The sequence below is a fragment of the Hevea brasiliensis genome, chromosome 17, assembly GCF_030052815.1.
Source record: "Hevea brasiliensis isolate MT/VB/25A 57/8 chromosome 17, ASM3005281v1, whole genome shotgun sequence".
NCBI lineage: Eukaryota > Viridiplantae > Streptophyta > Magnoliopsida > Malpighiales > Euphorbiaceae > Hevea > Hevea brasiliensis.
In genome coordinates this window covers 38,033,247-38,100,112 of record NC_079509.1, presented here as the reverse complement: position 1 = coordinate 38,100,112, position 66,866 = coordinate 38,033,247, and the positions used below count along the sequence as shown (strand labels likewise).

The 66,866-nt window shown below is 25.8% G+C and overlaps 2 protein-coding genes and 1 long non-coding RNA gene across 3 annotated transcripts; all 3 read left to right on the top strand.

Annotated features, from left to right (window-relative positions):
• Nucleotides 1-23,292: 23,292 nt before the first annotated feature.
• LOC110652764 (putative vesicle-associated membrane protein 726) lies at nt 23,293-28,449 on the top strand. Its single transcript, XM_058139726.1, has 3 exons — nt 23,293-23,657; nt 23,976-24,272; nt 28,182-28,449. Exons 1-2 carry the CDS (start codon nt 23,468-23,470, stop codon nt 24,152-24,154), a joined length of 369 nt encoding a protein of 122 aa, XP_057995709.1. The 5' UTR covers nt 23,293-23,467; the 3' UTR covers nt 24,155-24,272; nt 28,182-28,449.
• An 18,984-nt stretch (nt 28,450-47,433) lies between these two features.
• LOC131175429 (uncharacterized) lies at nt 47,434-48,712 on the top strand. The gene is made up of 2 exons (XR_009145622.1): nt 47,434-47,815; nt 48,131-48,712. It is a non-coding gene; the product is annotated as an uncharacterized LOC131175429 (long non-coding RNA).
• A 12,475-nt stretch (nt 48,713-61,187) lies between these two features.
• LOC131175587 (putative vesicle-associated membrane protein 726) lies at nt 61,188-62,223 on the top strand. Its single transcript, XM_058140235.1, has 2 exons — nt 61,188-61,463; nt 61,782-62,223. The coding sequence occupies exons 1-2, from the start codon at nt 61,274-61,276 to the stop codon at nt 61,958-61,960; spliced, it is 369 nt and encodes a 122-aa protein (XP_057996218.1). The 5' UTR covers nt 61,188-61,273; the 3' UTR covers nt 61,961-62,223.
• Nucleotides 62,224-66,866: the final 4,643 nt, after the last annotated feature.

Sequence of the window (66,866 nt, the reverse complement as noted above, 5' to 3'; positions counted from 1 at the left end):
AAGAGAAATAAAAAGAACTAAATAATAATAATTATTATTATTATTATAAAAGAGTATAAAAAGAGTTATTAATGGAAGATGACACATGGTAAGTTTTCAAAAAAGTATTTAGTAGTATTTCTAAAAATACCAAGAAAAAATTTAGCTTGTTTTACATAAATAATAATAAATAGATTAATTTAGATAACAAATATTTAGAATGCTAAATATAAATGCTTATCAGAATTTAATATAAATATTATCTATTTTACATTTCAAACTCATCACGAGAAGTCGGTTCAAAAAATATTTAAGCTCTATTTTAATAGAAGTTAAAAGAAATTAAAAGTGAATGATAGATTACTTTAATCCCTATTATATTGAAAAACGGTAACAAAAGAATTTAAATTTAATTTTACTATGATAATAAAATGCTTCTCATTTATTTAGTTATTTTAATTCAATAGCCATAATAATAATAATAATAATAATAATAATAATAATAATAATAATTAATAAGCATTAATTAATTTTATGAAAGTAAAATAAAAAAATATTAAATTATTAACATAAAAAATAATAGATACTAATTATAAATAAGTCAAATATCTATATTTTATTTTTATAACTTTTTATATAGACTATACTTTTTATCTCTTAAAATTTTTAATAAAGATTTCACAATAAAAAAAATTAAAAATATAACAATATAATAAAAATACGTATTAAAGATATTAAATAATTTAAGGTTGATTAAATAATATGCTACAGTTGATTATGAGATCACAGAATGGTAATTGTCAATTTTTTTAAATTAATGGTGTCCATGTTGACCTTCTATTATTATTATTGTTGTTGTTGTTATTGTGTTATTAAATTATTTTTTATTTTAAACTATTATTATTATTATTATTATTATTATTATTATTATTATTATTATTATTATGGTGGTGACATGTAGTAAATAATATTTTTACATAAATGAAATTATTAAAAAAATAATATAAATAACTTTTAAATGTTGTATTTAATTAAAAAAAGTTTTAATTTTTAAAAATTAAATTTTAAAGAAAATAAATTTAAATTATAAATGTTAAAGAGTCGAATTATAAATAATATTGATAACTAAAGAGAAATAAAAAATAAATAATTATCAACTGTAAAAGAGTATAAAGATAGTTATTAATGAAGATGTAATACATTAGCAAATTTTCAACAAAGTGTCACATGATATTACCTTGAGAATCATATATATATATATATATATATATATATATATATATATATATATATATATATATATATATATATAATTGCATGTATTATTATTTTTCTCTATACATAACATTTAAACCTCTCATAACTATCCTAAATCCTTTAAAACTCTCTCTCTCTCTCTCTCAAAATGTATAATTACTTTTTATGTGTATCTACTCCACTTATTGTTAGATATCAATTTAGATTCCATATGTTATTATTCTCTCCATATGCTACATTTAAAATTCTCTCATAATTATCTCATTCCTTTTCGATAACATGTTAAATTATAATATAATTTTTTCTTATTAATTTTATTTAATTAAAAGTAATTTAAAATTCAAATTTTAAATAATTAAGATAAATTAAACCATATTAGTGTAAAAATAATTTAGAAACTTTTTATATTATAACCTAAGTTTTATAGTTTTGATATTGTGACTTAATTTTTTTACTAAAATTAATATGAATATCTTTACTATGATGTGATTTAGAAAGTTTTTCTATATTATAATATAAATGTATGAAAGAGAGAAATATTAGCTTTGACCAAATTGCTATCATTTTTGAAATTAATTATAATTTTATTATTTAAATTAATTTTAAGGTTTGCAAAAATATAAATACTTAATTTATATTAAATATAAATTCAAATTTTAGTCCTATTTATACTTAACTTCAATTAAATATAAAATTTTCAAGAAGTAATCAACTAAAATAAGAAAATAATAAATAAAAAATAATTTGATCATATTACAATATTAAATAAAATACTTTATTAGTATCTGATTTTTCAAATTTATAGTTACAATTATTTATTTATGATACATATTTTATAAGTTGCCTTTTTTTTTTTAAGTTATTTTTCATCTAAGATTTTTTTTAATTGCTATGAAATAATATATTAATATTTATAAAATTATGAATATTAACTAAAATAAAATATTTAATGACTATAATTTATAAAAAGAAAATAAAAATAATATAAATCAATCAAAGATTATTATTAATTCTAAAATTTATTTGCATGAACAACTTAAAAGAATTTTATTTAATTTTAATTAAAGATAAAATACTAACAAAAGATTTAAAATAATTAAATTTAAACCTAATTAATTTATTTCTATTTATATTTATATTATTACAAGTATAATTTCTTAAAATTGTTATTATAGAGCTAGCATTATATAACTTATAAAATATTATTTTTTACATTAATAATAAATAAAGGAGTAATAGTAATAATATATTATTTAATTAGATTTATATTTATATTATTACATTATTAATATTTTCTATTTTTATTCTTTTCGGCATTGAAAATGGTGGTGTTTTATAGTTCTTACTCTTTTGAATGAAAAAAGGAATTGGAAATAAAGAGAGATATTGTAAGAACTAAACTGTATTGAACTAAATTTATCTTATTGTATTGATATAGTTTTAATTTTCTTTAATAACTGAATCAAGAATTATATTTTATCAATCATAGTGAATACCAAAAGAAATATAATTAAAGATGAAATAAATTTTATAAAAATATTTTTTTATTACTATTTCAGAAATATAATATAATTTTAATAAAATTAAAATTTAAACACGTAATACATATGATATATTTATAATAACAAATTCATTTCAAAAATTATTCTATTTTCTAATTCTACAAATAATTTTTTTACATTAATCTAGATATACAATTTCATTTTATAAGTATGTATTATTTTAAATTATGAAAATTAAAATAAAATATACACAAATCAAACTTTTTTAAAAAATTGAATAAATTAAATTAAATGAGCTTTACATTTATTATTAATTTATTTTAAATATTTCACCTATTTATATTTTTAAAAATTATTTTTTTATTATATTACATTTAAGTTTAAAATTAAGTTAATATTACATATTAATAATATAACACAACTTTCATAAAAATATGATCGAATAAAATAATTTTAAAATTGATAAATATTTATATTTATATAATTAATTGAAATGACATTAAATTAATATTTATAATTTAAATAATTAAATATAATATATATAATACTATGGTAATATTAAATAAAATATAAAAATTAATAAAATTATATAAAAAATTAATTCATGTGTTTTTATAACAAGTATAATAACAATATATATATTTCAATAAAGTAACAATAACATGTAGCTAAATTATTTATACTAAATATATTATATGCATGAAATTTAATTAATACTCATATAATATATAATTGTTAAAGAATCGAATGAAGTGTAATTTTTAAATTAATTTTAAGAAACATAATTAAAATTTATTTAAAATAAATTCTATGTTTGTGATATTTGAATGAAGATTATGTCAAAATGCCACAAGAAATCCCCACCCACTGTTTTCGTTGTCTTAAATCCAAAACCTGTTTTCTTTCTTTCCTCACGTTTCCTATAAACCCTCTCCTCTTTCTTCTTCCATAATTTTATTTCTTTCTATGATAAATACTTTCTCTGCGCTCTCTGCACTAGTTTATCTCTCGTTCTCTGGTCATCTCTCGTTCTCGGTCCATTAGCCATGGGACGTGGTAGAAAGCAGCAGCTACTAGAGTTAACCCTCGATATATCGACGGAACTGCCAGAAACCGACGGCAATTCCCAGGTGTTGTGGATCAGGAGGACATGGAGGCGGCGATGTTTTGCCACAGGAAAGGAGCAGTCTGCGGAAAATAAGAGCACTACAGTGTAGTGAAGAACACTACAGTGGACCTATTGAACAGAGAGGTGAAAAAGTGGAAAAAGTTGAAGACGAAAGCCCAGCGAATGGTCAGACATGAAGAGAAAGGTCAAGCTCGCCGCTCTTGGTTAGTGACCTTGGTGCTTTTATTATTTGGAAATTCTGAGAATAAGGTGTTTGGTGATTTTATTATTTGTAATTCTGAGATTGAGGTGTCTGGTGCTTTTACTATAAATTTTAAATAAGACTATGAAGTTGTGATTTGGAGATTTTAGATCTCTTTAAAATGAGTTTACTGTAAATTTTTTTTAATGGTTTTAAGGTGTTTGGAGATTTTTTTTAATGAAGTTGTGATTTGGTGCTTTTCTAATGGGTCTAATTTGTGCACCATGATGCATTTTTATAGGGTAAATTTCAATAATTATCCTTGAACTTATATGGTTGTAACACGTCTTTAAATTTTAAAACGAAACATAAAACTTCATAAATTTTTAAATTTTGCACAGTAAAATCCCTCTAACTTTTAATTACTAATTTTTTAGTTGAAAACTGATGTGAACAACTCCCACATGATTCTTAGTTAAGATTTCTCTCTCCTTTTTATTCAAATTGTAAAATTATTCTCTACTTTTGAAAAATTGTACATTTATAATAAGAAAAAGATTCAATTTACACATAACTTGAGAGAAAAGAGAAATATTGATTAAGCTCCACGCTAAACAGTTCAGTGTCTAAGCGAAAAATCGATAATTAGAGGTTAAAGGGATTTCTTGTGTAAAATTTGAAAATTGAAGGATTTTATGTTACATTTTTAAGTTGAAGGTCTATAATGTTATACTAGATAAGTTCGGGACGATTGTCAAAATTTATCTCACTTTATATCCCAAAAGTCCCAATAGCCATTCTTAAAACCAATTACAAGGGCTTGGCTCTCTTTCCATGCTTATATGTCTACTGCTTTATTTTCATTTCAGTTTGTACAATACTTGAACTAAGACACTTTTAATGTGAAATTAAATATAACAAAGCAATATCATAGAATTGCTTGTAAATAAGCGTCTTACTATAGTATAGTCATGGTCAATATAGTATTGTGGTATAGTCATGGTACCTACATTTTATCATGTTATAAGCTGGAGAATATACTTGACAGCTTGGTGTAAACAATTCTATGGCTTTGCCTTTTGGATAAGAAATGATACTTTTGTTTAATCCATTAAAGGCATTGTTATATTAGCTATGTGATGCGAACCTCAAGAGCGATGTCTTAAAACCCACGAATAGGTTTGTTTTATAATCCCAAGAAAGCCAAAATCAAGTTCAAGCGCTAAGAGACATTTTAACCTATCAATTATAGAAAATTGAAAACCAAGATAATTCAAGCGTAAGATTAAGAATTCTTGATCCAAAGTTTATTATCAAATAAGAACCAAGAATATCGAGTTGTTAAATCCTACAATATTAATCACTCGGATAATTTAGTTTAGTTCAAAAGAACTTAGAAAAATCCTATCTTTTATTAATTTTATCAAAGTAATGTTCAGTGAAAAAGTATTAAGTTAGTCTTGTTGATATGAATGCACTAACTCTACCTCAAAAGCTAACTCACAAGGAGGTTTGAAAACTGGATATATATCACTCAAAATCTCCTTACAGAATTGATGTGGGACATCACCTATATATGTTGAAACCTAAATCTCCAAACTAAAAAAAAAAGAAAAACCTTAGAAACTAATAAAAAGTGAGTAGGTTGCACTCATACCTAAGGCCAAAAACACTTAAATAACGCCAAAAGCACATAAATTTAATAAAAAAAAATTAAATAAAAAATTCAGACCTATCCTAGATAAAAAAAAAAAACTGAAAATTAATCCAGCTAAAATGCCAAGAGAACCTCCAAAAAAAGAATTAAGACAAGAAATTAATTCGGTAAAAGTAGAATTACATCACTTAAAAGAAAGGGTAGTCTTACTTGAAGTAAAATGATTCTCACTAATAGTGGCGAGAAGAAGAGGAAGAAGACAAGGTTGAAGATAATACTAAGAGTATTAATAACTTTCAGTATGTTAATCGGATAGATCGAGTTATCCCTCACAAATGGCATAATAGAATTACCATACTAGTTCAAAAGAAGTACTTATTTAGTACCATAGCCTTAATAGATTAGCGCGATTTGTCTTTGTATAAATGAAGGATTAGTACCCTCAAAGTATTTCTCTAAAACTATAAAGGAGTTACATACGTGACGGTAACAAGATGAGTGTTAGGTAATACGTGACAAGTTTTTAAGAAAAATGCCACATGTCATTTACTGGAGAATATCTCTTTGCTTTATATATATATATATATATATATATATATATATATATATATATATATATATATATATATATATATATATATATATATATATATATTAACAAAATTCCTATGCTATGCATGGATTAATATGCGATTTAATTTTTAATTATTATTTAAATAATAACAAATTATTATTATTATTATTATTAAATTAATTTTTACTCAAATTACTTACTTATTTAATTTAATTTAATAAATTTTCATTAGTATTTTTTTAATTAATTAATGATATACTTAATTAAAATACCTCATTTAATTCTTTTTTATATAAATTAATCATAATTTTTACAATTACTTTATTTAAAATATAATAATTACTTTATTCAAAAAATAATTTAAATATTATGAAATTTTTATTTACATCTTTCTCTCTTTCTGTTTCTATTATACATCTCTCTCCCTTTATTCTACATCTCTCTCTCTCCCTCTCTCTCTCTCTCTCTCTCTCTCTCTCTCTCTCTCTCTCTCTCTCTCTCTCTCTCTCTCTCTCTCTCTCTCTCTCTCTCTCTCTCTCTCTCTCTCTCTCTCTCTCTCTCTCTCTCTCTCTCTCTCTCTCTCTCTCTCTCTCTCTCTCTCTCTCTCTCTCTCTCTCTGTGTAATAACCTATATTTTTAAAATATAAATTTTATATTTTTATATAGTATCTAAATATTATTTTAATATTATCTAACTAACTTATAATTTTTGTAAAAATTTCATTTATATATTTTTTTAATGTTATTTCTAAACATATTTTATAAAATTATTTAATAATCCAATTTCAATTGAAATGATTAGTTTTAAGTATTAATATCAAATCAATTAACAAACTATATTATTGCATTATTGTTAACCTTGGTCTTAAGATTTGATTCATTTTTATTATTTTGATTATTATTATTATTATTATTATTATTATTATTATTATTATTATTATTATTATTTATTTTCTTTATTATTTAATTATACACATATTTGTATTTTGGAACACAATTGAAAAGAATTTTGGACTTATTTGAATACAACCAAAAAGTTCAAGGACTGAAAGTGTAATTAAAAGTAAAAACAAAAAACAAATTTTAAAATTGTGCAACAGACCCCCCGAGTCTCCCTCTTCCTCACTTTCCTCCCTCCCCTCACCCATCTCATCTTCTCCGGCAACGAGGAGCGCTGGCCAGCAGCACCTGCACCATCAGATGATGGTGGCATGATGCAAGACGGCGATGGCGACAACTTGCCGGTGAGCAAATGAAGAGAGAGGAGAGAGAACTGAATCTTTAAGGCTATTTTCTGGCCATTCCGGCCATCCTTCGGCCACACCATCGGTCCAGATTGATACCCCTCGCCCCATGGAAACATTCCCGACCAGTGGCAGCTCCCATGGTCTCTGGATTCACACAAAATGAGGAGAGAGAAAATGGGTCTTTTTCGAGCTTTCCTATCAGATTTTTAACAATCCAATCATTAACTGTCGGATTGATAATCTGAGACCACGGATGGACTTAGTGCATCGAGACCTTCGAGATGGACTAACCCAGCTCTGATTGGACACCATTTGAAAAAGGCGATCATCGGACAATCTAGATCGCTTAATGAGATTTTTGACTCTTTTCAATGTCCGTAAATTAAATATAATTATATGATAATTATTAATAATTTTTTAGCTTTGTTTAGGTGTGATCGAATCAGCGATAGCTCACTAGCACTCGGGATCGAGTTTTTGATCCGGTCTAGGTGTTTGGTTAGCTGTCTCAGAAAGAGGTCGTGTTTACAATCATTCCTAGTGTTTTGGGCGTCTGAATGTGCACGAGTAGCGAGAATTTGCGAAGGTAGTCTCAAACTTAAGTTGTATAGTTTTACCTTGGCAAGCTAGTGATAAATCTGTAAAATACTCTAGCTTAGAAAATTTTAGTAAAATGACTTTAATTAATGTAAGGATGATGTGGAGGACCTTGGAATATTTTTATAATTTTTAAAGTGCTAAAAATAAATATTTAGGCTGATTGAAGAGTTGGGGACTGAGCTAGAGTTTGGAGGATTGGACTGGATTAGGATCCTTGTAGGCCACTGGATGGACATTATAATTGTTGTTGTCGACTGAGGCCTGTTTGTTCTTTGTCATTACATTTTCTTGTGAGAGAGTTAGGTCAATCATAAAGAAGACTCAAAATTTCAGCAAGACCTTAGAAAATTAATCTTATTTCTTTGATTAAATTAATTAATTAATTCTATCGATAAATTTGATAGAGGTTAATGTATTTGTCTAGGTAATCGGTGTGGACCAACCTTTTTCTCCTTTCATTTAGATTTGTAATTAAATCGACAGTCTATGAGTTGAATATTGATTATTTTGTAATTTCAATAATAATTATATATATTATATATATATATATATATATCTATATATATATATATATATATATATATATATACAGCATGCTCATGCATTCTATATATAATTAATAATGCACATAAATAGTTAATATATTATCGGAATTTTGATTGCTACATATTTAATTATTGTTATGTAATTATAATTGCCACCCTGAAAATAATTTAAAGCTCTGTGTGTCTTTGGCATGAATATGGTGTGGTTATGGGTACGGGTTGGATTGGTAGTCGGAGCTAGAGATTGACTCACTTGGACTCGATCCTTATATATGGATTAGTTGGGAAGTGCGGCTTTGAGTTAATCTTGTGACTCACGCACTTGGATTAATAAGTGAAAGTCAGGTTTGAGTTGATTTCTTTGGTAGGTATTAAATTAAGAGAGCTATATAGGAGATCAGCTTCTATATCTATATATTAATGTGATACACCGGATGTGTGAGTAGCTCCAAATTAACTTCTCGTATGAATATTGAGTGAATTATATTTTTTATGTGTTGGGTGTGCATTTCATGGCAGGATTATACTAGTTTTATATAGTTATAAAAATTGCATCTATAATCAATATCTAAACTCTATAAGTCGAACACTCATTCTTATTCAAATATTTTCTCAGTTATAGGAGGAGTGAATATTGCTTGCATTCGGAGACTAAATGGGTAGGAGAGAAAAGTAAGGAAGTGGGTAATTCGAGTACAAATTGTGGTTTCTTGGAAAGGAGAGAAGCAAGAGCAGTGGGTATAATCATAGACGGGACATTGAAAGGCGCAGATAGTAAGTGTGAAAAGAGTAGGAGATAGAATTATACTAGTAAAGCTAGTACTAGACGGAGAAACAATAAATATAGTTAGTGCTTATGCCCCACAAATAGGACTAGGCAGTGAGAGTAAACAAAGGTTTTAGGAAGATATGGATGATTTAATGCAAAGCATACCGAATGAAGAGAATGTTTTCATTGGTGGAGATTTGAATGGACATGTAGGAAGTGATAGGCAAGGTTATCGGAATGTTCATGGAGGTTTTGGTTTTGTGATCGAAATGAGGAGGAAAAAGCATCCTGGATTTTGCTATGGCATACGACCTAATACTAGCAAATACCTACTTTATAAAAAGAGAGTCACATTTAGTGACTTTCAAAGTGGGCAACATAGAAGCCAAATCGACTTCCTCTTAACCAGAAGACAAATGAGCTCTATGCAAGGATTGCAAGGTCATTCCAGAGAGGCTTTAACAAGTCAACATAGGTTGGTGGTCTTGGATGTCAAGTTTAGGAACATTTCAAGTAAGGTCGGAAGAAATAGTGTAGCTCAAACAAAGTGGTGGGAGTTCAAAGGAGTAAAGCAAGTGAAGTTCAAAATGAGCTTCTTGAGTCCAAGTATGGAAGCTAGATATGGAGGCCAATGATATGTGGATACAGATGGCATCAAAGATTAGAGAAGTAGCTAGAAAAGTACTTGGGAGTCTAAAGGACATGGACCACCCTCAAAAGAGAGATGGTGGTGGAATGAGGAAGTACAAAAGGCGTGAAGAGAAAAAGGGAATGGTATAAGAAATTACCTAAATGTGATAATAATGAGGCATATGAGCAGTACAAGATAGCAAAGAAAGAGGCAAAAGGCGATTAGCCAAGTAAGAACACAGCCTTTGAAAAGTTATATGAGAAACTTGGAACTAAAGAAGGGGAGAAAGATATTTATAGATTAGCAAGGAGTAGAGAAAGGAAATGTCAAGATCTCAATCAAGTTAGGTGCATTAAGGATAAAGAAGGAAAAGTGTTGGTGAAAGATGAGGACATTAAAGAAAGATGGAGAAATTATTTTAATGATCTCTTTAATAATAGTCAAAATGGAAATAGCGTGAATATAGATTATAGAATAATAGAAAAGAATGTGAATTATACTAGAAAGATTAGATATTTAGAAGTAAATGAGGCACTTAAGATAATGAAAATCGATAAACTCTGTGGACTTGATGGAATACCAATTGAAGTGTGGAAGTGTTTGGGAGATATAGAAGTGGCATGGTTAACTAAATTGTTTAATAAGATTCTAAACTCAAAGAAAATGCATGAGGAATGGAGAATGAGTATTTTAGTACCTGTTTTTAAAAATAAAGGAGACATACGGAGTTGCTCAAACTATAGGGGAATTAAACTCATGAGCCATACTATGAAGTTGTGGGAGAGAGTTATGGAACATCGACTACGTCATAACACTTCTATCTCTCCCAATCAATTTGGCTTCATGCCTGGTCGTTCAACTATGAAAACGATCTTTCTCATTAAAAGCCTGATGGAGAAATATAGAGATGTGAAAAAAGATCTACAAATGGTTTTTATCAATTTGGAAAAGGTTTATGATAGTATTCCAAGAGTTGTTTTATAGAGAGTGTTAGAACAAAAGAGGATATCTATTAGGTACATACAAGTATTGAAAGATATGTATGAAGGAGCAACTACTATTATGCCCACAGTTGAAGGAGACACAAGAGATTTTCCTATCTCAATTGGATTACACTAAGGATCACCATAAGCCCTTACCTTTTACATTAGTTTTAGATGAACTGTGAAACATATACAAGAGAGTATTCCTTGGTGCATGATGTTTGCGGATGATATTGTTCGATAGATGAGACACGAGAAGGAGTCAATAGGAAGCTAGAACTTTGGAGAAGTACTCTAGAGTCAAAGGGTTTTAAGTTAAGTAAAGCGAAGACGAATACATGCATTGCAAGTTCGGTGAAGGCCAACCGGTGATAGGGAAGGAGTTAGTTTGAATGGAGTGGCAGTCCCAAAGTAATCACTTTAAATATCTAGGCTCGATCCTTCAAGTAGATGGGGATGTGAGGAGGATGTTAGTCATAGGATTAAAGCGGGATGGTTGAAGTGGAGGCGTGCCACGGGAGTTTTATGTGATCGTAAGATTCCCAATAAATTAAAAGGAAAATTTTACCGCATGACCATACGACCAGCTATGATATATGGTAGTGAGTGTTGGGCACTGAAATAATCGTATGCACCTAAAATAAGAGTTGCAGAGATGAGAATGTTAAGGTGGATGAGTGGCCATACTAGATTAGATAAAGTCCGTAATGAGAGTATTAGAGAAAATGTAGGAGTGTTGCCAATTGAAGATAAGTTGAGAGAAGGAGATTGATGTGGTTTGGTCATGTGAAGCATAGACATACAAAGGCTCCAGTTAGACAAGTAGAACACATTAGGTTAGATGATACAACGAAAAAAAGAGATAGACCTAAATTGACTTAGAGGAGAGTAGGACAACATGACCTATAAGCATTATACATTTATGATGATTTAACCTAAAATCGTTTAGAGTGGAGAAAGCGAATCCATATGGCCGACCATAAATTTTTGGGATAAAGGCTTAGTTGAGTTGAGTTGAGTTTATAGGAGGAGTGACTTTATATCTTTAAGTTTAACATGCATTTTTCTTCGCAGGTTGTGCTTATTAGGTACGAGGTTATTATGTCTATTTATTTATTGGGTTGTTAGTTTGTTTAATAACTAGAGCTTCGCTGTAACATTGGTTTATGTATATGTTGTGTTACTTAATGAAAAATTTATGATATTAAATAGTTTGTACATGTTGAGTATCAGGGTTGAGCTGGGCTCCCCTTGTTTTGGCTTCCTGATAGAAATTGGGTTAAGTTGTCCCAAACAAATTTATAATACTTTATTTTATTTTATTTGCATGTTAAGCCTTAATTTTGGTTTTGATTATTGGTTTGAGAACAGCGAGACTTACTATTGGCCTCGGGGGCTTTATGCTGATCCAAGTCCTAGTGCCGATCTGACTCAGAAATAAGGTCATGACACACACTCTCTCTCCCCCTCTCTTATACCTCTCCTCATCTTTCTCTCTCTGTCTCTCTCTCTCTCTCTATTATCCCCCTCTCTCTCTCTATTACACATCGCTATTTCTCTATCTCTCTTTCTATTGTATCTCTCTCTCTATTATAGATCACTCTATTTCTCTTTGTTGTACATCTCTCTCTCTTTGTCTCTAGTGTAAATCTCTCTCTCTCTCTCTCTCTCTCTCTGTCTCTCTCTCTCTCTCTCTCTCTCTCTCTCTCTTTTCTCCCCTTTCTCTCTCTATTGTACATCTCTCTTTCTCCCCTCTCTCCCTCCCCCTTCTCTGTCTTTCTCTCTCTATATCTATATATATTATACATCTCTCTCTCTCTCTCTCTCTCTATTATACATCTTTCTTAATTGGCCTAATATTCAAAACAATCTAAAACTTTACATGTTTTTGCAATTATAGCTAAAACCTTTTTTTTTTTTGTCAATTTTGTCCTAATCTAAAAGTTTTCTATTTATTATGGCCAAGTCAAATATTATTTTTTTCAATATGTTATTGCTGACATGGCGGGTGATGTGGTGGGAATTTTATTTTCTTGCTGACATGGCAAAAATATTTTTATTATATAAATTGTTGCTGATGTGGCATAACTTTAATAATTAAAAAAATCCAACACTTTTTGACTTTTGTCAATTATAGCCAATTCTATAAGTTTATTTCATTTACAACCAATTAACTAATTTTGATGCAACTTGGTCAAAATTTAATATTTTATTACCTAATAAAATTATAAAAATGAATATTTATATTACTTAATACAATAAAAAAATAATTTTCCCCTCTCTCTCCCCACATGTTTTTTTATTTATTTAAAAATTAAAAATCCATGCAAAAATGTCAATAATAACAATATTCTTCATTTTGGCAAATAATAATAATAATAATAATAATAATAATAATAATAATACTAATAATAATAAACATGTGGTTGAATGTCTATATATTATTGAATGATAGTGGATGGGAGGAGAGAGAGATAGATATAGAGATACTATTTAAAGGGAGAAAGGTGGGTAGTGGGTGCACACGTACATATTATTGGATAACAATTGGTAGGAGGAGAGACAGATGGGTAGAAGGATATTTTCAATTTTAAATAAATAAGAATTTATCTATTTTCATAAATAAGTTCTCTATATATCACAAAGAGAGAGAGAGAGAGAGAGAGAGAGAGAGAGAGAGAGAGAGAGAGAAATAAGGGAATATTATTTTTTTGTTATACTAAATGATATAAATATTTATTTTTGACAATTGAATTAAGAAAAAAAATATTAATTTTCATCAAATTAAATAAAAATTAGTCAATTGGCTATAAATGATACAAACTTATAAGATTGGCTATAATTAACAAAAGTCGAAAAGTTTTAGATTTTTTAATTATTAAAGTTATGCTACGTCAGCAGTAATATATAAAATAATAATATTTTGCCACGCCAGCCACCATGTCAGTAAGAACATAAATGTTTCTGTCACGTCACCTGCCATGTCAGCAACAACAAATTAAAAAAAATGATATTTTTTGGCCGCGTCAGCACCCCCAATTTTTCAATTTTGATCGGGTCATAATAAATACTAAACTTTCAAATTAGGTCAAAATTAACCAAAAAAAAAGATTTTGCTATAATTGCAAAAACACGTGAAGTTTTGGATTTTTTTTATAACATTTGGCCTATAATTTAGTCAACCTTAAATTATTTCATATTTTTAATAAATATTTTTACTATGTTGTTATATTTTTAATTATTTTTATTCTAAAATCTTTGTTAAAAAATTTGAAAGACAAAAAGTATAATCTACATAAAAAGTTATAAAAACAAAATATAGAAATTTGACTTATTTATAATTAGTATGTAATGATTTTTATTTTAATAATTTGATATTCTTTTTGTTTTAGTTTCATTTATATATATATATATATAGTATTCCCAAAAGAAAATGGATATATTAATTTAATAATTTTAAAACTGATATTCTAAAATATTTTTATAATGGCCCATATTGGTCAAGTTGAATAGCCCATATTTTGTTAGGTCAATAAACTTCAAATTATTAGAATATAGGCTCACAAAATTATCTCTTTTAAGAATATAACAACTTAGTTGGGCGATTAAGATATTCTTTTTTAGTCTAGTAAAAGGTCTTATTCTAATTATATGCACCTAGGTCCACTAATATTCCATTATGTTGATTTTAAAATAATTGATAATATTTAATAATTTAAAAGTTTTTTTTTATTTGTCCAATTAAACAATAAAATTAATGAGCTCATATTCCACTAATTTTGTTCAATATTCTAAATTAATATAAAATAGACATTAATTAATGGCCCACATTAATGTTGGCCAACAATGTAATAAGGTCTATTTTAATGGTGATATCATTATAATTAATTTTTTTAATTTAGAGTATTGATATTATCTAAATGTCTGTTATTGGCCCAATAAAAAATATATTCATATTTAAATTACTAATTAACAAGTTGTAAAGTTCAAAATTTAATGATTATACTTACATTTAAAGTATTTTTTAGCAATAGAAAAAATTAAATTGTGAATAATTCACCTTAGATGATGGGCCAAATTACTAGGCCAGAAATGACGATTAAAATATCCTAATTTTTCAAAACTTTTAATTATTATATGAGTATTAAATATTTTTCCCTATATTTTTAAAATTAGTAACAAACCAAGCTATTTATTTCTCATCTTTAATTATTAACATTTATCTAATTAATTTTGTTCAAAATTTTTGCTTAATTAATTTTATTTAAATAAATTTTCTTTTGTTTTAATTGTAACTTTCAAATTAATTTATGGAAAATTATTTAAAAATATTTTTTAATTCTTTTTACAGATAAATGATGGAGATTATGGAGCCAATGCCACTGGACTATTCAAAGGACCAACCACAAGGGCAAGGGCCAAGGCACTACAAAGGCTAGTTCAAACTTATTGTAGCAAAGAACTTGAAAATAGAGAGCTCAACATGATAAGGGAACTCAAATGGTGATTCTTGCTCAAGTATTTAAGGATGAAGGTCACCAAGTGTCATGCTAAACAAACCCACCTTTTCATTGAAAGTGCCAAAATTCACAATTTCTTCAAGAGGCCTAAGCTTTCACGGCTTTGGCTTGCAAGGGAAGCTTCAGCACGGCATGGGTGTATTTTCATAGAAGAAAGCATCTGAAAATTTGGGCTGTAGGAGGCAACATGCCCCGGGCGTGTGATGAGGGAAGAAAACATGGCCTAGGATGTATTTTGCTAAAAACCACAATTTTGCTTATTTTGCCAAGGGTTACACACCCTGTGCATGTAAATAAGTGAGGCACATGCTCTGGGCATGCAGACTTTGGAGCCTACATTTTAGACGATTTTATTTTGGTTTTTTTGTAATTATTTTGATGTTTTTATAGGGTTTTATGATGTATTAGCAGCCACCTATAAATACCTTATGTTGCTAATTTTTTTGACTTATTTTTGATTATCAATTAAACATTGAGAGAGTTTTCTCCTCTATCGTACTTTATTGAATTTTTCTTCTTGACAAGTGTGATTGGCTTTCAAGGATTAATTACTTTGATATTCTTGGTTCTCTACCATAGGTTGGTGTTGGGTCTTGAATTCTTTATTTTCCTAATTGAATTATTTGCTTAGTTCTCTACCATAAGTTTGGTTTTGGGTTAAGTAATATCAAGAAAAATCTGATTGTGAGAGTTCTGCAGAATTGGATCAAATATCTTGAGGGTTCCTTGGCAAGTCAATTGGGGTCTCATCAATAAATTTTCACCAATTGTGATGGTAAGTTTTTAATTAATTGATGATATATTTAATTAAAATATAAATTTATGTAAAGTGATATTTTTTTTTTAGTACTTTACAAAAAATATATTAAATTAATGAAAAATAATATTACTCAAATAATATATAAATATAATATTTTTTGTAATTAATATAATAAAAAATTATTTTAAATTAATAATAATGAATTGAATTATTTAAATTTAACAATAATAAAAATATATAACAATATTATTAATTAAAAATAATATTTTATTATATTATTTTCAAAAATGCTACATCCTTATATTTTTATATTTTTGCAAAATGTTAAAACTATTTTTTCTATTAGTATTATATATTTTTTGTAAAAATTTTTTTTTCATAAAAATTATTATCGCTTCATATAAATTTATGATATAAAATATAAAAATTTCATAAAAATTAAATTTTTAAATAAATATAAAATATATGTATATAATCATTCCTGACCCCTTAAGACTGAAAGACCCCATAAAGTAACCGTGATCATGACTTGTTCACCCCGACCTCTCTCAAAGAACGTCAGGAACCTTTGTACATGGCCTATCGACCCGTGCAAGTGACGCCTCGATGCTAAATGATATGAATCTGCCTAACTCCACCTCAAAAGCTAGCTCGTAGGGGGAGGTTTGCAAACCCATAGATATAACCTCCAAGACCTCCTTATAGAACCGATGTGGGACGCATCAAGAAAATAATTTTTTTGAAAAAAAATAATAAAAAGATGGATAATTAAAATATTAGTTTGGGGTGTAGTTACACTGTCCTTAAAATAATTTTAATACAAGTCGCTATCTTTTAAAATGTAATGGACTCCTTCTAATACTATAGAAAATCAGGAATTAGTAGAAATATAAATAATTTTTTATAATTGAGACTAATAAATTTTGAATAAAAAATAATAATAAAATAAGTCAGATAAAGAATTGAACAACAAAATATGAGAAGAAAAAAAAAATTCTAACTAGAAAATTAATAATTTTATTATAATTGAATAATTATAATAAAAAAAAGAGAAAATTTAATGAAATTAAATTAATTAATTTTATAATTAGAGAATTAATAATTTTATCACAATTGAAAGCAATGGACTAATTATAATAAAAAATAGATTTGTAAAATATTTTTTCATAAAAATTGTTATCAATTTACATAAATTTATTATATAAAATATAAAAATTTCATAAAAATTAAATTTTTAAATAAATACACAATATATGTATATCATCATTTCTATTAATCTAATAAATTTTATAAAGATATACACTTAATTTTAATACCGTAACTTATTTTTTTCAATCAACTTTACTTGTAGTTATAATCATATTTATCATTTATTTTTGAAATTATACAACTATATAAAAATATAGTTGAAAAACGATTTTTGCATAAAAATATTATTATTAATAAAAATATGAAAATAATTTTGCTAAAAAAATAATAAAATGATGGATAATTAAAATATTAGTCCGGGGTGTAATTATACTATCCTTAAAATAATTATAGCACAAGCCAATATCATTCAGATTCAATGGATTCTTTTTTATATTATAAGGTATCAGGAATCAAAAGAAATATAAATAATTTTTTATAATTGAGACTAATAAATCTTGAATAAAAACAATAAAAATAAAGCAAATCAGTGAAAGAGTTTAAGAACAAAATATGAAAAAAAATTTCTAATTATAGAATCAATAATTTTATCATAATTGAAAGCAATTGAGTACTTAAATAAAAATAGAGAAAAATTAATGAAATTAAATTACTTATATTTTATAATTAAAGAATTAATAATTTTATTATAATTGAAAGCAACTGAATAATTATAATAAAGAATAAAAAATATTTAATGAAATTAAATTAATTATATTTTATAAATAAATTACCACTTGTAATCTTATAATGTCACATGGCAAGTTTTTGGAAGATTTTAGCCTGTACATTAATTATATGCAAACAGATTTAATTGAACCTTAGATTTCTAAAAGTGTAAGAAATATTGTCTACCACTAGGCTACATCTCACATTTGTTATTTGTATGTGTGTATGTATATATATAAGTATATAATCTGCATATTTTTTATATGAAAAATCATACTGTATATATATTTTTAAACTTGCAAATTTTATATTTTTAGTGTTAAATAAAAAAATTATATATTTTTACATATTAATGATATTTTTTAATATAATTTCAACATTGATAAATTGAAGTAAATGAATAAAATTTTATTATTACTCTCCTCCATATATTTTATTTTTTTATCAAGTGATAAAAATTTAAAATCTTACATTTTTATGACTTAATACTTATAAAATTAACACAAATTTATATTTTGTGTTATAGAAAGATATTGTCTATTATAAATTATAATAGATGAATGATATGTTAAATTATAATATAACCTTTGTTATTAATTTTTATTTAATTGAAAATAATTTAAAATTCAATTTTTTAAATAATTAAGATAAATTAAACCATATTAATGTAAAAAATAATTTAGAAACTTTTTATACTATAAACCTAAGTTTTTATAAGTTTTAAAAATTATTATCGCTTCATATAAATTTATGATATAAAATATAAAAATTTCATAAAAATTAAATTTTTAAATAAATATAAAATATATGTATATAATCATTCCTGACCCCTTTAGACTGAACGTCCTCATAAAGTAACCAGGATCATGACTTGTTCACCCCGACCTCTCTCAAAGAACGTCAGGGAACCTTTGTACATGGCCTATCGACCCGTGCAAGTGACGCTCTGATGCTAAATGATATGAATCTGCCTAACTCCACCTCAAAAGCTAGCTCGTAGGGGGAGGTTCACAAACCCATAGATATAACCTCCAAGACCTCCTTATAGAACCGATGTGGGACGCATCAAGAAAATAATTTTTTTGAAAAAAAATAATAAAAAGATGGATAATTAAAATATTAGTTTGGGGTGTAGTTACACTGTCCTTAAAATAATTTTAATACAAGTCGCTATCTTTTAAAATGTAATGGACTCCTTCTAATACTATAGAAAATCAGGAATTAGTAGAAATATAAATAATTTTTTATAATTGAGACTAATAAATTTTGAATAAAAAATAATAATAAAATAAGTCAGATAAAGAATTGAACAACAAAATATGAGAAGAAAAAAAAATTCTAACTAGAAAATTAATAATTTTATTATAATTGAATAATTATAATAAAAAAAGAGAAAATTTAATGAAATTAAATTAATTAATTTTATAATTAGAGAATTAATAATTTTATCACAATTGAAAGCAATGGACTAATTATAATAAAAAATAGATTTGTAAAATATTTTTTCATAAAAATTGTTATCAATTTACATAAATTTATTATATAAAATATAAAAATTTCATAAAAATTAAATTTTTAAATAAATACACAATATATGTATATCATCATTTCTATTAATCTAATAAATTTTATAAAGATATACACTTAATTTTAATACCGTAACTTATTTTTTTCAATCAACTTTACTTGTAGTTATAATCATATTTATCATTTATTTTTGAAATTATACAACTATATAAAAATATAGTTGAAAAACGATTTTTGCATAAAAATATTATTATTAATAAAAATATGAAAATAATTTTGCTAAAAAAATAATAAAATGATGAATAATTAAAATATTAGTCCGGGGTGTAATTATACTATCCTTAAAATAATTATAGCACAAGCCAATATCATTCAGATTCAATGGATTCTTTTTTATATTATAAGGTATCAGGAATCAAAAGAAATATAAATAATTTTTTATAATTGAGACTAATAAATCTTGAATAAAAACAATAAAAATAAAGCAAATCAGTGAAAGAGTTTAAGAACAAAATATGAAAAAAAATTTCTAATTATAGAATCAATAATTTTATCATAATTGAAAGCAATTGAGTACTTAAATAAAAATAGAGAAAAATTAATGAAATTAAATTACTTATATTTTATAATTAAAGAATTAATAATTTTATTATAATTGAAAGCAACTGAATAATTATAATAAAGAATAAAAATATTTAATGAAATTAAATTAATTATATTTTATAAATAAATTACCACTTGTAATCTTATAATGTCACATGGCAAGTTTTGGAAGATTTTAGCCTGTACATTAATTATATGCAAACAGATTTAATTGAACCTTAGATTTCTAAAAGTGTAAGAAATATTGTCTACCACTAGGCTACATCTCACATTTGTTATTTGTATGTGTGTATGTATATATATAAGTATATAATCTGCATATTTTTTATATGAAAAATCATACTGTATATATATTTTTTAAACTTGCAAATTTTATATTTTTAGTGTTAAATAAAAAAATTATATATTTTTACATATTAATGATATTTTTTAATATAATTTCAACATTGATAAATTGAAGTAAATGAATAAAATTTTATTATTACTCTCCTCCATATATTTTATTTTTTTATCAAGTGATAAAAATTTAAAATCTTACATTTTTATGACTTAATACTTATAAAATTAACACAAATTTATATTTTGTGTTATAGAAAGATATTGTCTATTATAAATTATAATAGATGAATGATATGTTAAATTATAATATAACCTTTGTTATTAATTTTTATTTAATTGAAAATAATTTAAAATTCAATTTTTTAAATAATTAAGATAAATTAAACCATATTAATGTAAAAATAATTTAGAAACTTTTATACTATAAACCTAAGTTTTTATAAGTTTTAATATTGTTATTTAAATTTTTTTTAACTAAGTTTATTATGATTATCTTTACTATATTGTGATTTAGAAAGTTTTTCTATATTACATATAAACGTATGAAGGAGAGGGAATATTGGCTTTGTCCAAATTGCTATCATTCTTAAAATGAATTTTAATTATATTTTTATTATTGAAATTAATTATAAAGTTTGTATAAATTTAAATTCTTAATTTATAGTTAATATAAATTTAAAATTCTTAATCCTATTTATTCTTAACTTCAATTAAATATAAAATATTCTAAGAAGTAATCAACTAAAATAAGACAATAATAAATAAAAAAATAAAAAATATAATTTGATTGTATTACAATATTAAATAAAATACTTTATTAGTATTTGATTTTTCAAATTTATATTTACAATTAGTTATTTATCATACACATTTTATTAGTTGCATATCATTTTTTAAGTTAATTTTCATCTAAGATTTTTTTATTATTAATATTTATAAAATTATGAATATTAACTAAAATAAAATATTTAATGACTATAATTTATAAAAAATGAAAATAAAAATAATATAAATCAACCAAAGATTATTATTAATTTTAAAATTTGTTACATGAACAACTTAAAAGGAATTTTATTTAATTTTAATTAAAGATAAATACTAACAAAAAATTTTAAAATTATTAAATTTAAACGTAATTAATTTATTTCTATGTATATTTATATTATTACAAATATAATTTCTTAAAAATTGTTATTATAGAGCTAGCATTATATCACTTATAAAATATTATTTTTTGCATTAATAATAAATAAAGGAGTAATATTAATAATAAATTATTTATTTAGATTTATATTTATATTATTATGTTATTAATGTTTTTCCATTTTTATTCTTTTCAGCATTAAAAATGGTGGTGTTTATGGTTCTTGCTCTTTTGAATGGAAAAAAAAAAAAGAGATATTATACGAACCAAATTGTATTGGACTAAATTTATCTTATTGTATTGATATGGTTTTAATTTTCTATTAAAAAATAATCGAGAATCATATTTTATCCAATCATACTGAATACCAAAAAAGAGAAATAATTAAAGTTGAAATAAATTTTATAAAATATTTTTTATTATTTTTTTAAAAATGTAATATAATTTTAATAAAATTAAAATTTAAACACGTAATGCATGTGGTACATTTATAATAACAAAAATTCATTTTAAAAATTATTCTATTTTCTAATTTTATAAATAATTTTCTTTTACATTAATCTAGATATAAAACTTCATTATACAAGTATGTATTATTTTAAATTATGAAAAATTAAAATAAAATATATACAAATCAAACGGTAAAATGATAGAATTTAAATAAATTAAATTCAATGAGATTTACATTTATTATTAATTTATTTTAAACATTTTCACCTATTTATATTTTTAAAACTTAATATTATATTTTTTTATTATATTACATTTAAGTTTATAATTAAGTTAATATTATAAATTAATAATATAAAACATAAATTTCATAAAAATATGATCGAATAAAAAATAATTTTAAAATTGATAAATATTTATATTTATATAATTAATTGAAATGACATTAAAATTAATATTTATAATTAAAATAATATTTATAATACTATAATAATATTATATAATATATAAAAAATAATAAAAATATATATAAAAAAATTAATTCATGAGTTTTTATAACAATTATAATAACAATACATATTTCAATAAAGTAACAATAGCATGCAGTTAAATTATTATACTAAATATATTTTATGCATGAAATTTAATTAATACTCATATAATATATAATTGTTAAGGAAATATAAAATTACCATATTTTAAAAAATTTTATTTTAAAATTTTATTGCAGACATGAAAAATATTTTTAACGATAATTAAATAATATATAGAAAACATTTCAAATATCTACATATTATTGCATTAATTAAATTTAAATATTAATTATTAAAATTTTAATATTTTTAATTTAAATATTTAAATTAATATATATAAATAAAAATATAATGCTCATACTTTAAATATTAGTACAAATATTTACTGAAAATAAAATAGATTTTTTTTTTCTAAAAATAAAATAGATTGATAGGTAGATTTTAACATAGCTTAAGGACTTTAGCTGTAAGTTAGTCAAAAATTAAACCTATCATTAAACCCCAAACCCCACTCTTCCTTTTAACTATCCCTGCTTTAAAACCTCATCAACAACCCCTCGCTCCCTCTCTCTGGTGGGAAAAGAAAGCAAAAGAAGGGGAGGAGAGAGATTTTCGATCAAATTCTCAGATCTCTCTCTGCACGAGTTCAAGACCTTTAATCGCTTTATCAAATAACCAAAATGGGCCAGCAATCGTTGATCTACTCATTCGTTTCATGTGGAAATGTGATTCTTGCTGAGTACACAGAATTCAGTGGCAATTTCAATTCCATAGCGTTTCAGTGCCTCCGGAAGCTCCCTACCACCAACAATAAGTTTACTGACAACTGCGATGCCCACTCCTTCAATTACCTCGTCGACAATGGCTACAGTGAGTCTTTTAAAATTACTATTTTATGTTTGTTTCCCGAGAAATTAAAGGATCGAATGAAGTGTAATTTTTGTAAATTAATTTTAAGAAACATAATTAAAATTCTATGTTTGTAATGGATTTGAATGAAAGATTATGTCAAATTGCCACAAGAAATCCCTACCCACTGTTTTCGTTGTCTTAAATCCAAAACCTGTTTTCATTCTTTCCTCGCGTTTCCCTATGAAACCCTCTCTTCTTTCTTCTTCCGTAATTTTATTTCTTTCTGTGATGAATACTTTCTCGTTCTCTGGTCATCTCTCGTTCTCGGTCCTTTAGCCATGGGACGTGGTAGAAAGCGGCAGCTACCGGAGTTAACCCTCGATGTATCGACGGAACTGCCAGAAATCGACGGCAATTCCCCGGAGTGTTGTGGATCCAAGGCGGGACAAGGAGGCGGCGATGTTTTGCCACATGGAAAGGAGCAATCTACGGAAAATAAGAGCACTACAGTGTAATCAAGAACACTACAGTTGGACCTGTTGAACAGAGAGGTGAAAAAGTGGAAAAAGTTGAAGACGAAAGCCCAGCGAATGATCAGACGATGATAGAGAGAGGTCAAGCTCGCCGCTCTTGGTTCGTTACCTCAGTGCTTTTATCATTAGGAATTCTGTGATTAAGGTATCGGTGATTTTATCATTTGTAATTCTGAGATTGAGGTGTCTGGAGCTTTTACCATAAATTTTAAATAAGACTATGAAATTGTGATTTGGAGACGTTAGAGCGCCTTGCAATGAGTTTACTTGAAATTTTGGGCCCATTTTGGGCCTAACTCAAAAGTATTTTACCTCCTAGCTAGATGAATTTTTCTCTCTAATGGGTCTAATTCGTGCACCCTGATGCATTATATCCCCAAAAGTCTCACTTAAAACCAATTACAAGGGCTTGGCTCTCTTTCCATGCTTGTATGTCTCTGCTTTATTTCTCATTTTAGTTTCCGCAATACTTGAACTAAGACACTTTTAATGTGAAATTAAATATAACAAAGCAATATCATAGAATTGCTTGTAAATAGCCGTCTTACTATAGTATAGTCATGGTCAATATGGTATGGTGGTATAGTCATGGTACCTTCTGTTTTATTATGTTGTAAGGGAGCATATACTTGACAGCTTGGTGTGAACAATTCTATGGCTTTGCCTTTTGGATATGAAATGATACTTTTGTTTAATCCATTAAAGGCATTGCTACATTGGTTATGTGATGCGAACCTTAAGAACGATGTCTAGAACTCATGAACAAGTTTATTTTATAATCCCAAAAATGTCAAAATCAAGTTTAAACACCAAGGAATATCTTGACATATCAATTATAGAGAATTGAAAACTAAGATAATTCAAAGATAGAATTAAAGATTCTTGACCCAAAGTTTATAATCAAATAAGAACAAAAAATATCAAGATTGTTAAATCCTACAAGATTAATCACTCTTGGAGAATTTAGTTTAGTTCAAAAAAAAACTTAGGAAAAATCTCTCAATTGTATTAATTTTATCAAATGTAATGTTCAATTGAAAAAGTATTAAGTTAGCCTTATATATGCAGCTAAAACTCTAAATTCCTAAACTAAAAAAAATAATAATAAAATAAAACCCTAAAAACTAATAAAAGTTGGTGTGGCTACACTCCCACCTAAAGCCCAAAACACATAAATAAGATTCAAAACACATAAATTTGATAAAAAAATAATTAATAAAAATATTTAGACATGTCCTAGATAAAAAGGATACATTGAATTTGCGTAGAAACCCGTCAATTCTATCAAAATGTTTTTTTTATCACCTTCCACGCAGACTTGGATCAAATTAAGCCACTTCCCATCTTCTTGTAAGCCCAATTTATTGATTGTATCTCCATATTTAGCTTCTTGTGCAACTACTTCCTCAATCAACTCTTGCATCTTCTAAATTCTAGTCCTTGTGATTGGAGTTTCTTGTGCAATTGCATCTTGAATCATCTCATGAACATTTCTAGGATCTTATTATTCTTGTTGATTTCTATCGTCTCCTCCCTCTTCAAAAGGATTCATCCTCGAATCTTTACCTATATCAAAAGGGGAAAGATTAGTAACATTAGAAGTAGCACTTACATTGTACTTACTAGGAAGATCCAACTTATAAGCATTATCATTAATCTTGGCCACCACTTGAAATGGACCATCTGCTCTAGAATGAAGCTTAGAGTTTCTTTGAATTGGAAATCTTTCCTTCCTCATATTCATCCAAACCCAATCTCCTGGTTGGAAAGTAACTCGCTTTCTTCCTTTATTAGCTTGGGCTGTGTATCTCTTATTCTTCTTCTCAATGTGCTATTAGCTTGTTCATGGATCCTTTTAACCAACTCAGCCTTCTTTTTTCCATCTAAACTTGAAATCTCTTGCACAATTCTAATGAAGTTAAAGGATTAAACCCATAAATAATCTCAAAAGGTGAAAAACCAGTAAAAGAATGCATACTTCGGTTATATGCAAATTCAATAAATGGTATATATCCTTCCCATGATTTCAAATTCTTTCTAACGACAGCACGCAAAGGAGTTGTTAAAGTTTTATTAACTACTTCAGTTTGTCCATCAGTTTGTAGGTGACATGTAATAGAAAATAGCAGTTTAGTACCCAACTTACCCCCATAATACTTTTCAAAAGTAGCTTAGGAACTTAACATCTCTATCACTAACAATGCTCCTAGTGAAGCCATGTAATCTCACAACTTCCCTAAAGAATAAATCAACAATATTTGTGGCACCATCAGTTTAAAGGCAAGGAATGAAATGTTCTATCTTAGAAAATCTATCCACTACCACAAATATAGAATCTTTACCTTCCCTAACTATTAATGTTTGAACCTTATATCTATTTTTAGGAGAGATTGGTGTATTAACCAAGACTTGCACATGTCCCATGGTTATTGAAATATCTTGGTAGAATACCCCAACCCATATTTCTGCTTTCTTTTATTTTATTTTTGGACACAGAATTCAGATGGTATTTTTTTTTTGAATGAAATTGCTAGAGCTTTACTTCAAAGTTCTTCTTAGAACTCTCTCCATTACTCTTAGCAAATTTTTGCCTTGATTTGTTAAGTTTTATTATATGTTCAAGGTTGTTCATTAGTATAGATGAATTGGTCTTATTCTTGGCTACCTTTCTTGTGATTTTTCGATTCTCGATTTTCAAAGGTGAAGGGTTGAAGGTTCAAGGGAGTTTCTTAGCTTGTTTTAAAAACGGCTCTTTGGTCTTTCTTCTTAGTGGAATCAGCTACTAAGAGGAGAAATCGTATCACATTTTACATAGAATGAACTTGTCACCAGTGACTCCCTAATCTAATGTGCTCGGCTTATATAGAGGCTTTTTAGAAATTTCGCTTAATATATCTAATGTGTTTGGCTCATACAGAGGCTATTCAGGATTTTTGCTTAAAACATTACGTGTCATGCACCAAGGGCATTGTAAAGATCTCTACTTGAATTTTAAGTATCCATAACATACATAACATAATATAGTTATAACTATGGGAAGAGTCAGTGAGTCATCCATAATTCATCATGTGCTAACAATAATAATGCAAATATGCATATATTCATGTTCTAGATATATACACCCTAAACAAATATGACATAATGTATAAGGATGATCATAAATTAAATTTAAGAAGTTCACTTTTATTAAGGTTAGAATTACTCACTTCTTGTAACCTATAAACCACCTAACTCGAACGGTAGCTGTCCTCAGATTCTTAACTTTTCAAGTCCCTCAAGTCCGATCTTATAACATTGGGCCCTAAGAAGTTTTACAAGGTTCTAAACTCTATACACATAATAAATATCTTATTCTAGACCTTTAGGAACTATGAAACCATGTTTTAGAACCTTAGACAAAAAAGGTAAAAAAGCAACACGTACTTTGGCTGTTGAAGTCTTGGACTTCAGTTGTCGAATTCTCAGTCTTCGGACGGCCCTTTTTGTATGGTATTGACTATGACTATCGAAGTCTTGGCCCTTTTGCTTCAAGTGAATTTTTCCTGGACATTTTGCTAACCCATTTCAGTTGAACAGATAAAGATTTGAAACCAACTTCAAAAGGAGCCTTGATACTGACTTTAATTTGTTCCATGACTTGTTAAGCAATTTGAGCGAAAATGCTAGCTATATTGAATGCAATTGGAGCCACCTTTTGTGCTGGGGGTGACTCGTTGTCAGTTCGTTCTTATTGAGATTGAGATTGACATTAAGTTTAGCTTCATCGACTACTCTTTTAAGATTTGGCCCTGTAGCTTCTTTTTCATAAAAACTTCTTGTTTTGGGCATGATGACCAAAATACTTGTGTGCAAATTGTGAGATTTGAATGAATGAAGTGAGCGAAAAGATGATGAGAGATAGTCCCATTGATAGTTGCGTAAAATGGCATATCTTTATCATTACATACTTAGCCTTTTGAGTTTGTTTCTTCTTTAATTAGCTTGTTAATGCTTATTGTTATGTTATTAGGTGTTTACAAGAGTTGTAAGAGCTTATGAAGTATAAAGAGATGAATTGAGCATAAAAAGAAGCAAAAGGAGCTTAGGAGTGTCTTATTCATGGTATTTGGAGGCTAATGGTGAAAAACGAACAGATTCGAACATCAGGTCATATTAAGCTTTTTTAGACAGCCTTAATAGAACTTGTATGTAATTCACTATTTAGAGTGTAAATCTGGCCTTATGGGCTTAGAGGGACCTTAATTGATATATAAAAATTAATGCTTGTTTGGTTTCTACAGTTAATTTATTTAAGTGAATTAATTATTGCAATAGTGTCAATGATTGATACTTAATTTTCATAGTGGATATATATCTTTCTACTAAGCCATTATTATATTGTATTAGTTGCATTCTTGATACTTTTAGCTTTCAGTTTAATTTGATTAGTAACCCCTTGTTTTCTTTATTGTTAGTATGTGAAAATACTTAAGTTCACTTTGCTAATTAGTCAACCATTCTCTGTGGGATCGATCTCTACTTGCTCTTGCTACAACTAAGTTAGTCTAGTAAAGTACTTTATTTGATTGGTGCATTTGGCACGCATCATCCACCAAGCGTGCCAAATTGTCATTTCTTCATGAAATTGATTACACTCAATTTACGCGTGTCAAAAACATGTATGGCCATTCCTCACGTGTGAATTGAATTGTAAGTGTATCAGAGATGTGTATGATCCCAATCTGAATTCTAAATAGAATGATTGGTGGGAAAAAAATAACCTAACTTTCCCTTTGGTTTCCTAACTCCACTAGGATGCGCTTCGTTAGGATCTTTACTTGTTCGGCTTTTGTGAAATTGGAAAATGACTTGATCACTTGAGAAAACTTAAAAGGAGGCTTGTGCATTGAAAAGTAAAATTGTACTTGAAAAGTAAATTGATCATTGCAAAAAATATAAATATTACATTGCAAAAATAAATTGAGCACTTGATTGAAAAGTATATTGAGAGCGTTGCTGAAAATTAAATATGTGCATTGAAAAAGTAAATTGATCGCTTTTCGGAAAAAGTAAATTGATTGCTTTACAAAAAAATAAATTGATTGCTTAGGGGAAGGTAAATTTGTGTATGCAAAAGTAAATGATCACTTTGAAAAAACTAAATCGTCACTTCAAAAGTAAATTGGGCATTGATTGGCTAATTGCTTGAAAAGTATATATGTACAGAAATTGTAAATTATAAATTGGAAATTAAAAGTAAATTTATAAGAATTGAAATATGGACAAAAAAAAGCTATAAATTGCATGAAAAATTGAGAAGATTGCTTACAGGAATTAAAATATATGCAAAGAAAATGTAAATTATTTGCTTAAAAAGTAAATTGGGCATTGATTGGCTAATTGCTTGAAAAGTATATATGTACAGAAATTGTAAATTATAAATTGGAAATTAAAAGTAAATTTATAAGAATTGAAATATGGACAAAAAAAAGCTATAAATTGCATGAAAAATTGAGAAGATTGCTTACAGGAATTAAAATATATGCAAAGAAAATGTAAATTATTTGTTTGAATTGAAAATAGAAAATTGAAATTGAAGCTAATGCTAGATTGAAATATAAAATATTGCTAAAAATGCAAAGAGATTGTTGAACCCCTTTAGTGGTTCGAGTTTAGTTATGTATTGAATCATTTGGATACATTACTGTTTTATTGAATATAAATATGTAAATAATTAATATTTAATATAATTATGATTCAAGAGTTTAAAGTAAGCATTTCTATGAGATGTAGGATATTTATGAATGTTTTTAATGCAAATATGGCCTACTTGTTTAATTTGTCTAAAATTTTACTATCCAATATTTTATGGGCCATAATTTAACCCAATATTTTATGGGCCATAGTTTAACTATGCTAACAATAAGGGCTAGAATAATCAATTACCTGACACTTATCCAATATCTTAGCCAACTAATTTAATATGTTACCCTTTTTTACTTAAAGCTTATATTTTTATTTGTCGTAATTAATGGGCCATTTTCTAATAAACCTTTATGAGCTATTATTTGGATAAATTTCAATAATTATCCCTGAATTTATGTAGTTGTAACATTACAGTACTTTAACTTTAAAGTGTAATATAAAACCCCTTAAACTTTCAAATTTTATACAAGAAAATCCTCTCGACTTTCACTTACTGATTTTTCAGTTAGAAACTAATGTGAACAGCTCTCGCATGATGCTTAGTCAAAATTTCTCTCTCTGCTCTTATGCAAAGTGTAAAATTATTCTCTCTATACGTGAAAAATTATTTTGTCTGTAAAGAGAAAAAATGATTCAATTTACACATGGCTTGAGAGAGAAATACGAAATATTGACTAAGCTACATGCTAGAATTGTCCAGATTAGCGTCTAACTGAAAAATCGGTAATTAAATATTAGAGGGATTTTACTGTGTAAAATTTGAAAGTTGATAGGGTTTTATGTTACATTTTTAAGTTGAGGGACTGTAATGTTATAACTAGATAAGTTCAAGGATAGTTATCAAAATTTATCTGCCATTATTTAGTAACCAATACGCTAATATCAGCTATGTAATGACCCATATCCATAATTCATTTAAATGTTATTATTTTATTAATTTTTCAATCATAAGGGTTAATTCATATCACTAATTTAATTTTATAAATGGATAATATAATTAACAAACTAATATTCACACTTTAACTAATGGACCCATATTCTTTTTAGAAAATTTAACATTAGATAATTAATTTGTTAATTATTAATTTAGTTGATTAATTTAAGAATATTAATTTCTTTTTTAACAAATATGGGTTCACACCATTAAGTAATAATGGGCTAATTTAATTATTTAATTATTAATTTTTTATTTTATTTAAAATATTTATATTTTTTATTTTATTGAGCCAATATTTTATTAAAAAAATAACCTAAATTTTATTGATCAAATTTTTTTAGTAATGATTATTTTTTTTACCACATATATGAGCCAAACGTTTAATGATATAGCTAGGTCCAATAAATTAATTTTAGCCTAAAAAAGTTATATCATAAAATTTTAAAAGTTGATCGAAATTGTCTTTATTAGTTGACCTAAATAATAAGCTAAATTTAAAGTGGATTTGTAAATAATAAAACAAATTTAATTAATGGCCAATTAAACTATATAAAATTATTACATAATTTGTTATTAGTTTAAGTTGGATAAGTCCCAATAATTTGAATTAAATAAATAAATTAGCGGTACAACTGTTATAGACCTAATAAATAATTAGTTTAAAGTAACATATTCAATATTTAACCAAGTAATTTAAATTCAATATTTTTTTATCTAAATTGGATCAATATTTTAATATAACATTCTATGTATAATCACTCACAATTATTGTTAACTAGATTAGAGGTCTATATAAATGTTTTAATTTTATTAATAATTTAACATATGGGCTATTACCAATTTTTATATTGGGGATAACAAATATTTTTATTGGCTCATAGTCATGGGCATTAAAATATTGAAAAGTCAAATATTGGCCCACATTTAGTCCAAATTTTTAGCCCATATATCCAATTTAAAAATTAGTTTCTTCCTGCTATAACAAATTTCTAAATGTGGATATGAGCCCATCTAAGTTTTTAATTTAAATCAGTGCATAAAAAATTAGTGACATTATTACTTTATTAACCCATTAAATCTATAAAAATAATTGGCCCAAGAATAAGAATTATATTGGCTCAAAAGATTATCCCAAATAACTTGTTTTAACTTTTGGAAATGTGATCCTCAAGTTTAAACTCTAGTTTTCCCTAAAACGTGTTTTAGGGGCTTTTTAGTGAACCCTTATCAAATCTGTCAGCATTCATTCTAATTTAAAATATCTCAACTAACTTGTTTTAACCTCTGCAAACGTGATCTTCGAATTCAAATCTTAGTTTTCCTTAAAACGTGTTTTATGGGCTTTTTTGGTGAACCCTTACTAAACCTACCCAGCATTCATTCTAACTTTAGGATCACCTTAATTTCGTCCCAAATAGAACAATATTAAATTTCAGATCAAAATTTCATCACTTGCCTTGTCATCTTAATCCCAGCTCAATTTGCCCTAATTGAACCTTTAGTTCCAAATATGTTTGAAACCTTGTTGAATCTTTCCAGAGCCTTGAGTTTACCTTTAAAATCATTATTTCAGTGTTTTTTTTTAAATTGTCTAATTCTTATTTTAAGTGTTTGATTATTCTTAATGTTAGTAGTATGCCCTAGAGCATATCATTTAGTATGTATCTTGTACATATTTTATTAATAAAAAAGGCAATTTCACTTTTCCGTTTACATAATATATTTATATGTAATAGAAAAGGTCCATTGATATTTTGTTAGAAATTCTATTATTAAGTTGTTAAGAATATGAGTGACAGTATTTCTAGTACAAAGTATCATAAATTAGTTCACAATCGAAGATACTTCACAATAAGGACATGACTTATCTAGAAAGATTGTAATCATGTTTATTCCCAAGTTACTTATATGAGATGTAAATAAGATGGAATGGTGAGTCTCATGCCATATAACAAACATGATAGGCACTTACACATGATAAGTAGGCCAAATCAGTGACGCATATGACAAGCACATGGAGTTTACACTTGTCAATGCATTGTCATATATCATATCAGTGCATATAATCTTTAGACTTGAGATAATAAAGTTATCTTGTATATAGGTGGTTTGAGTTTGATACTGCTTTCATACTTGTACTGTGTATGGGTATATGGGCATGTGTTGGCTCCTACTAGTTATATATGGAGGTAGGTATTGATCAAGATGGAATCTGTTACCCTAAGTAAATAGGGATAAAATCCTATGTTCATTTAATTGTTCTTGATGTTTCAAGTTCCTGGCCAGGACAGACAGATTTAGTCAGAAAAGAGTTTCTGACAAGAAAATCTTTTTAATCAAGAATTAGAATTAAAAGAAAACATAATATTCATAGCAAATGGGGTTTAACATAGACCATGACTACAGCTCGAATTGAGATTTTATAACAGAGAGATTCTAGTGCATGATAACATATGACTATAGGTTCATTTAAAGGTATTCCTTGTTACTGATTGGGTGGTCATGGCATGCTATGCTAGGTGTCAACCATGGTCTATGAGATGCCTAAAATGATTTAGAGAAATCATTTATGGTAAGAAAGAGTTCTGATGATATTAAGAGTTAATATTATATCTCATTGCCAATTAGTGATGACCTAGTAAGTCACACACATACACAAGATAATCGCCAAGTTAAATGTGATGTAATTGATTAATTAAAGAGTTTAATTAATTATTTAAATAGGTTTAGTTTGCAATTAGATTGCAAAGTCCCTAGCATGTCTTGAAATAAAATCTAGGTTATTGGATGTATAGTATAAGTTAAATTTATATTTAAAGTGTTTAAATATGAATTTAATTATGAGAAATTAATTAATAGAGATTAATTAATTAATTTATATTTGATATAAATTGATTAGAAGAGGAGAAATAATTATTTTGGATTGAGAACTCAAGATTAAAATACAAGGGTAATTTACTCATTTCACTGGGTGACATGTGGCATCATGAGATGGTGACATATAGCACCATATAAGTTTGCCATTTGTCTTTCTATCATGCAAGGGGATCAAAGTCAAGATTAAATCTAGCTTTGACACTTGGCTTAATGTGATTAGGTCAATTAAAATTAAGATGCAATCAGGTGATGACATGTGGCAAGGGTTTTAAGTAATGACCTAATTATAAAAGGGAAAAGAAAGAAAAATTCAGCCACTCTTCTTATTCCCTCAAGTGTGCTGCCACCTATGGCTCTCTCTCCTCTCTTCATCTTCTTTCATCAATTCAAAGAGAATTGCCCATATTCCTTTGAATTAAAATTGCTTGAAATTGTTTCTAGTGTCCTATACACATTTACAACCTCTCTAAAGGCAAATCCCTAATTTCTAATTGGTTGGCAAGGCTTGAGAAGCTGGTTTAGGGGCTACCATTGGTAATCTTGGTGTGGACAAGCTAGAGGGACAACTCTTAAGGTTCTATGTACTTCACAAAGGTACCAATTACATCTATAGTGCATCAAAAGGTTAGTGCACATATTATTCTTTTAATCTAGGATTCTAATGAATTAATTTATTAATTCAAAAATCTTAAATAGCAAATATAGATCCTAATACATATTAAAAGTGTTTTAATATACAATTGAACATTGAAATCAATTAGGCATATAATGGATATGGCATGATGCTTGAAACCCTAGAAGAAAAATTTTGTATTCAATGTTCTAATCTGTCAATTTACATGCTTCTGCTTCTTCACATAATTTATTTAGTCTTTGTTTTCCAAACCAATATGTCATTTTAGTGCCCTTGAAAGCACATTAAATAACTTCTTTTTTAACAAAAACAACCTTAAATTGTCTCAAATAACTTGTTTGAGCTTCTAGAAATGTGATCTTCAAGTCTAAATCCTAGTTTTCCTCCAAACGTGTTTTAGGGGCTATTTTAGTAAACCCTTATCAAACCTGCCTAGCATGTATTCTAACTTTAGGATTACTTTAGCTACATCCCAAATAGATCTCATGTTAAATTTCAAGTCAAAATTTTATCGTTTGCCTAATAATCTAAAATCTTTCATTAATTCACCCCAATTGAACCTTTAGTTATAAATCTGCTTGAAACATTTGTCGAATCTTTCCAGACCCTTGATTTTACCTTTAATATCATTATTTCACTGTTTTTAAATTGTCTGATTCTTACTTTAAGCATTTGACTATTCATAATTTATTTATTCTTTGTTATTTCTTTGCAACCAAAATGATCTGTCATCTTAATGCCCTTGAAAGCACATCAATAAACTTTTATTTCATTAAAAGCAACCCTAAAATAAACACAAATAACTTGTTTTAGTTTTTGCAAATGTGAACTTCAAGTCAAAACCCTAGTTAACCTCAAAACGTGTTTTACTGTCAGTTTTAGTGAACTCGTATCAAACCTGTCTAGCATTCGTTCTAAATTTATAATTGCTCATGTCCCAAATAGACCTCATATTAAATTTCGTGTCAAAATTTCATCGCTTGCCTAGTGATGTAGAATCTCACCTCAATTTGCCTCAAGGAACATTTAGTTACAAATCTATTTGAAACCTTGTCGAATTTTCACGCACTTTGATTTTACCTTTAATACCATTATTTCAGTATTTTTAAATTGTCTAATTCCTATTTCACTATTCATAATCATTAAAATTATGCTACATTAGTAACAACATATAAAATAATAATATTTTGTCACATCAGCCATTATGTCAGCAAGAACATAAATGTTTCTATCAATCACTTACCACGTCAAGAACAACATATTAAAAATGATTTTTTGCCACATTAGCACCCCCAATTCCTTAATTTGACCACGATATAATAAATACAAAAATTTTAAATTAGGCCAAAATTGACCAAAAAAAAAAAAGTTTTGGCTATAATTGCAAAAAAGTATAAAATTTTGGATTTTTTTTATAACATTTGGCTTATAATTTAATCAACTTTAAATTATTTATATTATTATATTTTTAATTATTTTTATTATGAAATCTTTGTTAAAAATTTTGAAAGACAAAAAGTTTAGTTTACATAAAAAGTTATAAAAATAAAATATAAATATTTGACTTATTTATAATTAATTAATAATTTAATATTTTTTTATTTTAATTTCTTATATATATATGTATGTATGAGCAGGAAGGTATTTCCAAAAGAATATGAATATATTAATTTAATAATTATAAAATTGATATTCTAAAATATTTTTATAATGGCCCATATTGGTCAAGTTGAATAGCCCATATTTTGTTAGGTCAATAAACTTCAAATTATTAGAATATAGCCTCGCAAAATTATTTCTTTTACGATTATAACAACTTAGTTGGGCGATTAAGATATTCTTTTTAGCCTAGTAAAAGGTTTTGCTCTAATTATACGCACCTAGGTCCACTACTATTCCATTATGTTGATTTTAAAATAATTGATAATATTTTAATAATTTAAAATTTTTTATATTAGTCCAATTAAACAATAAAATTATTGAGCTCATATTCCACTAATTTTGTTCAATATTCTGAATTATTATAAAATAGACATTAATTAATGGCCCACATTAATGTTGGCCAATAATGTACTAATGTCTATCTTAATGGTGATATCATTATAATTAATTTTTTTAATTTAGAGCATTAATATTATCTAAATGTATATTATTGGCCTAATAAAGAATATATTCATATTTAAATTACTAATTAACAAGTTGTAAAGTTCAAAAATTTAATGATTATACTTACATTTAAAGTTTTTTTTAAGTAATAAAATAAATTAAATTGTGAATAATTAAAAAAAATTTTATTAATCCAATTAAATAGAAATTTTAAAAGTGGCTCACAGTATATTCTAATGAAATCAATATGTAATAATAACAATTAATCTTTCAAAAATTATCACGTTAAATTCACCTTAGCTAATGGACCAAATTACTAGACCAGTAATGACGATTAAAATATCCTAATTTTTCAAAACTTTTAATTATTATATGAGTATTAAATATTTTTCCCTATATTTTTAAAATTATCAACAAATCAAGCTATTTGTTTCTCATCTTAAATTATATATATATATATATATATATATATATATATATATATATATATATATATATATATATATTAACATTTATCAAATTAATTTTTGTTCAAAATTTTTGCTTAATTAATTTTATTTAAATAAATTTTCTTTTGTTTTGATTGTAACTTTTAAATCAATTAATGGAAAATTATTTAAAATTGTTTTTTAATTCTTTTTATACATCAATAATGGAGATCATTGAGCCAATGCCACTGGAATATTCAAAGGATCAACCACAAGGGCAAGGGTCGGGGCAGTACAAGGGCTAGTTCAAACTTATTGTGGTAAAGAACCTGAAAATGGAGAGTTCTGCATGATAAGAGAACTCAAATGGGTGATTCTTGCTCATGTATTCAAGGATGGAGGTCACCAAGTGCAATGCTAAACAAACCCACCTTTTCGAGTGCTAAAAGTGTTAAAATTCGTCAATTTCTTCAAGAGGCTAAAGCTTTCATGGCTAGGGCTTGCAAGGGTAGCTTCAGCACAGCATGGGCGTATTTTCACAGAAGAAACATTTGAAAATTTGGGCTGTAGCAGGCAACATGCCCTGGGCATGTGATGAGGGAAGAAAATATGGCCTAGGCCATGTTTTGCTAAAAACCACAAATTTGCTTGTTTTGCCAAGGGTTACACACCCTAGGCATGTAAATAAGTGAGGCGCACGCTCTGGGCATGGGATAAATTTCAACAACTGTCCTTGAACTTATATAGTTGTAACATTACAATCCTTTAACTTTAAAATGTAACATAAAACCCCCTAAACTTTCAAATTTTGCACAGTAAAATCCCTCTGACTTTCAATTACTAATTTTTCAGTTAGAAACTGATGTGAATAGCTCCCGCATGGCACTTAGGCAACATTTCTCTCTCTTCTTTTATGCAAAGTGTAAAATTATTTTCTTTACACATGAAAAATTATTCTTTCTATATAGAGGAAAATGATTCAATTTACACATAGCTTGAGAGTGAAAAGAGAAATACTGACTAAGCTCCATGCTGGAAATGTCAATGTCAGCGTTTAACTGAAAAACTGATAATCGGAGATTAGAAGGATTTTACTATGTAAAATTTAAAAGTTGATGGGATTTTGTGTTATATTTTTAAGTTGAAAGACTGTAATATTACAACTAAATAAGTTCAGGGACAGTTGATGCGTCCCACATCGGTTCTGCAGGGAGGTCTTGGGTGTTATATATATGGGTTTGAAAACCTCCCCTTGTGAGCTAGCTTTTGAGGTGGAGTTAGGCAGGTTCATATCATTTGGTATCAGGGCCTCACTCTGTATGGGTCGGTGGGCCATGTACAAAGGTTCCTTGACGTTCTTCGAGAGAAGTCGGAGTGAACGAGTCATGACCCCAGTTGCTTCATGAGGACGTTCAGTCTAAAGGGGTCGAGAATGATGCGTCCCACATCGGTTCTGCAAGAAGGTCTTGGGTGTTATATATATAAGTTTGCAAACCTTCACTTGTGAGCTATGTTTTGAGGTGGAGTTAGGCAGATTCATATCAACAGTTGTCAAAATTTATCCTTTAGGCATGTGGACTTCATAGCCTATGTTTTAGACGATTTTATTTTGGTTTTTTTTGTAATATTTTTATGTTTTTCTAGGGTTTTATGATATATTAGCAGCCACCCATAAATACCTTATGTTTCTAATGTTTTTGACAATTTTTTTATTATCAATTAAACATTGAGAGTGTTTTCTCCTTTAACATTCTTATTGAATTTTTCTTCTCGACAAGTCTGATTGGCTTTCAAGAATTAATTACTTTGATATTCTTGGTTCTCTACCACAGGTTGATATTGGGCTTTGAATCTTTTGTTTTCCTAATTGAATTATTTGCTTGGTTCTCTACCATAAGGTTGGTTTTGGATTAAATAATATCAAGTAGAAGAATCTGATTGTGAGAGTTTTGCAGAATTGGATCAATTATCTTGGGGGTTCCTTGGCAAGTCCATTGGGGTCTCATCAATAAATTTTCACCAATTGTGATAGTAATTTTTTAATTAATTGATGGTATACTAAATTAAAATACCTTATTTAATTCTTTTTATATATAAATTAATTATAATTTTTATGATTACTTTGTTTAAAATATGATAATTACTTTATTCACAAAAAAATTTTAAACATTATGAATTTTTTATATTTTATCATATAAATTTAAGTAAAGTGATATTTATCTTTTTTTTTAGTACTTTAAAAATATATAATAAATTAATGAAAAATAATATTACTCCAATAATACATAAATATAATATTTTTTGTAATTAATATAATAAAATTTATTTTAAATTAATAATAATGAATTGAATTATTTAAATTAATAAAAACATATAACATTATTATTAATTAAACATAATATTTTATTATATTATTTTCAAAAAGGCTATATCTTTATATTTTTGCAAAGTGCTAAAACTATTTTTTCTATTAGCAAGATAAATTTTTTGTAAAAAAATTTTTTTTATAAAAATTATTATCGCTTTACATAAATTTATGATATAAAATATAAAAATTAAATTTTGGAATAAATATAAAATATGTTTATATCATCATTCCCAATCCCTTTAGACTGAACGTCTTCATGAAGCAATCGGAGTTATGACTCGTTCACCTTGACTTTTCTTGAAGAATGTCCGGGAACCTTTATACATGGCCCATCGACTGCAAGTGCAGTGAGGTTCGGATACCAAATTATATGAACCTGCCTAACTCTACCTCAAAAGCTAGCTCATAAGGGAAAGTTTGCAAACCCATAAATATAACACCCAAGACCTCCTCGCAGAACCGATATGGGGTGCATCAGGAAAATAATTTTGTTGAAAAAAAATAATAAAAAGATGGATAATCAAAATATTAGTTTGGGGTGTGGTTATACTGTCCTTAAAATAATTCTGATATAAGTCACTATCTTTCAAAATTTAGTAGACTCTTTCTAATATTATAGGGAATCAGGAATTAGTAGAAATATAAATAATTTTTGATAATTGAGACTAATAATTTTTTAATAAAAAATAAAAATAAAATAAGTCGGATAAAGAATTTAAGAATAAAATATGAGAAGAAAATTTTTTCTAACTAGAAAATTAATAATCTTATCATAATTGAAAATAACTGAATAATTATAATAAAAAAAGAGAAATTTTAATGAAATTAAATTAATTAATTTTATATTTAGAGAATTAATAATTTTATCACAATTGAAAGCAATGGACTAATTATAATAAAAAATAAATTTGTAAAATATTTTTTCATAAAAATTGTTATCACTTTACAAAAATTTATTATATAAAATATAAAAATTTCATAGAAATTAAATTTTTAAATAAATAAATAAATATAAATATATATATATATATATATATATATATATATATATATATATATATATATATATATATATGTCATTATTTCTATTAATCTAATAAATTTTACAAAGATATACACATAATTTTGATATCGTAACTTATTTTTTCAATCAACTTTGCTTGTTGTTATAATCATATTTATCATTTCTCTTTGAAATTATATGACTATATCAAAATATAGTTGAGAAATGATTTCTGTATAAAAATATAATTATAGCACAAGTCACTATCTTTCAAGATTTAATGGACTCTTTCTAATGTTATAAGGTATCAGGAATCAAAAGAAATATAAATAATTTTTTTATAACTGAGACTAATAAATCTTGAAAAAAAATAATAAAAATAAAGCAAATCGGGAAAAGAATTTAAGAAACAAAATATGAGAAAAAAAATTCTAATTAGAGAATTAATAATTTTATTATAATTGAAAGAAATTGAAAACTTAAAATAAAAATAGAAAAAAATTAATGAAAATAAATTAATTATATTTTATAATTAGAGAATTAATAATTTTATAATTAAAAGCAATCGAATAATTATAATAAAGAATGAAAAAATTGAATGAAATTAAATTAATTATTTTTTATAAATAAATTATCATTTGTAATCTTATATCGCAAGGCCTTCTCTTAGAATGTCACATGGCAAGTTTTTGAAAGATTTTAGCCTATACATTAATTATATGTAAATAGGTTTAATTGAACCTTAGATTTTCAAAAGTGTAAGGAACATTGTCTACCACTAGGCTACATCTCACATTTGTTATTTGTATGTGTATATGTGTATATATATAAGTATATAACTTGCATATTTTTAATATAAAAAATTATACTGTATATATATTTTTTAAACTTGCAAATTTTATATTTTCAGCATTAAATAAAAAAATTATATATTTTTACATATTAATGATTTTTTTTAATATAATTTCAACATTGATAAATTAAAGTAAATGAATGAAATTTTATTGTTACTCTCTCCACATATTCCCCCCCCCCCCTCCCTCTCTCTCTCTCTCTCTCTCTCTCTCTCTCTCTCTCACACATGTATTACTTACACAATTAATTTCTTTATCTTAATATATAATTAATTTCTATATACATCCTCTTTCTCCTCTCCTATCGTTATATATCTATTTCATTACATACATTATTACTCTCTCCCTATGTAATCATCTCTCTCTCTATATTGCTTACCCTCTTATTATTATATATCTATCAGTATAATGCCCATGCTATGCATGGACAATTTATAATATTTATTTTTTTAATTTAATTTTTAATTATATTCTAAATAAAATACATTATTACTATTAAATTAATTTTCAATTAAAATTTTTCTCTTATTTAATTTAATTTGAATAAATTTTTATCTATTATAATAATAAATTATTAATTAATTTATAGTGTAATTAATTAAAATATCTATTTAATTCTTTTTATACACATATTAATAGTAATTTCCATGATTACTTTGATTAAAATGTAATAAAATTCTTTATTCTAAAATAATTTAAATTTCAAGAAATTTTTATATTTTATTGCATAATTTATGTAAATTGATTTTTTTAAGATTAGAGAAAATATATTAGATTAATGAAAAAATAGTATTATTTAAAAATTATATAAATATATTTTTTATTATTAATATAATAAAAATATATTAAATTACTACTAATGAATTGAATTATTTAATTTTAATAATAATGAAAATATATAACATTATTATTAACTAAAAATAACATTTTATTATATTATTTGTTAAAAATATTATATCTTTAAATTTTTATAAAGTGTAAATTTTTTTATTAATATGATATATTTTTAATAGAATAATTTTTTTATAAAAATGGTTATCGTTTTGCATAAATTTATGATGTAAGATAAATATATTTCATTAAAATTAAAATTTTAAAATATCATCATTTTTATTAATATAATAAATGTCAAAAATACATACTATTGTTCAAAAGACAAATTCTATAATTTTAATATTGTAATTTTATTTTTTTAATCATTTTTACTTGTAGTTAAATCTTCGATGTAATCATATTTGTATTCTATTTTTAAAATTTTACTTCTATATAAAAATATAGTTAAGAGATAATTTATGCATAAAAATTTAGATATTTAATTAAAATTTGAAAATATTTCTGTTGAAAATTAATAATAATAAAATATGAATAATCAAAATATTAATAATAGTTACATTTGATGTATAATTATAATGAAATAAAATATTAAAAAGTTTAAAAAATATTAAATAAGAAATTTATAAAAAAAATTAGTAATTAAATAAATATTAATTAAATATATTTAAATAAATAAATTTTGAAAATGATAACTAATAACTTTAAAAAAAAATAATAAAAATAGAGCAAATAAAAAATTTAAGAGCACTTAAGTAAAATGAAAATACATGGTGAAAAGAGAATGGTTAATATGTATCAAATGTCTCATATGACATATTACATATGGACAAATAAATAGAAATTATTTAAATAAAAGTTTAATTTTATAATTAGATATTTATTTAATTGAAAAACAGTAACAAAAGAATTTAGATTCAATTTTTATAACAGTAAAATGTTTCTCATTTATTTGGCCATTTCAATTCAATGGCTATAAGTTAGCCATAATAATAATAATAATAATAATAATAATAATAATAATAAACATTAATCAATATTAGGAAAGTGAAATAAAAAAAATATTAAAATTATTAACTTAAAAATTAATACATACTAATTATAAATAAGTCAAATCTCTATATTTTATTTTTATAACTTTTTATATAGACTATACTTTTTATCTCTCAATTTTTTTAACAAAAATTTCATACTAAAAATAATAAAAAATATAACAATATAATAAAAATATTTATTAAAGATATGAAATAATTTAAGGTTGATTAAATTATATGATAGTTGATTATGAGATTACAAATTAATGATGAATTTTCTTTAAATTAATAGCCATCTGACTTTTGTTATTATTGTTATTATTATTATTATTATTATTGTTGTTGTTGTTAAATTAATTTTTATTTTAAACTATTATTATTATTATTATTATTATTATTATTATTACTATTATTATTATTATTATTATTATTATTATTATTATTATAGAGGGTGATATGTAGTAAATAATATTTTTGCATAGATGAATTTATAAAAAAAATAATATAAATAATTTTTAAATATTGCATTTAATTACAAAAAGTTTTAATTTTTAAAAATCAAAATTTAAATAAAATAATAATTTAAATCATAAATATTAAAGTAGAATGGTAAATAATATTGATAATTAAAAGAGAAATAAAAAAGAACTAAATAATAATAATTATTATTATTATTATTATAAAAGAGTATAAAAAAGAGTTATTAATGGAAGATGACACATGGTAAGTTTTTCAAAAAAAAGTATTACATGGTATTTCCTTGAGAATACCAAGAAAAATTTAGCTTGTTTTACATAAATAATAATAAATAGATTAATTTAGATAACAAATATTTAGAATGCTAAATATAAATGCTTATCAAATTTAATATAAATATTATATTTTAAATTCAAACTCATCTGAAAGTCGGTTAAAAAATATTTAAGCTCTATTTTAATAAAGAGAAATTAAAAGTGAATGATAGATTACTTCCAATCCCTATTATATTGAAAAACGATAACAAAAGAATTTAAATTTAATTTTTATGATAATAAAATGTTTCTCATTTATTTGGCCGTTTTAATTCAATGGCCATAATAATAATAATAATAATAATAATAATAATAATAATAATAATAATAATAATGAGCATTAATTAATCTTAAGAAAGCAAAATAAAAAGCATATTAAATTATTAACATAAAAATTAATACATACTAATTATAAATAAGTCAAATCTCTATATTTTATTTTTATAACTTTTTATATAGACTATACTTTTTATCTCTTAAAATTTTTAATAAAGATTTCACAATAAAAAAAATTAAAAATATAACAATATAATAAAAATACGTATTAAAGATATTAAATAATTTAAGGTTGATTAAATAATATGCTAGTTGATTATGAGATCACAAATTAATTGTCAATTTTTTTTAAATTAATGGTCATCATTGACCTTCTATTATTATTATTATTGTTGTTGTTGTTATTGTTATTAAATTATTTTTTATTTTAAACTATTATTATTATTATTATTATTATTATTATTATTATTATTATTATTATTATTATTATTATGGTGGTGACATGTAGTAAATAATATTTTTACATAAATGAAATTATTAAAAAAATAATATAAATAACTTTTAAATGTTGTATTTAATTACAAAAAGTTTTAATTTTTAAAAATTAAATTTTAAAGAAAATAATAATTTAAATTATAAATGTTAAGGTCGAATTATAAATAATATTGATAACTAAAAGAGATATAAAAAATAAATAATTATCACTGTAAAAGAGTATAAAAGATAGTTATTAATGAAAGGTAATACGTAGCAAATTTTTCAACAAAAGTGTCACATGATATTACCTTGAGAATATATATATATATATATATATATATATATATATATGTATTATTATTTTCTCTATACGCTACATTTAAAACCTCTCATAACTATCTAAATCCTTTAAAACTCTCTCTCTCTCTCTCTCTTTCAAAATGTATAATTACTTTTTATGTGTATCTATTCCACTTATTGTTAGATATCAATTTCGTTCCATATATTATTATTCTCTCCATATGCTACATTTAAAATTCTCTCATAATTATCTCAACCTTTTCGATAACATGTTAAATTATAATATAATTTTTCTTATTAATTTTTATTTAATTAAAAGTAATTTAAAATTCAAATTTTTAAATAATTAAGATAAATTAAACCATATTAATGTAAAAAATAATTTAGAAACTTTTTATATTATAACCTAAGTTTTATAAGTTTTGATATTGTGACTTAATTTTTTTTTTTACTAAATTTATTATGATTATCTTTACTCTATTGTGATTTAGAAAGTTTTTCTATATTATAATATAAATGTATGAAAGAGAGGAAATATTAGCTTTGACCAAATTGCTATCATTTTTGAAATTAATTATAATTTTATTATTTAAATTAATTTTAAGGTTTGCATAAATTTAAATTCTTAATTTATGGTTAATATAAATTCAAATTTTTAGTCCTATTTATACTTAACTTCAATTAAATATAAAATTTTTCAAGAAGTAATCAACTAAAATAAGAAAATAATAAATAAAAAAAATAATTTGATCATATTACAATATTAAATAAAATACTTTATTAGTATCTGATTTTTCAAATTTATACTTACAATTAGTTATTTATTATACATATTTTATTAGTTGCATATTATTTTTTAAGTTAATTTTCATCTAAGAATTTTTTTAATTGCAATGAAATAATATATTAATATTTATAAAATTATGAATATTAACTAAAATAAAATATTTAATGACTATAATTTATAAAAAAAGAAAATAAAAATAATATAAATCAATCAAAGATTATTATTAATTCTAAAATTTGTTGCATGAACAACTTAAAAAGAATTTTATTTAATTTTAATTAAAGATAAATACTAACAAAATATTTAAAAATAATTAAATTTAAACCTAATTAATTTATTTCTATTTATATTTATATAATTACAAGTATAATTTCTTAAAAATTATTATTATAGAGCTAGCATTATATAACTTATAAAATATTATTTTTTTTACATTAATAATAAATAAAGGAGTAATAGTAATAATATATTATTTAATTAGATTTATATTTATATTATTACATTATTAATATTTTTCTATTTTTATTCTTTTCAGCATTGAAAATGGTGGTGTTTATGGTTCTTACTCTTTTGAATGAAAAAAAAGGGAATTGAAATAAAAGAGAGATTTTGTAAGAACTAAACTGTATTGAACTAAATTTATCTTATTGTATTGATATAGTTTTAATTTTCTTTTAATAACTGAATCAAGAATTATATTTTATCCAATCATAGTGAATACCAAAAAGAAATTTAATTAAAGCTGAAATAAATTTTATAAAAATATTTTTTTATTACTATTTCAGAAATATAATATAATTTTAATACAATTAAAATTTAAACACGTAATACATATGATATATTTATAATAACAGAAATTAATTTCAAAAATTATTCTATTTTCTAATTTTAAAAATAATTTTTTTTACATTAATCTAGATATACAATTTCATTTTATAAGTATGTATTATTTTAAATTATGAAAAATTAAAATAAAATATACACAAATCAAACTTTTAAAAAAAAAATTGAATAAATTAAATAAAATGAGCTTTACATTTATTATTAATTTATTTTAAATATTTTCACCTATTTATATTTTTAAAAGTTATTATTATATTTTTTTATTATATTACATTTAAGTTTAAAATTAAGTTAATATTACATATTAATAATATAACACAACTTTCATAAAAATATGATCGAATAAAAAATAATTTTAAAATTGATAAATATTTATATTTATATAATTAATTGAAATGACATTAAAGTTAATATTTATAATTTAAATAATTAAATATAATATGTATAATACTATGATAATATTATATAATATATAAAAAATTAATAAAAAATTATATAAAAAAATTAATTCATGTGTTTTTATAACAAGTATAATAACAATATATATATTTCAATAAAGTAACAATAACATGTAGCTAAATTATTTATACTAAATATATTATATGCATGAAAATTTAATTAATACTTATATAATATATAATTGTTAAAGAAAAATAAAATTATCATATTTAAAAAAATTTTATTTTAAAATTTTTTTAAATATGTGAACAAAATTTTTAAAGATAAATAACTAATATATACGAAAACTTTTTAAATATCTATATATTATTGCATTAATTAAATTTTAATATTAATTACTAAAATTTTAATATTTTTCATTTAAATATTTAAATTAATATTTAAATCTTATATACATAAATATAAATATAACGCTCATACTTTAAATACTAACAAAATTTAAGTATATAAACCATCTTGTTAATAAAACATAATTTTAAAAACTATTAACAAAGATTAATTTATTAACAAAATTTAAATTTGAGAACGAATATTTACTGACAATAAAATAGATTTTTTTTTTCTAAAAAAAAAAAGATTGACAGGTAGATTTTAACCATCGCTGCTTTAGAACCTCATCAGCAGCCCCCTCCCCCCCTCGCTTTTAACTATCTCTGGTGGGAAAAGAAAGCAAAAGAAGGGGTGGGGAGAGATTTTCGATCAAATTCTCAGATCTCTCTCTGTACGAGTTCAAGACCTTTAATCGCTTTATCAAATAACCAAAATGGGCCAGAAATCGTTGATCTACTCATTCGTTTCCTGTGGAAACGTGATTCTTGCTGAGTACACAGAATTCAGTGGCAATTTCAATTCCATAGCGTTTCAGTGCCTCCAGTAGCCCCCTGCGACCAACAATAAGTTCACTTACAACTGCGATGCCCACTCCTTCAATTACCTCGTTGACAATGGCTACAGTGAGTCTTTTAAAATTATTATTTTATGTTTGTTTCCCGAGAAATTAAAGAATCGAATGAAGTGTAATTTTTGTCAATTAATTTTAAGAAACATAATTAAAATTTATTTAAAATAAATTCTATGTTTGTGATGGATTTGAATGAAAGATTATGTCAAAATGCCACAAGAAATCCCCACCCACTGTTTTCGTTGTCTTAAATCCAAAACCTGTTTTCTTTCTTTCCTCGCGTTTCCTATGAAACCCTCTCCTCTTTCTTCTTCCATAATTTTATTTCTTTCTATGATAAATACTTTCTCTGCGCTCTCTGCACTAGTTTATCTCTCGTTCTCTGGTCATCTCTCGTTCTCGGTCCATTAGCCATGGGACGTGGTAGAAAGCGGCAGCTACCAGAGTTAACCCTCGATATATCGACGGAACTGCCAGAAACCGACGGCAATTCCCCGGAGTGTTGTGGATCCAAGGCGGGACATGGAGGCGGCGATGTTTTGCCACAGGGAAAGGAGCAGTCTGCGGAAAATAAGAGCACTACAGTGTAGTGAAGAACACTACAGTGGACCTATTGAACAGAGAGGTGAAAAAGTGGAAAAAGTTGAAGACGAAAGCCCAGCGAATGGTCAGACATGAAAGAGAAAGGTCAAGCTCGCCGCTCTTGGTTAGTGACCTTGGTGCTTTTATTATTTGGAAATTCTGAGAATAAGGTGTTTGGTGATTTTATTATTTGTAATTCTGAGATTGTGGTGTCTGGTGCTTTTACTACAAATTTTAAGTAAGACTATGAAGTTGTGATTTGGAGATTTTAGATCTCTTTAGAATGAGTTTACTGTAAATTTTTTTTAATGGTTTTAAGATGTTCGGAGATTTTTTTTAATGAAGTTGTGATTTGGTGCTTTTCTAATGGGTCTAATTCGTGCACCATGATGCATTTTTATAGGGTAAATTTTAATAACTATTCTTGAACTTATATGGTTGTAACACTACGGTTCTTAAATTTTTAAACGTAACATAAAACTTCATAAACTTTTAAATTTTGTACAGTAAAATTCCTCTAACTTTTAATTATTGATTTTTTAGTTGAAAACTGATGTGAACAACTCCAACATGGCTCTTAGTCAAGATTTCTCTCTCCTTTTTTATTCAAATTGTAAAATTATTCTCTCTGCATCTGAAAAATCATTCTGTTTATAATGAGAAAAAAGATTCAATTTACACATAACTTGAGAGAAAAAAGAGAAATATTGATTAAGCTCCACGCTAGAACTGTTCAGGTCAGCGTCTAACTGAAAAATTGATAATTAGAGGTTAAAGGGATTTTACTGTGTAAAATTTGAAAATTGAAGGGATTTTATATTACATTTTTAAGTTGAAGGTCTATAATATTATACTAGATAAGTTCAGGGACGATTGTCAAAATTTATCCCACTTTTATATCCCAAAAGTCCCAATAGCCATTCTTAAAACCAATTACAAGGGCTTGGCTCTCTTTCCATGCTTATATGTCTCTGCTTTATTTTTCATTTCAGTTTGTGCAATACTTGAACTAAGACACTTTTAATGTGAAATTAAATATAACAAAGCAATATCATAGAATTGCTTGTAAATAGCCGTCTTACTATAGTATAGTCATGGTCAATATAGTATTGTGGTATAGTCATGGTACCTTCTGTTTTATCATGTTATAACTGGAGAATATACTTGACAGCTTGGTGTAAACAATTCTATGGCTTTGCCTTTTGGATAAGAAATGATACTTTTGTTTAATCCATTAAAGGCATTGTTATATTGGCTATGTGATGCAAACCTCAAGAACGATGTCTTAAAACCCACGAATAGGTTTGTTTTATAATCCCAAGAAAGCCAAAATCAAGTTCAAACGCTAAGAGAAATTTTAACCTATCAATTATAGAAAATTGAAAACCAAGATAATTCAAAGGTAAGATTAAGAATTCTTGATCCAAAGTTTATTATCAAATAAGAACCAAGAACATCAGGATTGTTAAATCCTACAATATTAATCACTTAGATAATTTAGTTTAGTTCAAAAAAGAACTTAGAAAAAATCCTATCTTTTATTAATTTTATCAAAAGTAATGTTCAACTGAAAAAGTATTAAGTTAGTCTTGTTGATATGAATCTGCCTAACTCTACCTCAAAAGCTAACTCACAAGGGGAGGTTTGAAAACTCAGATATATATCACTCAAAATCTCCTTACAGAATTGATGTGGGACGTATCACCTATATATGCGACTGAAACCCTAAATCTCCAAACTAAAAAAAAAAAAAAAGAAAAACCTTAAAAACTAATAAAAAAGCTGGAGTGGGTTGCACTCATACCTAAGGCCAAAAACACTTAAATAACGCCAAAAGCACATAAATTTAATCAAAAAAAATTAAATAAAAAATTCAGACCTATCCTAGATAAAAAAAAAAAAAACTGAAAATTAAAGCAGCTAAAATGCTAAGAGAACCTACAATAATAGAATTAAGACAAGAAATTAATTCGATAAAGACTGAATTACATCACTTAAAAGAAAGGGTAGTCTTACTTGAAGTAAAAAATGATTCTCCGCTAATAGCTGAGCGAGAAGAAGAGGAAGAAGACAAGGTTGAAGATAATACTAATAGTATTAATAACTTTAAGTATGTTAATCGGATAGATCGAGTTATCCCTCACAAATGGCATACTAGAATTACCATAGTAGTTCAAAAGAAGTACTTATTTAGTACCATAGCCTTAATAGATTCAGGCGCTGATTTGTGCTGTATAAATGAAGGATTAGTACCCTCAAAGTATTTCTCTAAAACTATAAAGGAGTTACATACAGCAGACAGTAACAAGATGAGTGTTAGGTAATACGTGACAAGTTTTTTAAGAAAAATGCCACATGTCATTTACTGGAGAATATCACTTTCCTTTATATATATATATATATATATATATATATATTAACAAAATTCCTATGCTATGCATGGATTAATATGCAGTTTAATTTTTAATTATTATTTAAATAATAACAAATTATTATTATTATTAAATTAATTTTTACTCAAATTTCTTTCTTATTTAATTTAATTTAATAAATTTTCATTAGTATTTTTTTAATTAATTAATGATATACTTAATTAAAATACCTCATTTAATTCTTTTTTATATAAATTAATCATAATTTTTACGATTACTTTATTTAAAATATAATAATTACTTTATTCAAAAAATAATTTAAATATTATGAAATTTTTATTTACATCTTTCTCTCTTTCTGTTTCTATTATACTTCTCCCTCCCTTTATTCTACATCTCTCTCTCCCTCTCTCTCTCTCTCTCTCTCTCTCTCTCTCTTTCCCTCTCTATTGTACATCTCTCTCTCTCTCTCTCTCTCTCTCTCTCTCTCTCTATTGTACATTTCTCTCTCTCTCCGCCTCTGTCTATTATACATCTCTCTCTCTCTCTCTCTCTCTCTCTCTCTCTCTCTCTCTCACTCTGTGTAATAACCTATATTTTTAAAATATAAATTTTATATTTTTATATAGTATCTAAATATTATTTTAATATTATCTAACTAACTTATAATTTTTGTAAAACTTTCATTTATATATTTTTTTAATGTTATTTCTAAACATATTTTATAAAATTATTTAATAATCCAATTTCAATTGAAATTATTAGTTTTAAGTATTAATATCAAATCAATTAACAAACTATATTATTGCATTATTGTTAACCTTGGTCTTAAGATTTTATTCATTTTTATTAATTTGATTATTATTATTATTATTATTATTATTATTATTATAATTATTATTATTATTTATTTTCTTTATTATTTAATTATACACATATTTGTATTTTGGAACCCAATTGAAAAGAATTTTGGACTTATTTGAATACAACCAAAAAGTTCAAGGACTGAAAGTGTAATTAAAAGTAAAAACAAAAAACAAAGTTTAAAATTGTGCAACAGACCCCCCGAGCCTCCCTCTTCCTCACTTTCCTCCCTCCCCTCACCCATCTCATCTTCTCCGGCAACGAGGAGCGCTGGCCAGCAGCACCTGCACCATCAGATGATGGTGGCATGATGCAAGTGGCAATGAGCAGCAGCTTGCTAGTGAGCAAATGAAGAGAGAGAGGAGAGAGAGAACTGAATCTTTAAGGCTATTTTCTGGCCATTCCGGCCATCCTTCGGCCACACCATCGGTCCAGATTGATACCCCTCGCCCCATGGAAACATTCTCGACCAGTGGCAGCTCCCATGGTCTCTGGATTCACACAAAATGAGGAGAGAGAAAATGGGTCTTTTTCGAGCTTTCCTATCAGATTTTTAACAATCCAATCATCAACTGTCGGATTGACAAATCTGAGACCACGGATGGACTTAGTGCATCGAGACCTTCGAGATGGACTAACCCAGCTCTGATTGGACGCCATTTGAAAAAGGCGATCATCAGACAATCTAGATCGCTTAATGAGATTTTTGACTCTTTTCAATGTCCGTAAATTAAATATAATTATATAATAATTATTAATAATTTTTTAGCTTTGTTTAGGTGTGATCGAATCAGCGATAGCTCACTAGCACTCGGGATCGAGTTTTTGATCCGGTCTAGGTGTTTTGTTAGCTGTCTCAGAAAGAGGTCGTGTTTACAATCATTCCTAGTGTTTTCAGACGTCCTGAACGTGCTCCAGGTAGCAGAATTTGCAAAGGTAGTCTCAAAATTAAGTTGTATAATTTTTACCTTGGCTAAGCTAGCTGATAAATCTGTAAAATACTCCTAGCTTAGAAAATTTTAGTAAAATGACTTTAATTAATATAAGGATGATGTGGAGGACCTTCAGGAATATTTTTATAATTTTTAAAGTGCTAAAAATAAATATTTAGACTGTACAAGAGTTGGGGACCTGAGCTAAAGTTTGGAGGATTGGACCTGGATTAGGATCCTTGTAGGCCCTGGATGGACATTATAATTGTTGTTGTCGGCCTGAGGCCCTGTTTGTTGCTGTCATTACATTTTTCTTGTGAGAGAGTTAGGTCCAATCATAAAGAAGACTCAAAATTTCAGCAAGACCTTAGAAAATTATTCTTATTTCTTTGATTAAATTAATTAATTAATTCTATTAGTAAATTTGATAGAGGTTAATGTATTTGTCTAGGTAATCGGTGTGGACCAACATTTTTTCTCCTTTCAGCTAGACTGGTTGTAATTAAATCGACCAGTCTATGAGTTGAATATTGATTATTTTTGTAATTTCAATAATATATATATATATATATATATATATATATATATATATATATATATATATATATATATATATATCTGGCATGCTCATGCATTCTATATATAATTAATTATGCACATAAATAGTTAATACATTATCGAAATTTTGATTGCTACATATTTAATTATTGTTATTTATTTATGATTGCCACCCTGAAAATTATTTAAAGCTCTGTGTGTGTGCTGGCATGAATATGGTGTGGATATGGGTATGGGTAGGATTGGTAGTCGCGGCTAGAGATTGACTAACTAGGACTCGATCCTTATATATGGATAAGTTGGGGGGAGTACGGCTTTGAGTTAATCTTGCTGACTCACGCACTTGGATTAATAAGTGAAAGTCCGGTTTGAGTTGATTTCACTGGTAGGTATTCGATTAAGAGGGCTTTATAAGGGATCAGCTTCCATATATATATATTGATGTGATACATTGGATGTGTGAGTAGCTCCAAATTAACTTTTCGTGGGAATATTGGATGAATTATTTGTTTTATGTGTTGGATGTGCATTTCATGGTAGGATTGCACTAGTTATAAATAGTTATAGAAATTTCATCTATAATCAATATCTAAACTCTCTAAGTCGAATGCTCATTCTTGTTCAAATATTTTTCTCAGGTTATAGGAGGAGTGACTTTATTTCTTTAAGTCTAACCTGCATTTTTCTTCGTAGGTTGTGCTTATTAGGTAATAGTTTATTATGTCTATTTATTTATTTGTTTGTTTGTTTGTTTAATAACTAGAGCTTCGCTATAACATTGGTTTATGTATATGTTGTGTTACTTAATGAAAAAATTATGATATTAAATAGTTTGTACATGTTGAGTATCAGGGTTGAGCTGGGCTCCCCTTGTTTTGGCTTCCTGATAGAAATTGGGTTAAGTTGTCCCAAACAAATTTATAATACTTTATTTTATTTTATTTGCATGTTAAGCCTTAATTTTGGTTTTGATTATTGGTTTGAGAACAGCGAAACTTACTATTTGCCTCGGGGGCTTTATGCTGATCCAAGTCCTAGTGCCGGTCTGACTTAGAAATAAGGTCATGACACACACTCTCTCTCCCCCTCTCTTATACCTCTCCTTCTCTCTCTCTCTCTCTCTCTCTCTCTCTCTCTCTCTCTCTCTCTATTATCTCCCTCTCTCTCTATATTACACATCGCTCTTTCTCTATCTTTCTTTCTATTGTATCTCTCTCTCTCTCTCTCTCTCTCTCTCTCTCTCTCTCTCTCTCTCTCCCTTTTTCTCTCTCTTTCTCTCTCTATTGTACATCTCTCTTTCTCCCCCCTCTCTCTCTCTCTCTCCCCCTTCTCTCTCTTTCTCTCTCTATATTTATATATATTATACATCTCTCTCTCTCTCTCTATTATACATCTTTCTTAATTGGCCTAATATTCAAAAAAATCTAAAACTTTACATGTTTTTGCAATTATAGCTAAAACCTTTTTTTTTGTCAATTTTGTCCTAATCTAAAAGTTTTGTATTTATTATGGCCAAGTCAAATATTATTTTTTAAATATGTTATTGCTGACATGGCGGGTGATGTGGTGGGAATTTTATTTTCTTGCTGACATGGCAAAAATATTTTTATTATATAAATTGTTGCTGATGTGGCATAACTTTAATAATTAAAAAAATCCAACACTTTTTGACTTTTGTCAATTATAGCCAATTCTATAAGTTTATTTCATTTACAACCAATTAACTAATTTTGATGCAACTTGGTCAAAATTTCATATTTTATTACCTAATAAAATTATAAAAATGAATATTTATATTACTTAATACAATAAAAAAATAATTTTCCCCTCTCTCTCCCCACATGTTTTTTTATTTATTTAAAAATTAAAAATCCATGCAAAAATGTCAATAATAACAATATTCTTCATTTTGGCAAATAATAATAATAATAAAAAAAATAATAATAATACTAATAATAATAAACATGTGGTTGAATGTCTATATATTATTGAATGATAGTGGATGGGAGGAGAGAGAGAGATAGATATAGAGATACTATTTAGAGGGAGAAAGGTGGGTAGTGGGCGTACACGTACATATTATTGGATAACAATTGGTAGGAGGAGAGACAGATGGGTAGAAGGATATTTTCAATTTTAAATAAATAAGAATTTATCTATTTTCATAAATAAGTTCTATATATATCACAAAGAGAGAGAGAGAGAGAGAGAGAGAGAGAGAGAGAGAGAGAGAGATAAGGGAATATTATTTTTTTGTTATACTAAATAATATAAATATTTATTTTTGACAATTGAATTAAGAAAAAAAAAATATTAATTTTCATCAAATTAAATAAAAATTAGTCAATTGGCTATAAATGATACAAACTTATAAGATTGGCTATAATTAACAAAAGTCGAAAAGTTTTAGATTTTTTAATTATTAAAGTTATGCTACGTCAGCAGCAATATATAAAATAATAATATTTTGCCACACCAGCCACCATGTCAGTAAGAACATAAATGTTTTTGTCACGTCACCTGCCATGTCAAGAATAAAGATATTAAAAATGATATTTTTGGCACAAGACTTCCCAATTTTTCAATTTTGATCGGGTCATAATAAATACTAAACTTTCAAATTAGGTCAAAATTAACCAAAAAAAAGTTTTTGCTATAATTGCAAAAACACGTGAAGTTTTGGATTTTTTTTATAACATTTGGCCTATAATTTAGTCAACCTTAAATTATTTTATATTTTTAACAAATATTTTTACTATATTGTTATATTTTTTATTATTTTTATTCTAAAATCTTTGTTAAAAAATTTGAAAGACAAAAAGTATAATCTACATAAAAAGTTATAAAAACAAAATATAGAAATTTGACTTATTTATAATTAGTATGTATTGATTTTTATTTTAATAATTTGATATTCTTTTTGTTTTAGTTTCTTTTATATATATATATAGTATTCCCAAAAGAAAATGGATATATTAATTTAATAATTTTAAAACTGATATTCTAAAATATTTTTATAATGGCCCATATTGGTCAAGTTGAATAGCCCATATTTTGTTAGGTCAATAAACTTCAAATTATTAGAATATAGCCTCACAAAATTATCTCTTTTAAGAATATAACAACTTAGTTGGGCGATTAAGATATTCTTTTTTAGTCTAGTAAAAGGTCTTATTCTAATTATATGCACCTAGGTCCGCTAATATTCCATTATGTTGATTTTAAAATAATTGATAATATTTAATAATTTAAAAGTTTTTTTTTATTTGTCGAATTAAACAATAAAATTAATGAGCTCATATTCCACTAATTTTGTTCAATATTCTAAATTAATATAAAATAGACATTAATTAATGGCCCACATTAATGTTGGCCAACAATGTACTAAGGTCTATTTTAATGGTGATATCATTATAATTAATTTTTTTAATTTAGAGTATTGATATTATCTAAATGTCTGTTATTGGCCCAATAAAAAATATATTCATATTTAAATTACTAATTAACAAGTTGTAAAGTTCAAAATTTAATGATTATACTTACATTTAAAGTATTTTTTAGCAATAAAAAAAATTAAATTGTGAATAATTTAAAAAAATTTTTATTAATCCAATTAAATAGAAATTTTAAATGTAACCCACAACATATTCTAATGAAGTCAAGTCAATATGTAATAATAACAATTAATCTATCAAATATTAGTCCGGGGTGTAATTACACTATCCTTAAAATAATTATAGCACAAGCCAATATCATTCAGATTCAATGGATTCTTTTTTATATTATAAGGTATCAGGAATCAAAAGAAATATAAATAATTTTTTATAATTGAGACTAATAAATCTTGAATAAAAACAATAAAAATAAAGCAAATCAGAGAAAGAGTTTAAGAACAAAATATGAAAAAAAAATTCTAATTATAGAATCAATAATTTTATCATAATTGAAAGCAATTGAGTACTTAAATAAAAATAGAGAAAAATTAATGAAATTAAATTACTTATATTTTATAATTAAAGAATTAATAATTTTATTACAATTGAAAGCGACTGAATAATTATAATAAAGAATAAAAAAAATTTAATGAAATTAAATTAATTATATTTTATAAATAAATTACCACTTGTAATCTTATAATGTCACATGGCAAGTTTTTGGAAGATTTTAGCCAGTACATTAATTATATGCAAACAGATTTAATTGAACCTTAGATTTCTAAAAGTGTAAGAAATATTGTCTACCACTAGGCTACATCTCACATTTGTTATTTGTATGTGTGTATGTATATATATAAGTATATAATCTGCATATTTTTTATATGAAAAATCATACTGTATATATATTTTTTAAACTTTCAAATTTTATATTTTTAGTGTTAAATAAAAAAATTATATATTTTTACATATTAATGATATTTTTTAATATAATTTCAACATTGATAAATTGAAGTAAATGAATAAAATTTTATTATTACTCTCCTCCATATATTTTATTTTTTTATCAAGTGATAAAAATTTAAAATATTACATTTTTATGACTTAATACTTATAAAATTAACACAAATTCATATTTTGTGTTATAGAAAGATATTGTCCCAATCCGTGGTTTGCCACGAGTAATCGTGCTTGTTATATATCTATTTCATTCTATGTATTTTTATTCTCTCTATATGCTACATTTAAAACCCTCTCATCACTATCTAAATCCTTCAAAAGTGTCTCTCTCTCAAAATGGGCCCCCCCCCCCCCCCCCCCACCCCATTGTTAGATATCAATTTCATTCCATATATTATCATTCTCTCCATATGCTACATTAAAAACTCTCATAATTATCTCAGCCTTTTCGATAATATGTTAAATTATAATAGATGAATGATATGTTAAATTATAATATAACCTTTGTTATTAATTTTTATTTAATTGAAAATAATTTAAAATTCAATTTTTTAAATAATTAAGATAAATTAAACCATATTAATGTAAAAAATAATTTAGAAACTTTTTATACTATAAACCTAAGTTTTTATAAGTTTTAATATTGTTATTTAAATTTTTTTTAACTAAGTTTATTATGATTATCTTTACTGTATTGTGATTTAGAAAGTTTTTCTATATTACATATAAACGTACGAAGGAGAGGGAATATTGGCTTTGTCCAAATTGCTATCATTCTTAAAATTAATTTTAATTATATTTTTATTATTGAAATTAATTATAAAGTTTGTATAAATTTAAATTCTTAATTTATAGTTAATATAAATTTAAAATTCTTAATCCTCTTTATTCTTAACTTCAATTAAATATAAAATATTCTAAGAAGTAATCAACTAAAATAAGACAATAATAAATAAAAAAATAAAAAATATAATTTGATTGTATTACAATATTAAATAAAATACTTTATTAGTATTTGATTTTTCAAATTTATATTTACAATTAGTTATTTATCATACACATTTTATTAGTTGCATATCATTTTTTAAGTTAATTTTCATCTAAGATTTTTTTATTATTAATATTTATAAAATTATGAATATTAACTAAAATAAAATATTTAATGACTATAATTTATAAAAAATGAAAATAAAAATAATATAAATCAACCAAAGATTATTATTAATTTTAAAATTTGTTACATGAACAACTTAAAAGGAATTTTATTTAATTTTAATTAAAGATAAATACTAACAAAAAATTTTAAAATTATTAAATTTAAACGTAATTAATTTATTTCTATGTATATTTATATTATTACAAGTATAATTTTTTAAAAATTGTTATTATAGAGCTAGCATTATATCACTTATAAAATATTATTTTTTGCATTAATAATAAATAAAGGAGTAATATTAATAATAAATTATTTATTTAGATTTATATTTATATTATTATGTTATTAATGTTTTTCCATTTTTATTCTTTTCAGCATTAAAAATGGTGGTGTTTATGGTTCTTTCTCTTTTGAATGGAAAAAAAAAAAAAAAGAGATATTGTATGAACCAAACTGTATTGGACTAAATTTATCTTATTGTATTGATGTGGTTTTAATTTTCTATTAAAAAATAATCGAGAATCATATTTTATCTAATCATACTGAATATCAAAAAAGAGAAATAATTAAAGTTGAAATAAATTTTATAAAATATTTTTTATTATTTTTTTAAAAATGTAATATAATTTTAATAAAATTAAAATTTAAACACGTAATGCATGTGGTACATTTATAATAACAAAAATTCATTTTAAAAATTATTCTATTTTCTAATTTTATAAATAATTTTCTTTTACATTAATCTAGATATAAAACTTCATTATACAAGTATGTATTATTTTAAATTATGAAAAATTAAAATAAAATATATACAAATTAAATTTTTTTTTTAAAAAAAAGGTAAAATGATAGAATTTAAATAAATTAAATTCAATGAGATTTACATTTATTATTAATTTATTTTAAACATTTTCACCTATTTATATTTTTAAAACTTAATATTATATTTTTTTATTATATTACATTTAAGTTTATAATTAAGTTAATATTATAAATTAATAATATAAAACATAAATTTCATAAAAATATGATCGAATAAAAAATAATTTTAAAATTTATAAATATTTATATTTATATAATTAATTGAAATGACATTAAAATTAATATTTATAATTAAAATAATATTTATAATACTATAATAATATTATATAATATATAAAAAATAATAAAAATATATATAAAAAAATTAATTCATGAGTTTTTATAACAATTATAATAACAATACATATTTCAATAAAGTAACAATAGCATGCAGTTAAATTATTATACTAAATATATTTTATGCATGAAAATTTAATTAATACTCATATAATATATAATTGTTAAGGAAATATAAAATTACCATATTTTAAAAAACTTTATTTTAAAATTTTATTGCAGACATGAAAAATATTTTTAACGATAATTAAATAATATATAGAAAACATTTCAAATATCTACATATTATTGCATTAATTAAATTTAAATATTAATTATTAAAATTTTAATATTTTTAATTTAAATATTTAAATTAATATATATAAATAAAAATATAATGCTCATACTTTAAATATTAGTACAAATATTTACTGAAAATAAAATAGATTTTTTTTTTCTAAAAATAAAATAGATTGATAGGTAGATTTTAACATAGCTTAAGGGCATGTTTGGATTAACTGTTGAATACAATCGATAATGTTAGGTGATAGTTATCATAAATTAGTGATACCGATAATCGATAGTGATGATAATCGCTTTATATTAAGTGTTTGGTAAAATTATATTTAGTCATTCTTTGTTAATATGTGAAATGACTAATAAGGGTATATATCATATAATTTATTTTATTATTTAAATAAATATAAAATTATAAATTTATTATATTATATTATTTATTTTATTATTAAATTAAATATATAATTATTAAATTAATATATTATATTATTTAAATAAATATATAATTATTAATCTTTTATATTATATCATTTATTTTAGTATTGAAATAAGAAAATAATTATTTTTTTAAGATAATTAAATAATTTAAAAAATATAGATAAAATAATAAAATAATTATTATTGTTAATAGAAAAATTTATAATTAATTTTAAGTTTTTTGATATAAATAAATATTTTATATTTTATGTTATTAATAAAAAATATTTTAACAAAGTTGAAATACGTTAATTAAAATTATAAATAAAAATATTAATAATATTAATTTTTAAGTTAAATAAAAAAGGATAATATGGTCAAAATAAAAAATAAAATCATATCAATATCACCGATGAGAACAAATTTCTAAAAATAGAAATGATAAATCGCAGCTGATGGGTATTATATCAGTTACCCATCAGCTATCAGCTCTATTTTTTTAAACTTACCAAACACTACAATTTACCTGTTTGTCAGCTATCAGCTGCACCTAACAGGTAAACCAAACACCCCTAAGGACTTTAGCTGTAAGTTAGTCAAAAATTAAACCTATCATTAAACCCCAAACCCCACTCTTCCTTTTAACTATCCCTGCTTTAAAACCTCATCAACAACCCCTCGCTCCCTCTCTCTGGTGGGAAAAGAAAGCAAAAGAAGGGGAGGAGAGAGATTTTCGATCAAATTCTCAGATCTCTGTCTGCACGAGTTCAAGACCTTTAATCGCTTTATCAAATAACCAAAATGGGCCAGCAATCGTTGATCTACTCATTCGTTTCATGTGGAAATGTGATTCTTGCTGAGTACACAGAATTCAGTGGCAATTTCAATTCCATAGCGTTTCAGTGCCTCCGGAAGCTCCCTACCACCAACAATAAGTTTACTGACAACTGCGATGCCCACTCCTTCAATTACCTCGTCGACAATGGCTACAGTGAGTTTTTTAAAATTACTATTTTATGTTTGTTTCCCCAGAAATTAAAGAATCGAATGAAGTGTAATTTTTGTAAATTAATTTTAAGAAACATAATTAAAATTCTATGTTTGTAATGGATTTGAATGAAAGATTATGTCAAATTGCCACAAGAAATCCCTACCCACTGTTTTCGTTGTCTTAAATCCAAAACCTGTTTTCATTCTTTCCTCGCGTTTCCCTATGAAACCCTCTCTTCTTTCTTCTTCCGTAATTTTATTTCTTTCTGTGATGAATACTTTCTCGTTCCCTGTTCATCTCTCGTTCTCGGTCCTTTAGCCATGGGACGTGGTAGAAAGCGGCAGCTACCGGAGTTAACCCTCGATGTATCGACGGAACTGCCAGAAATCGACGGCAATTCCCCGGAGTGTTGTGGATCCAAGGCGGGACAAGGAGGCGGCGATGTTTTGCCACAGGGAAAGGAGCAATCTACGGAAAATAAGAGCACTACAGTGTAATCAAGAACACTACAGTTGGACCTGTTGAACAGAGAGGTGAAAAAGTGGAAAAAGTTGAAGACGAAAGCCCAGCGAATGATCAGACGATGATAGACAGAGGTCAAGCTCGCCGCTCTTGGTTCGTTACCTCAGTGCTTTTATCATTTGGAATTCTGTGATTAAGGTATCGGTGATTTTATTATTTGTAATTCTGAGATTGAGGTGTCTGGAGCTTTTACCATAAATTTTAAATAAGACTATGAAATTGTGATTTGGAGACATTAGAGCGCCTTGCAATGAGTTTACTTGAAATTTTGGGCCCATTTTGGGCCTAACTCCTAGCTAGATGAATTTTTCTCTCTAATGGGTCTAATTCGTGCACCCTGATGCATTATATCCCCAAGAGTCTCACTTAAAACCAATTACAAGGGCTTGGCTCTCTTTCCATGCTTGTATGTCTCTGCTTTATTTCTCATTTTAGTTTCCGCAATACTTGAACTAAGACACTTTTAATGTGAAATTAAATATAACAAAGCAATATCATAGTATAGTCATGGTCAATATGGTATGGTGGTATAGTCATGGTACCTTCTGTTTTATTATGTTGTAAGGGGAGCATATACTTGACAGCTTGGTGTGAACAATTCTATGGCTTTGCCTTTTGGATATGAAATGATACTTTTGTTTAATCCATTAAAGGCATTGCTACATTGGTTGTGTGATGCGAACCTTAAGAACGATGTCTAAAACTCATGAACAGGTTTATTTTATAATCCCAAAAATGTCAAAATCAAGTTCAAACACCAAGGAATATCTTGACATATCAATTATAGAGAATTGAAAACCAAGATAATTCAAAGATAGAATTAAAGATTCTTGACCCAAAGTTTATAATCAAATAAGAACAAAAAATATCAAGATTGTTAAATCCTACAAGATTAATCGCTCTTGGAGAATTTAGTTTTGTTCAAAAAAAAACTTAGGAAAAATCAGTCAATTGTATTAATTTTATCAAATGTAATGTTCAATTGAAAAAGTATTAAGTTAGCCTTATATATGAAGCTAAAACTCTAAATTCCTAAACTAAAAAAAAATAATAAAATAAAACCCTAAAAACTAATAAAAAAGTTGGGGTGGGCTGCACTCCTACCTAAAGCCCAAAACACAAATAAGATTCAAAACACATAAATTTGATAAAAAATAATTAATAAAAATATTTAGACATGTCCTAGATAAAAATGATACATTGAATTTGCGTAGAAACCCGTCAATTCTATCCAAATGTTTTTTTTATCATCTTCCACGTAGACTTGGATCAAATCAAGCCACTTCCCATCTTCTTGTAAGCCCAATTTATTGATTGTATCTCCATATTTAGCTTCTTGTGCAACTACTTCCTCAATCAACTCTTGCATCTTCTAAATTCTAGTCCTTGTGATTGGAGTTTCTTGTGCAATTGCATCTTGAATCATTTCACGAACATTTCTAGGATCTTATTATTCTTGTTGATTTCTATCGTCTCCTCCCTCTTCAAAAGGATTCGTCCTCGAATCTTTACCTATATCAAAAGGGGAAAGATTAGTAACATTAGAAGTAGCACTTACATTGTACTCACTAGGAAGATCCAACTTATAAGCATTATCATTAATCTTGGCCACCACTTGAAATGGACCATCTCCTCTAGAATGAAGCTTAGAGTTTCTTTGAATTGGAAATCTTTCCTTCCTCATATTCACCCAAACCCAATCTCCTGGTTGGAAAGTAACTCGCTTTCTTCCTTTATTAGCTTGGGTCACAGATTCTTATTATTCTTCTTCTCAATGTGCTATTAGCTTGTTCATGGATCCTTTTAACCAACTCAGCCTTCTTCTTTCCATCTAAACTTGAAATCTCTTGCACAGGCAAAGGAATCAAATCTAATGAAGTTAAAGGATTAAACCCATAAATAATCTCAAAAGGTGAAAAACCAATAAAAGAATGCATACTTCGGTTATATGCAAATTCAATAAATGGTATACATCCTTCCCATGATTTCAAATTCTTTCTAACAACAGCACACAAAGGAGTTGTTAAAGTTTTATTAACTACTTCAGTTTGTCCATCAGTTTGTAGGTGACATGTAATAGAAAATAGCAGTTTAGTACCCAACTTACCCCCATAATACTTTTCAAAAGTAGCTTAGGAACTTAACATCTCTATCACTAACAATGCTCCTAGTGAAGCCATGTAATCTCACAACTTCCCTAAAGAATAAATCAATAGTATTTGTGGCACCATCAGTTTTAAGGCAAGGAATGAAATGCGCTACCTTAGAAAATCTATCCACTACCACAAATATAGAATCTTTACCTTCCCTAACTATTAATGTTTGAACCTTGTATCTATTTTTAGGAGAGATTGGTGTATTAACCAAGACTTGCACATGTCCGATGGTTGTTGAAATATCTTGGTCGAATACCCCAACCCATATTTCTGCTTTCTTTTATTTTATTTTTGGACACAGAATTCAGATGGTATTTTTTTTTTTTTTTGAATGAAATTGCTAGAGCTTTACATCAAAGATCATCTTAGAACTCTCTCCATTACTCTTAGCAAATTTTTGCCTTGATTTGTTAAGTTTTATTATATGTTCAAGGTTGTTCATTAGTATAGATGAATTGGTCTTATTCTTGGCTACCTTTCTTGTGATTTTTCGATTCTCGATTTTCAAAGGTGAAGGGTTGAAGGTTCAAGGGAGTTTCTTAGCTTGTTTTAAAGAAGGTTCTTTGGTCTTTCTTCTTAGTGGAATCAGCTACTAAGGGGAGAAACCATATCACATTTTACATAGAATGGACTTGTCACCAGTGACTCCCTAATCTAATGTGCTCGGCTTATATAGAGGCTTTTCAGAAATTTTGCTTAATATATCTAATGTGTTTGGCTCATACAGAGGCTATTCAGGATTTTTGCTTAAAACATTATGTGTCGTGCACCAAGGGCATTGTAAAGATCTCCACTTGAATTTTATGTATCCATAACATACATAACATAATATAGTTATAACTATGGGGAGAGTTAGTGAGTCATCCATAATTCATCATGTGCTAACAATAATAATGCAAATATGCATATATTCATGTTCTAGATATATACACCCTAAACAAATATGACATAATGTATAAGGATGATCATAAATTAAATTTAAGAAGTTTACTTTTCTTAAGGTTAGAATTACTCACTTCTTGTAACCTATAAACCACCTAACTCGAATGGTAGCTGTCCTCAGATTCTAACTTTTCAAGTCCTCAAGTCCGATCTTATAACATCGGGCCCTAAGAAGTTTTACTAGGTTCTAAACTCTATACACATAATAAATATCTTATTCTAGACCTTTAGGAACTCTGAAACCATGTTTTAGAACCTTAGACCAAAAAGGTAAAAAAGTCCGGCAACACGTACTTTGGCTGTTGAAGTCTTGGACTTCAGTTGTCGAATTCTCAGTCTTCGGACGACCTTTTTGTATGGTATTGACTACGACTGTCAAAGTTTTGGCCCTTTTGCTTCAAGTGAATTTTTCCTGGACATTTTGCTAACCCATGTCAGTTGAACAGATAAAGATTTGAAACCAGCTTCAAAAGGAGCCTTGATACTGGCTTTAATTTGTTCCATGACTTGTTGAGCAATTTGAGCGAAAATGCTAGCTATGTTGAATGCAATTGGAGCCACCTTTTGTGCTGGGGGTGACTCGTTGTCAGTTCGTTCTTATTGAGATTGAGATTGAGATTAAGTTTAGCTTCATCGGCTACTCTTTTAAGATTTGGCCCTGTAGCTTCTTTTTCATAAAAACTTCTTATTTTGGGCATGGTTACCAAAATACTTGTGTGCAAATTGTGATATTTGAATGAATGAAGTGAGCGAAAAGATGATGACAGATAGTCCCATTGATAGTTGCGTAAAATGGCATATCTTTATCATTACATACTTAGCCTTTTGAGTTTGTTTCTTGTTTAATTAGCTTGTTAACGCTTATTGTTATGTTATTAGGTGTTTACAAGAGCTGTAAGAGCTTATGAAGTATAAAGAGATGAATTGAGAATAAAAAGAAGCAAAAGGAGCTTAGGAGTGTCTTATTCATGGTATTTGGAGGCTAATGGTAAAAAACGAACAGATTCGAACATCAGGTCATATTAAGCTTTTTTAGACAGCCTTAATAGAACTTGTATGTAATTCACTATTTAGAGTGTAAATCTGGCCTTATGGGCTTAGAGGGACCTTAATTGAGATATTTTTAGGTGATATATAAAAATTAATGCTTGTTTGGTTTCTACAGTCAATTTATTTAAGTGAATTAATTATTGCAATAGTGTCAATGATTGATACTTAATTTTCATAGTGGATATATATCTTTCTACTGAGCCATTATTATATTGTATTAGTTGCATTCTTGATACTTTTAGCTTTCAGTTTAATTTGATTAGTAACCCCTTGTTTTCTTTATTGTTAGTATGTGAAAATACTTAAGTTCACTTTGCTAATTAGTCAACCATTCTCTGTGGGATCGATCTCTACTTGCTCTTGCTACAACTAAGTTAGTCTAGTAGAGTACTTTATTTGATTGGTGCATTTGGCACGCATCATCCACCAAGCGTGCCAAATTGTCATTTCTTCATGAAATTGATTTCACTCAATTTACGCGTGTCAAAAACATGTATGGCCATTCCTCACGTGTGAATTGAATTGCAAGCGTATCAGAGATGTGTATGATCCCAATCTGAATTCTAAACAGAATGATTGGTGGGAAAGAAATAACCTAACTTTCCTTTGGTTTCCTAACTCCACTAGGATGCGCTTTAGACCTGAGATAATAAAGTTATCTTGTATATAGGTGGTTTGAGTTTGATACTGCTTTCATACTTGTACTGTGTATGGGTATATGGGCATGTGTTGG

Bases quoted from the DNA above. Each gene is read 5' to 3' on its own strand.
- LOC131175587 (XM_058140235.1), top strand. From the start codon at position 61,274: ATGGGCCAGCAATCGTTGATCTACTCATTCGTTTCATGTGGAAATGTG. The intron at 61,464-61,781 runs GTGAGTTTTTTA...TCGGTCCTTTAG, and splicing joins CCTCGTCGACAATGGCTACA to CCATGGGACGTGGTAGAAAG.
- LOC110652764 (XM_058139726.1), top strand. From the start codon at position 23,468: ATGGGCCAGCAATCGTTGATCTACTCATTCGTTTCATGTGGAAATGTG. The intron at 23,658-23,975 runs GTGAGTCTTTTA...TCGGTCCTTTAG, and splicing joins CCTCGTCGACAATGGCTACA to CCATGGGACGTGGTAGAAAG.